The sequence below is a fragment of the Lepisma saccharinum genome, chromosome 5, assembly GCF_977018435.1.
Source record: "Lepisma saccharinum chromosome 5, izLepSacc3.1, whole genome shotgun sequence".
In the NCBI taxonomy this organism is placed as follows: domain Eukaryota; kingdom Metazoa; phylum Arthropoda; class Insecta; order Zygentoma; family Lepismatidae; genus Lepisma; species Lepisma saccharinum.
The window spans coordinates 82,719,155-82,791,243 of NC_139233.1; the positions used below are offsets into that span (position 1 = coordinate 82,719,155).

At 39.0% G+C, this 72,089-nt stretch overlaps 2 protein-coding genes across 2 annotated transcripts; both read left to right on the forward strand.

Moving 5' to 3' along the window:
• Positions 1–17,630: 17,630 nt before the first annotated feature.
• Positions 17,631–35,742, forward strand: LOC145988118 (lipase member I-like). The gene is made up of 6 exons (XM_083122950.1): positions 17,631–17,873; positions 18,817–18,832; positions 22,123–22,371; positions 27,503–27,697; positions 31,839–32,007; positions 35,436–35,742. The coding sequence occupies exons 1-6, from the start codon at positions 17,631–17,633 to the stop codon at positions 35,542–35,544; spliced, it is 981 nt and encodes a 326-aa protein (XP_082979076.1). The 3' UTR covers positions 35,545–35,742.
• A 20,673-nt stretch (positions 35,743–56,415) lies between these two features.
• On the forward strand, positions 56,416–58,887 carry LOC145988415 (uncharacterized). Its single transcript, XM_083123297.1, has 2 exons — positions 56,416–56,436; positions 56,901–58,887. Exons 1-2 carry the CDS (start codon positions 56,430–56,432, stop codon positions 58,766–58,768), a joined length of 1,875 nt encoding a protein of 624 aa, XP_082979423.1. The 5' UTR covers positions 56,416–56,429; the 3' UTR covers positions 58,769–58,887.
• Positions 58,888–72,089: the final 13,202 nt, after the last annotated feature.

The following is a 72,089-nucleotide window of genomic DNA, read 5'->3' on the forward strand; positions in this document are numbered from 1 at the left end:
CTACTTTGCTTCGCACTAAAGCGTTAAATATTATTTTCATTATTTCTTTGTTCATAAATTCTTTACTCATTCTAATTGCGTACCCTAGGTTCCTGTGTGCCTCATTTACGACCCTTTCAACATGTGTTGTAAATGTAAGTTTTGAATCAAATGTAACTAATAGATCTCTCATCTCGTTAACCCTTGTAATTTTTGAGTTATTTATTTTGTAATTGAATTCAATTTGCTTTCTGTTGCGCGAATATGTCAATTGCGCAGCATTTTTCTATGTTCAGATTAAGATAATTTATTCTGCACCATTTTGTTACTGTATTGATTTAAGTTTGTAACGATTTGCAGTCATCAATATTACAAATAGTCCTACCTAATTTTAAGCCATTCACGTATAAGAGTCTGAATGAGTCACACAGGTACTTTGCTAAGTCATTGATTAGAATTAAAAACAGCAGAGGTACGAGATTCGAACCTTGGGGGACTCCTGAGAAAACTGCGAACTCTTCTGTTAAAATTCCATTATAAGAAATGTTCTGCTTACGGTCTTTTAGATAAGAAGCAAAGACATTTAGTGCTGGTTTGGAGAGGTCGTAACACGAGAGTTTACTCATCAAAATATCGTGGTTTACCCTATCGAAGGCTTTGGATATATCTGTATAGATGACATCTACTTGCTTTCTTTCTTCTAGATTAGTTGCAACGAAATGACTTAGGAGGGATAGGTTCGTAACAGTGGATCTACCCGGGACGAAGCCTTGTTGGTTTGCAGATATTACTGGGGATATGTGTGACAACAATCTTTGATAAATAATACTTTCGAAAACTTTTGGGTACGCTATGTGCCTATGGTCTTCAATGTTACCGGTACGTCTGTATTTCATGGGAAATACAGACGTAGCTAGGGAAAGATTGAATATTTTCATTAAGGGTAGGGCTAATAAGCTTGCACAACCTTTTAACACGTAGGGCGGAATGCCGTCAGGGCTCCAGGATTTATTTTGTTTTAACTTTTTTAATGCGTTTTCAACATCTTCAATACTGACTGCGTTTAGTACGTACAAATGCTTCACCTTCGTCTATCTTTTCGTGGTCTTCGATTAAAATGCAGTCGTAATTCGAAGGCGTGCTCTTATAGGTGGAAAGGAAATGCTGGACGAAGGCGTTCGCAATTGCCTCGTCATCGTCTAGTGTAGTGTCATTGTATTTGAGGGGCATGGACGTATTTTTCCTTCCTTTATTTTGTGCGAAGGAACAGAAGTGTCTAAAATCGAGTTTTATATAATTTTCTGTTTCTGATATGTAATTCCTGTAAGCTTTTTCACTTTGCCTTTTGGTTATTTTGCGGAGAGTTTCAAACTGTACACGATGAAAGTTGATATTACGAATTCCGCGTTTCTATTTCTTATTGTGGTGGGATTTGCTTTTACTGTTTTTAATTATGCCACTGGTGAACCAACTAGGATAGCGTGATGTTATAGATTTGTTTCTGTACGGGATGGTGGCTTCGAAAACTTTATCAAGATTTTCGTAAAAAATATCAAGAGCATCATTTACATTCTCTTGATTGGATATTTCTTCCCAGTTGATGATAGCAATTTCACGGTACATTATTTAAAAGTTTGCTTTTTGGAAATTACGTATGCTAATTGTTTTCTATTTATTTGCTTTAACGTGTTTTGAAACAAAGAATTCGATGCTAAGTTGGGGGTGATGTTCATCCTCCAGTACTAACGTTTCAGTTTCTTTACAGACCGACACGTTTTGGATGTTAGTCAGAACTAAATCTAGTGTTTTGTTGTTGGTGTTTAACACATTGTTTATACTACTTAAATTATAGTAAGACATAATGTTGGAGGAAGTTTTAAATTTTTGCGAGCCTATGCTTTTGAGCTCTTTCTAATTTCGACACTTGGTAAAAGTCTTCTTTAACAAGACTATAAACCAGGACGAATTATAACAGATATCCTGTAGGTAGTTCGTTACTAGTGCATGCCTGCATGAAATGGAGGCTTCCCGAAGGGAGAAATCCGGCTTGACTGGACCTGTTCTGAAGGGAAGACTACGCCTAGGCAAAATACCAAACATGGGGCTATAATGTATTTGGAGAGTACATTAGTGTCTCGTTACCCCCACACTCCCTATACGCCTTCATGGCGTCGTGCTAAGCACAGGGGAGCACTTTACCAGGCAAGGTCTGCGCCTTTCTGTGTGGTTGCCGGTTGACTCAGGTCGGGCACCACTCACCCCCGCCAGCTCCTTTGTAGGCGTTTTTTTCCTTTTTTTTATGTCAACGGACAAATACCTAGGGAAAACTTGCCTAGCAGCCATCCCAGAAGGAAGGAGGAAGAAGAAAGAAGAGCCTAGCAGCAACCTACCTACCTGGTCCAATCGCTTCGGCTGATAGGTACTCAGGCCTACCTGCCCGGCTTGACTGGAAGTATCAGGCCCTTCCTTCCTAACCTGCCGTCCCTGTAAAGGAGAAACAGGTTGGCTTACCAATTCCCAGCTAACGCCGGTGGTGTCGCGGCATCCTTTGTTCCCTGATCCAGCGCCCGCTTGTCGGAAGCATCAAACCGGTTACTGGCCGGGGGGTGCCGCTTCTCCTACGTCCCGCTCATTGGGGATGCCAATTGGCTATGGCCAGTTCCCAGCTAAGGTTGAGTTCCCGCGTGCTTCCTACTTTCTTTAACAGGGGAGCCCTTGACGTAATCAGCGAACAAGACTCTAAATAAAATTATGTTCCCCTGGCGCCTCACTGCTATGTTGTGTTTATTATAAACACACACACACACTCACACACACACACACACACACACACACACATACATTTGCAGGCTTCCCGCTGAAATAGCGCTGTCACCTTGTAATCAGAGGACCCTTTACCCTATGGAGTCACACGGTGGTTCAGATCCAACTCTTAATTTATAGGTACAGTTCCGATTAGCCTATCTGTGCATAAAGCGGACTCATAACAAAACATTGACATTATTTAATGCACAGTGGTTTGGATTAAAATTTAAACTGCATATGATTTGCTTAACTGACGTGAGTATAAAAGTGAATTACAACAAACTTTTTCAATTTTCTCAAATTTCCCATCATTCCTTTTCACGCCTTAGTTGTAGAATTTATTGTTATGGTTTTCGAATTGTCTGGCAGAAATATAGGGAAGGCAAAGGCACAACAAATGCTTCAGCGCAAAGTACCAAGATCCTAATCACACAGTGTTGCCATCGCCTTTTCTCATGTGCCATGTGAACCAGAGGCGCCAACTTCAGATCAATTTTTGGGGGAATTGGGCGGGGGGGGCAAGGTTGGCATAAACAATATTTTATATGTGTAAATATGTATACAATCTGTCCCTCTACGAAGTGGAGTGCCCAAGGGGGAGTTGGTGGGGGTTATAACCCGACCCTCTTTGGTCCAGTATTCCTAAAAAAAAAAATAAAAAAAAAGAACGTCAAGTGTAGGAAAAGATGGCAAATTAAGGGCTCACCAGTGTGGTATTTAAGAAATTTCCAGGGGGGGGGGAATTCTACTAGAGACAGCATTAAATGATGCTTTATATGTATATCAGAGGCGTATATTTGGGGATATCTAGGCTATCTACCGCAAATATTCATCCCTGCCTGCTACTACATCATCGTATGTAGTGAGGCATGATGGTGTTGGGGCATTCCTTTAATGATTAGTAACATAACTGAAAACACGTTACTTTTAAAAGGTAACAAAGTAAACGTGCTAACGTATTGAGAAAATCCATGTTTCTTATACTTTCTGATCGATGTGTTGCAAAGATAGTTGCCCGTGTTCTCATTTACCATTTCATCATTTTATAAATCGTTGTATAATTTTAATTTTAATTTTTAATTTTAATCGTGGCATAGTAAAGAAGAATTACATGTTACAACCATGCAGTCAGGTCGGTATTTTTCGGGCTTTGTCCCCGCATAAGGCGGCTTTAGGCCCCACCCAGCCTCAAATTAAATGGTATCCGGTGCGGGTAAAGGCGGCCGCAGCGTGGTGCTGATCACATCACCTCCAAGATGGCCGACATCTAAAATATGTGGAGCTCTACCCCCACTTACCCTAAATGTGCCTTCATGGCACGGTGCCATGCACAGGGAACTTTATCTTTATCTTTACCTGTATTTTGAGCTTCAAAGCGATAATTTAACAAATGGAGGTTTAGTTTTTTATGCTCCTAATTCCTTCATCAATATATTGTATTCGTTTCTGTACCCCTGAGTACCCAAGATTATTACATACGCATGTATGAACCCTCTACTATGTCAATGGCTGAGGGCCCCCTAGAAACTTACTTGTCTCCGCAACTGTGGGGCTATGCGCCTTGTAGATACGGCATTGGCTTTACCTTTTCCTGTATATATTGTATCAGTTTATGTACCCCTGAATAACTACGTTTATTTTTTACATACCCATGTACGAACTCTCTACTATGTCAATGGCTGAGGCCCCCCTAAATGCGGACTTGTCTCCGCCCCCCCCTGCACTGCGGGGTTTTGCGGCTTGTAGATACGGCACTGCACACCACCTTGATGCACTTCCTACATTGCTGGAGAATGATCTGCGTTGGAACACCCACCTTATTCTCCTGACATGAGTCCCTGCGACTTTGATTTGTTTCCCAAGATGAAGGAACCTCTGGGGGGGAAACTCTTTCCAGACGTCCCGAGCATCATTTCGGCCTCAGGGCGGTCTCTGCGCATACTCGCGCGAACGGGAGCTATCAATGGCATCCAACGACTGCCAGATATTTGGAAACGTGTTCACGCAGCAGCAGGAGATTACGTTGAAGGATTGTAAATGATTCCAGGTATGTACGTATCTTCTTTAATGCCTCTATCATACATGTTGCCACTACATGAAAAATGGCCCTCGTATATCTAAATGTAAATAATTTTTTTGGGGAGGGAAATATGTTTAATCTTAGAATTTTCATATTTATTAACAAATTTATGGAAACGTTGTTTTTAATAATATGCATTAACCAAATCAATAACTTCAGGTTACTTCAGTTCTTGAGCCAAATCTTCATAATTATGCTTGTCAATATGTAATTCAAGGATTAAAACATAGACACGTGATATTTAGCATGTTTCATATGACAACACAAAAAATGCAGAATATTTTTTTTATTGTGTATACGTACAATAAATTTAAATTAGTCTCTCATAAATTTAAATTTGAAGCAGGTGATGTTTATATTTCCAATGCTTTTTATCTAGTTATTACTTGAACTAATAAAATTTGCACATCACTGCAATGAAAGCTTTCTAAGTGTCAGTTCATGAAACACAATAGACATAAGTGTCCACTACGACAGACATAAGTGGCGTCGACAGAATGATGATAATCTGGTCAGGCATCCTCTTCGCTCCTTATAGAAATGAATTTCATTTTCAATGATCTCAAAACTACACTTCACATCTTGCATTAAGCTCTTCTTCGTTTCGTTAACTGACCTGCAATGAAAGTTCATAAACTGCACCGTAAGATCGTGATCGAGGCGTCTGTTTTGGACGAAATAACGTCCAACCCGCTTCTCTGAAGCAATGCGTTGATCCGTAAGCTTCCTGCATACCTTTGCTTCCAAATCCTCGATCTCTTTCGTGAATCTCGACCGTGTAGTGTTATAGAGCAGTTTTTTCTTAAGTGCGGACGTCTCGGAGTCCATGAACTTATTCAATTCTTCCTCAGCGCGTTTCCATTCGTCGTTGTAGTGCATTGTGAAAGTCTTCTCTTCGCTCCCTCCAGGTTCCTCGATATCTTTCCTTCTGCTTGTCTTCCGAGCTTCGCACTGAACAGCAACCCTGTCTCCTACCTTTGCTGCGAAAGTTACGACCTCAGCTGCCGGGAGGTTCCCTCATCTCATGGTGGATTTGCCACGGAGCCCCGTCAGTAGATGCTGGTTCCTCTCGGCCCTAGTCGAAATGGTCTTTGGGCTGTCGGCGGAGCTCAAGGAAATCCCAAAGAACTGACTTTTCTTCTTCTTCTTCCTTTTCTTCTCCTCGTAGAAACAGGCCTCTTTGCATAATCGTCTGAGGTTGCTTTCTAACTCGTTCAGGAGGTTCTCCTTCAATCGTCGCACCACATTGCGTTGAAAGTTTCCGAACTTCAAAATGCTGTCTGATGTTTTGTTTTCATTTGAGAGCAGGAAGTGTTGAAGCTCTTCCTCCTGTTTATATTGAAGCTCGATGCATCTCCATGCTAATGCGGCTTCCAATCTGCAAACTTCCTGCTGAAAAACCGAGAACTCGCCGTCCTTCAAAGTTTTCTCTTCAATGCGCTTCAGGGCGGAGAATCTTTTAGTTTCTATGGCCGAGTTAATTGTTACCATTGTATACTTCCACTCGACAAGAACGTAGTCCCTGATGAACTTTTCCCCTGGTCGAAAGTGCGGTTCGTCCTCTGCGAGCTGTGAGGGCGCTGTTTCCTCAACTTCTAGCTTGATTTCTTCAAAGTGATCTAGTTCAGTTTCGACATCTTTGTTAGATCCCCTCTTCGTTTCGCTACTGAAAGTCAAAACTCCAGTATAACCCTTGTCGCCTTCTTTGGAATCGCGGGCTGTGACTTTAGGTTCCGAACTCTTTCCTTTGGCCAAGTCTTGGCCTATCGCCAGCGATGCCTCCGATGTTACCTTTGCTGGTTTGGCAACGGTGCTGCTGTCTCCTCCGGGTGATTCATTTACATGATGTCTCATTGCAGCGTCTCCAGAATCTTGAGGTTCTGCGGGCGAAAACGCTTCAGCTGCCAGAGCGCCTTCATGATCGGTGGGCGTTTACAAACGATCTTCTGGCAGTTGACGCGTCGTGGCCTTAGTCATTCTCTCATGTTTTCTTTCCTTCCGAGCCACCTGTATCCCGTGGGACAAAGCACTGCAGTCCTTGTCGCTTCTTTCGTTGACGTACCTAGAAGACCTTGCTCCTTTCGCTGTTTGGGCTTCTGTGGGTGGTTGCACATCAGCCGACAGAGCGCCTCCATGATCCGTGGGAGATTCCGCACGGTCTTCTGCCGGTTGATGTATCACGACCTCTACCATCATGTCATGTTTTCTTTTTTTCCTTTCGAGGAAACGGTACGCCATGGGACATGAAACTACATTATATGTCTTCTCTATCGTCGCTACCTTGAATGTAGACACCCTGGAACGTTTGCTCAACACGTCTCCTCCTTGGTATTTCGCTTGATTCCTCTGTTGGTATCAATTCTATCTAACAACGACGTTTCCTAATGGCTTCTTTCGATTTTTCGGCTTTTTCAGGTGACATTCCATCGGCTAACGGAGCGCCTCCATGTTCCGTCGGTGGTTCCGCACGGTCTTCCGTCAGCTGATGCTTCACGGCCTCGGCCATCTTTTGAAGTTCTCTTGTACTATGAGGAAACTGTAAGCCGTGGGATCAGAGTCCGCAGTAACTGTCATTGCTTTCGTGGACGTCTCTCGAAGAAGACAGTGATCTTAGGTTGTGACTTGTCGTCACTGAACTTTCGGCAATCGGCTCTATTTTGTTGAAACCGTGCAGCAATGCATCGAAAGCTAACACCTGGAGCGTGTCGTCTGCCTGTCTATAACTTTTTCTTGTAGTGGCTGAAAAGAAAACTCTTGTTTGGCTGTCGGCGTGAATGAAAGCGACGCATATTAACACTGTCAAAGATTGATAAGACACAAGTCGAAAGAGGAATGTAGAACTGTATACAGAGTCTTTGAATGACCAGAGACTGAAGAATGGTTTAGTTTGTATCCGACACACACAATATGAGTAGTCATCGTCACGTAAAAATTTTGCTAAGCACGTTTCTGCCTTGTGTAGTTTTTTCATTGCCTTAAAGCAAAGTCTTGAAAGAAATGTGCTTGCAGATTTACGGCAGATAATTTCCAGCCTTGTCTTGACCGAGAGGATATAAATGATGAGTTGCGACACAAGATCCTTGGCGTTTTCCATTGCTTTTGGCTCTTTTTCTCTTCTCTTTTTTTTATACGTCTATCCCGAAAACTTGTGTACGCAGCTCTAATTACCAATCAACGTTTTTCCTTTTATATTCAGTGCCAACAATGCGCTTGATCGTTTCTTTAATTTTGCTAATCCGATAACTTATTGTGTTGTTTTCACTGAATGTATAACCTCGCCTACCCGTTCGCTTGCTGCCGAATTCAACCTCTTTTGCTGCTTTGTTAGTGAATAAAGGCCGAATCACACGGAACTGTTTTTACAGTTAGTTGGCGCTGAACTGACCGGAAGTGATGGCTGCCTGACTGGTTTTGAGAAACAAGTCATGTTCTAATTGCAACTGGCTTTCCTCGACTGGATTCTGTGGAACAGCCAATCAGAGCGAAGTTTGGCCTAGTAAAGATAATCTGTGAGTTGGCCGACGGAAAGTTTTTTGTATGTGTTTTCCGAGTGTTGGCTTGTTTCCTTCGCTTCAGTTCGTTAGGTATTTAATTTATGCAAAGCTATGAGATTTATACGTGGCAAAAATCCTTATTATAACAAGTGCATTGAATGTACGATATATTTAGTTGAAAAAATATATTTTTGATGAATGAATGCCTCGAATCTCGTGTATGAATGTGCATACCCGAATTCCTTTAAAACGCTTTTTCAGTACGGATTGATTACCATATTTTCTTTCGAGCCAATTTTTAGTCCACACTTTTCTATTTTAATTTTCAGTATTTCTCCTACAACATTCTTCAAATTGCTCGTCAATCTTTTTAGATCGACTGGTCTGCGCAATGTCTGTGGGAACAACAGTATATCGACAAGTACGGTAAGAAGTATGTGTGAGGGGAAAACTAGCAGATGGGTAACCAGTCCGTCCAGGGTATTCCTACAGGATGTCCAGTTCCGTTTGATTAAGGATTTAGTTTACGCTGGACTGGCTACCCATCTGATCTGCTAGTTATCGCCTCACACGATACTTGTTACCGTACTTGTCGGAATACTTTGAAGGAGACAGGTCCAAATATCGGGTGAATATTGCCATTTTCTTAATTTTGTAAAAGTCCTGTTTCTTTTTGTACCCTTGTATCTTGGGTCGCTTCGTCCATTAATGCTGTTCGAGCGAGTGTTGTGAGACCTGTAGTATGTTGTGGGTTTTAAAAAAAACTGAGTCGAAACTCGAAATAGTTTCCGATCAACTCACAAGATATCCATATTCGATGGATTAGTAAAACATTTGGCAAGGTGGTTATTTATAATGGAGTTGGCTGCACTACAAGCACAAATACTGAAAGTACTATCATTATGTATTCAAAACCGAAACCCTTAGGTTCTTAGAGCAAAATAAGAACTTGCCAGTGGCGTGCACACAATGAAAGCTACCGAAGTATTGCTTCGGAATGCAATAACGTAACAATATACGGGGTGGGCCAAGATAAACCGAACCCAACCAAGTAATGAACATATGAACTGCAAGGCTATTTTATTGTATATTTTTATACAAATAGATCACAGACAGAAGTCTATTCACATGAATTCCTCCGTATCTACAGATACTGCTGGAAATGTTGACCACCATGGTCCAGGCATAAGGTGGCCCGATTAATTTCAATTCAATTCAATTCAATTTTCCTTTATTAAAGGCGAGGTTCAGCCTGCGGCACGTTCAGTGCGACTTGCTGTAACTCGTTCCGTTGAATGTCGGCGATGGCGTTGCGTATGTTCTCTTTCAGTGCGTCAATAGTTCGTGGATTGTTGTGGTACACCTTGGCCTTCAGGTTGCCCCACAAATAAAAATCGCAACTGGATAGATCAGGTGAGCGTGGAGGCCATAGATCCTTTGAGACTGTTCTGTCAGGTGTGAAAACAGAATGCACTGCTTCCAAGGAGGCGTGTGCTGTGTGTGCTGTTGCGCCGTCCTGCTGGAAATACGCGAAACGTCGTTCGTGTGGCGTCAATTGATGTGCGAAGAGCTCAAAGATCTCGGCAATGTAACGCGCTGAGTTCACTGTGTCCTCGAAGAAAATTGGTCCAATAATGCTCGTTGCCGACACAGCGCACCACACTCCAATCTTTGCATCATGCAGCGGTAGCTCGAATACTTGTCGTGGATTGTCGACAGACCAATACCGCGTATTTTGCGAATTAACTTAGCCACTGAGGTGAAACCATGAAGTAGAGGTTTGGATCGAGAAAGTCACTTTCGATTTCCTGCAGTAGCCATGTGCAGTACTGTACACGTCTAGCATGGTCTGCAGGCTTTAACTGTTGCAAAGACATGATCTTGTATGGTTTCAGCTTAAGGTCCTTGAGGATACGCTGGCTTGTTGTTCGCGACACTCCTGTGACAGTCGCCTCGTGGACTTAGTTGGGCTCTGCAACATCCGCTAGCGAATATCTTCCTTCTTTGCCTCGGTCCTTTTCAAACGCGGATATTCATGCTTCTTATCAACCACGGATCCTGTTGCCTCAAACGTCTTTATGAGTTCGTGTATGGATGATTTGGCGGGTGGTGTCCTGTTGAATTCGGCACGGAATTTTTCTTGTACTCCTTTCACTGGTCTGCCCTGCGAGTAATATTCCTTTACGATGAATATTCTGTCCTCCTTCGTCAGCTTCATTTTTGTGTCTACACTGGTGATTAGCTATACCTCGATTGTTGCCTTCACACGTGTAAGCTTACCTCTCCCCGCGTCCTTCCCTCTCTCTGTTCACGATCAAGGTCAGGTCAATGTCAATGTGCGTCGTTCACAGCACACTACGCTGAAAACGAAATATTATTATTATTGCGTGTTGCTACATCGAATATCTTCTCCCATGTCGGGATCGGTTTATCTTGGCCCACCCAATATTATGTCATTATAATCACACGATTATTCAATAATATCTAGATAAAACTGTTCCATTTCTTCGCTAAGCATAGAACAAATACCAGCCCCTGCAGACCTGCACTGAGGTTGAGCCGAAGCGATCTCCCTCTCGCATCAGTTCAGCAGTGGCAGACAGTTGCGCGCGCACCTCAAGGTCACGGGCTGTGTGCGTGTATTTCTGCTACAAACGAAGCTAGCATCGGACAGGGAGTTAGTAAAGTCAATAGCCGAGCACAGACTGTCTGTTAACCATCTACGATCGTCTGTAGCTATAGCTGCTTTGGGAGAAAATAGAATAGAAACTGCGCTTGATGACCAGCTTAAAAATGAAATATCTCTACACAATCAAAAGGTAAGGCGGAACAGGCACATCCTTAAAAGGCTTGTCAATGCAGTGTGTTTTCTGGGAAAACAAGAGTTGACCTTTCGAGGACATGATGAAACAGCAAATTATATTAATCAAAGCAAATTACGTGGAATTGTTGAAGTACACTGCAGAGTATGATCCTCATTTAGGTCTAATTATTTCAATATCTATTCTTTTAATTTAAACTATTACCAGCTGTGATTTTTATCAAGCTTTATCATCAAATTTTTCACATCAGACAGACACTTGAAAAAAAGTGGGAATAAAATCAAAATGTCCATCAGCTATTCATTGATTTCAAAAAAGCATATGATTCGGTCAAAAGAGATAAATTATATAATATATTAGTGGAGTTTGGAATACCTAAGAAGCTTGTTAGTATGATAAAAATATGCACCAGTGAAACAGAAAGTAAAATTCGTGTGGGTATTAATATGTCTGACAAATTTACAATTCATGATGGGTTAAAACAAGGAGATGCATTATCTCCATTGCTCTTTAATTTTGCCTTAGAATATGCTGTTAGGAAGGTAAAAGAAACTAAAGAAGGACTAAAATTAAATGGTGTGACTCAGTTGTTAGCATATGCAGATGATGTAGACTTACTGGGGGATGATGTGAATACAATTAAGAATAATGCTAAAATATTTTTCAAAACTGCTAAAGAGATAGGTTTGGAAGTTAACAAAGAGAAAACTAAATATATGCTTACAGGCCGAAACCAAGTGTTAGGTAATAATCAAAATCTAATTATTGATAACAACTCGTTTGAACCAGTTTCCAAATTCAAATACTTAGGAGTAATATTAACAAGTGAAAATTATATTAAAGAGGAAATAAAAAGTAGGCTTAATTCAGGAAATGCATGTTACTTCTCTCTTCATAAACTTTTGTCTTCTCGTTTAATATCTAAGAAACTAAAAGTTAAAATATACAAAACAGTAATTTTGCCTGTAGTATTATATGGATGTGAAACTTGGTCCCTTACATTGAAAGAGGAACATAAATTGAGAGTATTTGAAAATAGGATCCTTAGGAAAATCTTTGGACCTAAAAGGGATGAGGAGACAGGTGAGTGGAGAAGGTTACATAATTTAGAACTACATAATTTGTATTCATGTCCAGATATTATTAGAATAATTAAAGCAAGAAGACTTAGGTGGGCAGGCCATGTGGCACGAATGGGAGAGGAAAGAGGAGTTTACAGGATTGTTGTTGGGAAACCTGATGGTAAGAGACCTGTAGGAAGGCCAAGACGAAGATGGAGGGACAACGTTGAGATGGACCTAAGGGAAATCTGTAGGGATGGAAAAGAGTATATAGAACTTGCTCAAGATAGGGAAAGATGGAAGGCCTGTGTTGCTGCAGCCATGAACCTTTGGGTTTAAGAAGGCTAGGGAGTTAGTTAGTTAGATTTTTGTCAAGGCAAGCCTGTCCCTTGATTTACTATTGTTTACTTAAAAATTATATATTCAGTGCTTCGGCTATGCAAATGGTCACCGCACGCCACGGGAACTTACCATCACTAGAACTCTTGAAACATTGAAAGCAATAATTGATTCACCGTGTATAATCACTGTAGTTCTGAAGTTACAAGAATGATTTTTACATTTACATGACATTTTAGCATTTTCTTTCAATCTTTGGTACACAAGACTTAGGTTTATTTCCAGGTATATTCGTATTAAATGCAGATACATGACCTTCAGATGAATATCCTATTTTTTCCTCACTTATGTGAATAGGTGAACTTTAATGTAAGCGAAAGCAGGCCACTAGTTAAAATTTCTCACATGCACAAAGAAAGTCCAAAACTTACTCTTGCATCATTCGACAACCTTGCGTATCAAATCGAAATTTTACCAATATCAAAAGTTGAATGTGAAATCGTGTTCGGTAATATGAATCTAACCTGAACTGATCAGAGAAATCATCTAGAAGTTGCAACACTTTCAAACTTTATTTTTCTTTCAATAAATGGACCTCCAATCCATTGCTTCCATGCTGAAAAATCTGCAAGAAAATGGATCAAGTCTAAGCATCACAGAAGCCTTGGCAAAGCAACTGGAGATACGTCATATACAGGAATAGTCCCATTCATCTAGTCTATTCAGCTGATTTTTTTCTTGTACTCTGATAAAATTATGTCATTTTGAATACATTTACGCAAGCATAAAATGGGGAAAATATAAATTCTGCTTGTAGTGATGGATTCATACAATTTCTTTCGTGACAATTGTGGAAGTATTTAATTTGGGAAAATTCCATTTGAAAAATTCGGAAGAGCAGACGTAAGCAGATTTATACCTTATCTTTCAATCGACTAATTCTTAGAAAAGTGTAACCCCCCCCCCCCCCGACACACACACACACACACAAAGGAGCATTAGCCTCCAGCGCGATTTCCTGAAAGTAAATTTCATCTGATTCCATTGTTTCACACTCATTTTAAAAACATTTAATTTAATTTGAAAGATTACCAAGAGCAAATATCAATACGAGTACAATAGGTTTCCAGTGATTTAAATTCTTTCATAAAGGAAAATAATGTTTGTAAACAATTTTTTGTGTTGAGTTATTAGGAAATAGGTTTCTTCAACAGCAGCACCTTGTATCTGTCAAATTCTTTCAGGGGGGCCTCCCCGATGGCGTCGTTGCCTTGTAATCAAGGGGTCCCGGGTTCGATACCCGTTGAAGGGACAAAGTGGTTCGAACTGATCGGATCCCACTTTAAACTGTAGGTCCAGTTACCTTACTGTGCATAAAGTGGACTTAAAACATCAAATCAATCAATCAATCTTTCAGGGTGTACAAACCAAACCAGTGTGCCAGTTGACAACATTTGAAACTTTTTGGAGAGCTTATGAAACGAGGAAGTTTTTCCCGTAATTTTTACGCTAAGTGTGTTACCATTATTTTGAGTAATCCTCTTCGATTTAAACGATAATTTCCAAATTTCTTCATGACGTGTGCTCCAATGACTGTTTCTTTCTGTGGGTATGGGAATTTTGGGCATGAATATTTTTCCCAGTAGTCACTCATTCGTCAGCTGTTAGCAACATGTCGATTAAGTGCCCAGGGTGTTGTAGTTTTTTCACAATTAGTATTTTTTTGATCGCAAGTCGGATAAATTTGTTGCAAATGTGCTCTAGTATTACCTCTTTCCAGGAATAGGTCGAATTACCAATCACCCTGTATATATAAAGTTGTATATATGTAACCTTTCCTTATCCCAGTAAGCCCTGAAATATTTATTCGAGTCTGTGTTCAACGACTGTTAAGAAGTTAAGCATTAATGGGTAAACTTTGGCCGCCCTCCTAACTGAAGTGACTAGTGTGTTGTAGTTGTGTGTACGTGGGAGGACGTTGCAATATAAAGCCCCAATCCCAAAACTCACTCTCTGACATAAATGTTCTCCATTAAGTAATCCCGGAGGCAAGAAAATGCGACATCTCATGAAATTATCTGGAAACAACGCGAAAATTTAAAAGTCACACACTAACGCCTTTTCTAAGGGTTAAAATGCCCTTTCTTGACTTCCCTAACAATGTTCTCTTCCAGGTGCAAGAAAATCCTACATTGTTTCTCTAAGATCAACATCACACAGATGATTCAATTCCAAATTAGAAGACGTGCTACAAACAAGAGTGACATCCACATAAGAAGATTAAGTAAATAGATATTGGTACTCAATAGAAATATCTACATCATGGTTGTTTTAAACAAAATGTTTAGAGGTATAAGAATTCGAGTTTGCCATGTGTTTTTATTGACCGTGGAAACGGACGTTGCTAAGGAACTTAAAAAAAAATATGTTCACCGCGAAAACTACGGTAAGTGAGTTATACTTGAATTTTCATATTTCAAAATATGAACTTATTAATTACTGAGGCACGGTATTTGCAAGGAATGACCGAAAACAATTATTTTTCAATTACGGGAGAGAACCAGGATATTTTCCACGTGTTGAAGCGGCTCCGGCGCCCACCCCGAGTCGTATATAGTGGGTACCTGGATTAAACTGTACGGAGTAAAGGCGGCCAGGAGCGTGGTGCTGATCACATCACCCCCACCTTCGGCCGTGATGAAGAAAGTGTGGGACTCAATCTCCACATCCCCTATACGCCTTCATGGCGTGGTGTAAAGCACAGGGGAGTAGTTACTTTTCTTATTTTTACTTTTTTTTAAAAAAAATGTCAACATGAATAGAAGAAGTAAATATTTCTTTTCCAATTTCATGTCCCTATTGAATTCGTTTATTACAACATCTATTTGGAAATTTTATTATTAATAAAGTAGACAATAATATTTTGAATATTTGTACAATATTAGAGCCCGTACACACATAACGTAACGTTCTAAACTTTTCAAACAAGTGAACGTACTTGCTTGTTTCACTTCCTCCAATAACACATGCCGATATTTTGATAGATAATAAGAGCGTTGAGAGAACCCAAGACGTAGCCAAAGGTCACTTCTGCGAGCGAACAAAACGTGGTCAAAAGCAGGTCTAAAGTGCACGAGTGCAATATACATAAAGCCCCATCAAATTCTACCACTCACTCACTCACTGACAAAGGTTATCTATGAGAAGATAATCTTAGAGGATTTTCATGAACTGAAACCTAGAAGTGATTCAGTCATTCAACGCATATACCTAAGCCCCGCGACAGGTTAAGTTTGCAGTACGTTTTATGTATCAATCCGCGATACAACAGGGCTCAGAATCTTCCATGCCAGTCTTGCATCAACAGCCGAGCTGTTCATATCGCAGACAGTGAGGAAATCCGCAGTATTGCCAACCACACAAGAGATCAAAACCCTTACATGTATGTCAAGCGAAATTTATTTTTGCTTCTTTTTGTTTCCTAAACCATACAATTTTTAAAGGACTTTCTGTGCATAAATTATGTACTAGATGTGTCATTGCTTAATATAAATAGCGAAATATCTTCGATACATGAGAGCTACATGAGAGCGTGTGTGTGTATTTTTTGGATTGAGTTGCTGTTTTAAGCAAGGGGTGCAGTAATTTACTTGCTCATATTTTGTGCAGCATCTTCAGCAAGTTTCTGTCAAGTGGAACATACCTTATATTCTGTACTATGGAAAGAAGTAACAATTTTTCCAGTTCCTAAAACGAAAGGAAACATAAAGGTATCAAATGTTAGACCTATTTCAATTATTAATATTTCAAGTAAATTGTTTAAGCATATCGTTCTTAAATTACTCTATTTTAATTTTTAGAATAAAATTAGAATTAACCTACATGGATTTGTTCCTGGAAGATCAATAAGTACGAATCGTTCTGTTTTAATAACTGACAACTGACTACTCTCAGGCTTTCAGCAAAAAACGCCAATTAGATGTTATCTACCTAGATTTGTTTAAAGCTTTCGATTCTGTGAACCACAAAGCGTCGGTTACTAAACTTGGCAATTATGGTTGTACAGTGTCTCTCAAAAGTTTTAGGACAAGGACATTTTAAACTAGGCAACCCAATTTACACAAGGCGTTGGTGGGTTGCATATAGAGTTAGGCTCAATTTCAGGGTTGCCACATGCACATTAGGTATTTATAAAATACGCGATACTCACGACCTGATCCGGTGTTAGTTTCAATGTGTCGTTAATACATTGGTATAATCCCGTCGACGTGGGTTTGTCTCTGATGATTAATTTTCAGAGTGTTGACCCTTTTAATCGCCATTTGACGTCTATGTATTAAACTTCCACAAGACACTTCCGTAAAGCACTGGATACGCGTACACGTGATCGGGAGTTGTACGAGCAAGCGTTCGCACAACTTCCTTGTATCGCATCTCTCGCCAGACTAACTGAGCCACTGCTCAGTGCCACCTATTGATGAGTCACTGCAGATATTTAAACAAGCCCAGTATTTTTCAAGTTTAGATCTAGCTTCAGGCTATTTACAGATTCCTTTGAAACCAGAATGCCGAAAATACACTGCTTTTTCGTACAAAGGTCGCCAGTACGAATTCTTGAAGATGCCTTACGGCTTATCTAATGCTGTGTCAACCTTTGTGTCGGTTATGCATACAGTTTTTGGAACTGAAACTGAAAGTTATCTCACTGTGTATATAGACGATCTTCTGATCTTTCGACAGCCATATCCAACATATAGAAGAGGTGCTCCATAGATTAGAAGAGGTTGGACTTATGGTGAAACTTCGAAAATGTAACTTTGCAAAAGGTGAATTGGTTTATTTAGGCTATTTAATTTCGGGAGATAAGATTAAAATAGACTCGAAAAACAACGAAGCCATCCTGAAGTTTCCACAACCTAAAACTAAGAAAGATGTCAGGAAATTTTTGGGACTCTCAAATTGGAGACGGAAATTCATAAAAGATTTTTCGGTTAAGACAGAACCATTGCTAAAGTTACTCTCTACAACTGCTAAATGGAATTGGGGTTCAATGCAACAATCCGCCTTCGACCAGCTTAAACAAGAACTGGTAACCGCTCCTGCCCAGGCTCAACCTGATTTAAACCAGGAGTTCTGCATACAATGTGACGCTTCGACCAAAGGCTTAGGATGTGTCTTATTTCAGGAGCAGAACGGAGAGAAAGCTGTAATCCAGTATGCTAGCAGGAAGCTAAAGAACAATGAAGTACACTACTCCATTCATGAACTGGAATGCCTGGCCATACTTTTTGGAGTAAGCAAAAATCTCAAGATTTATCTTCGCGGGAGCTATTTCAAAATCTGCACTGATCACAAAGGGGTAGTTTAGCTCCAAAATTCCAGGAACTGGAACTGTCGACTCACCAGATGGTCCCTGAAACTACAATCTTTCTCTTTTGAAATTATTTATATACAAGGAAAAGAAAACACGGTTCCCGATATACTCAGCCGATATCCATCCGAAGAGAGCACGAAGGATGAGGACACCAAATTTTTCCACGTGAACTACGTTTGGCAAGAAAGGGGGGAAGTGGAGGATGTAGAGAATTGGATCCAGGCCCAAGAAGAGGATGATTTCTTCAAGCCGGTCTTAAAGATTCTGAGGCAAGAGGAAGTTAACGACTCCCCAGTTGAATCCAGGATGAAAAGATTGTATCAAGTGTATGGAAACCTCTTATTTAGGAAAACATCTGGAGATGAAGTCTCCTGGAAATTGTGTCTTCCCGAAAATCTGAAAAAGAGGGTCCTAAAGGAGAACCATGACGAACTAGGTCACTTCGGCATGGCTAAAACCCTTTAAGAGAATTAAGAGTAGATATTTTTGGCCTAAATTGAAGATGGATATAGCCAAACATGTTAGGGATTGTCTCACCTGCGCTAAAACGAAAATGGACAAATTAGGTATTTTGAAGGATAAGCTACACATTAACCAGAAAAATCCTCATGAACCTTTATCAGTCAACCTAATTGGAAAGTTACCTATGTCTCATAGATACCAGTATATTTTGACCATGGTAGATGTAGGAACCAAATTTGTCTCCACTTACCCTCTGAGACGAGGAACGACAAGGGAAATCCTTAATGTAATGGAGAGAGGATGGAGAGAGCCCTAAATAAAATTAGGTCCCTATACTCTCCCTGTCGCCTCACAGCGAGGAATAAATTGGATGTTCCCTGCCCTCCCTTATCTTTTCGAGGCCAAAGGCGGCACAGGTAAAAGAACGTGCGTAGTACAGGTAAAAGCACGTGTGTGGTACAGGTAAATGCACGCGCGTGGTAAGGATTTCAGGTAAATACACGTGTGTAAGTGTGCTAACGGACCCCCTTGTGTTAAGATTATAATAAACATATATAAACTGCTCGCCATTAAAAATGCAACACCCAGAAGGAGTAATCGGAATCGGACGAAATGTGCACAGTGTGTAGAGGAGAGGTGCAGAAGGAATTAATTAGGTGTTCAAGGCCGTCATGCGTCATGTGCGCCTGCCACGCAGAAGAGCAGTGAAAGTGCATGGTCGTGAGTGTAGTGTGTTAAAATCGGTCAGCAATGTCACGTCGTCGAATACGGCAGCGATTCCAGCAGGTTTCCCAGTTCGATCGCGGCCGAAGTGTTGCATACCGTGAATGTGGATTATCCTACCGTGAGATCGGTGCCCGTGTAGGACGGAATGCATCCACAGTAATCCGTGTATGGAACCAGTGGGTCCAGGAAGGCACTGTAGAGCGACGTAGAGGTTCACAACGTCCGTGTCGGACGACGGAAAGAGAGGACAGACGTCTGATACGCATGGCCCTTACAGACAGAACGGCCACGTCAACGAGGATTGCGCATGAAGTACGGGATGTTTTACAACGTCCAGTGTCCCCACGAACCGTGCTTCGTCGTTTGGCGAACCGGGGAATTTTTTTCCCGGCGCCCACTGTTGCGGATTCCTCTGACGCTAGAGCATAGGCGTTTGCGTCTGAGATGGTGCCAAGACCGTCGTGCATGAATGGCGGAGTGGAATGCTGTAGTGTTCTCTGATGAATCCCGCTTCTGTATACAACATCATGATGGACGTACACGCGTGTGGCGCCACCGTGGCACTAGGCTTCATGACGCCTGCATCATGCATCATCACACAGGGCCTTCATTGGGTATCATGGTATGGGGTGCCATCGTCATAGGTGTTCGTTCGCGTCTCGTACGCATTCAAGGGACATTGAACAGCCAACGGTACATCACACAGGTTCTCACCCCTGTTGCTGTCCCATTAATCCATGCACTGCATAATGCCACTTTTCAACAGGATAACGCGCGCCCCCATGTTGCAAGGAATGTCCTCGCATTTATGGAAGCTAACCACGTGCCCCTGCTTCCTTGGCCAGCACGTTCGCCGGATATGTCGCCAATTGAACATGTCTGGTCCATGGTGGGTCGCCGGCTGGCCCAACTCAGGTTTCCGGCACGTAATGTTGAAGACCTCTGGCACCGTGTGGAAGCCGCTTGGGACGCCATACCGCAAGCAGACATCGATAGACTCATTCTGTCCATGCCTCGCCGTGTTGCAGCAGTTATTGCCGCCCGTGGAGGCTGTACACGCTACTAGCTCCTTGGGGCTATGCAACCATGTTCTACGTGTCACATGTCACACCACCGAGTTCTAACTGTAATCATTGTCTTATCTTATTATGAACTACAGTACATATTTGCCAAGTTTCGTGTTTCTATCTCATTTCCTTCTGGGTGTTGCAATTTTAATGGCGAGCAGTATATATATATATATATATATATATATATATATATATATATATATATATATATATATATATACAAAAAGCTGGTATAATCTTTCCTTACACCCAGCAAGCCCTGAGATAATTCTGAGTCCATATTCTACGACTGACAAAAGGTTAGCACATATGGGTAGAATTTTTTCGTCCACCTAATTGCACGGTTTAGTGTGTTGAACGCAGCCCGTGCCAGTACTCCTGCGCTGTGTTATTAGTGTAGTGGGGAGGACGTTGCATCCTTCCTGGATATCATATGGATGTCCCCTGGACGAACATAGGGATATCCAGGGGATGTCCTATGGATGTCTACTGGACATTCCGTGACATCCAATGAATATCCAGAATTTCGGCACGAATATCCAGATGACATCTATTAGACGTCTCCTGGATATTTGTGTGCTGTATGGGGAGTCGGCTATATATCGTCACGATATTTTGGCGATATATATATATATATATATATAGTGTCGGCGATATATCGTCATGATATTTGGCGATGTACGGACAGAATATCATATCGTATCTTCTGTGACGATATTTTTTTGACTATATATCGCAATATCAAATTTCCGCTCTCGTCCATCCCTATTAAAATCTGCTTGCGGGGGAATTGAAACACATTTTCGGCAAACGGGTGGCGAAGTATGACCTTCATTACTGAAGTTGTTTCTGGAAAGTTTGTTTGCTGCTATTCAAGCGTCTTATCAAGAGTGCCTCGGTGTGTGCAGATTTGCCAAATTATTTCCGTTGGGCTTGTTCCTTCTGTTTAATGTGCACCCGTTTGTACCACCATCTAACAACATTAATTATAACATCTATAAGAATAATGCATGAATATTGAACTCGTCAAATACTACTGGGTTCTCACACATCTGAAAACCTGGACATCTCAGGGATTTTAAAAAACAATTCAGGGAAATTTTCTAATTTTTCAAAAAGTCTCAATGAATCACTTCTGAAAAACTAATAATTACAACTTCAGTCACTTGCTTTAAACAAATAATATGACGTTTTTTAAATACATTTCGTGCGCTGTAATACAGTACAACTTGCAAACTCCCACAAAAAAATGTAGGCATGTTGGTCTCCTTCATTATGTACACAAAGACAAGCCGGCCTCCGTGGTAAAGTGGTTAGCACATCGCGCTGCAACACCAGGGGTCTCGGGTTCGAATCAAGGCCTGGACATGGATGTTTGTGAGTGTCCATTCATCAATTTCATTATATCATCGCTCATCCCCATCTTTGCAATTAGTCAAAAGTGGCACAAAAAGCGAAGTAAAATAAAACTAATTCATCAATCAATCTTTTGTAATGCATTGTTAATTACCAGAGAGAGAAGTAAGACCAATTACGTACTTCAGACTGTTGCTGCTAAACAGTTTGTGTGCTTGTTTTCCATTATTAGCTAACGTGAAATTAAAGGTGTTGAAAAATACTTTAAATCACTTGTTCCAACACAAATGCATTAGCACCGACTTCTACCCCCTTTTTGCGTGATTTACCAGAATATTAACATCTTTGACAATTCTTCTACACTGCCTCCACCACTATAATAATAATAATAATAATAATAATAATAATAATAATAATAATAATAATAATAATGTCATTCTTATTATTATTATTATTGGCACGTTTATCCTAGTACTTGCCCCTCCCTCAGAAAAAAAATCGTGGTTGCGCCTCTGAAGAAATTGTTAATCACGCAATAACCTAATCCTTTTCAGCCTACTTTACGAAGGGAGACTATAACCTGTTCACGGTGGACTATTCCCCTTTGGTGCGGTCCCCCTGCTACCTGGAAGGCTCCAACAACGTCCGGCTGGTGGCGATGTGCACCGCAGCCTTCATCAACTACCTCGTCGATGGGGGAATCCCCTTCGAGGACATTCACGTCATTGGCTTCAGCCTCGGCGCACAAGTTGCTGGGAACACGGCTCATTTCTTAAAGCCCAAAATTCTTTCCAGGGTAACAGGTTGGTATAATTTGTAAAGAACGTAAATTATGATATTTTCTTTTACACACTTCTCTTTTTTTGTTTAAAAGATACATAATTTTCATTTGAAAGCCAAATAATAAAAATATCTAGGGCCGAGATGATACCACTTTCAACCGATTGCGATGCCGATACTCTTACCGATCACCACCGATACCGATACCGGTACTTAAAAATTGCAATAATTAAAATTTGTTGAAAATATTAATAAATTTCGGTGTGTAAATATTCTTCTCCAATTATGAATATTCAAGAATTGTATCAGAATATTAAAATAGATGTTATGTAATAGAAAATACAGTTTTCGTACAAATTTGTGCAAAATGAAAATAAAGTTTGCATTATTATACTGCGAAAATGTCACGCGACATTTTTCGCGGATCCGTGAAAGGCCAATATGCCGGGTAAAGTATCGGCTGTTATGTGTAAATAAATTCCAACCGATACTTTCCGAAACCGATACCACTGGTATCGACCGATACAGATACATCGGCATCGATATCGGCTCAGCCCTAAAAATAACATAATCAGTAGCGGGATGTAAGCGTTAGTCCTTCCACGTAGTACACCCAGTTCTCAACCTCACTTCCACTGGACTGCAGTTTGCAGACTGTCGAGGCTCTGTCGTCTGGACCCATAGCTAGTATAATCTTCGTAGGACTGTGTATGTGTGTGTTGTCCTGTGTTTTATCCTTGTGTTTGCTGAGTTCCCCTTTACAGCCTCAGCTTTTAACTGAAGTCAGAATATTTTAGTCCCGACATTACAGTTGTGTTCTTAGCTATATTTTACATAAGACAAGGGGCTGGATCCCGTATCATTTGGCGGGTGCAAAATAGCCTAAGTGCTGGCGCACCCAAAATTTTAAATGCAATTAATAGTGAGACTCCACTAACCAGATGCTGTAACCAAACAACCTAAAAGCTTCGTCTAGTTACTATGGTACTCTTAGGCCAGCCGCACACCGGATCCGACCCGACGCAACGAGTCATTTTTCTTGCAAACCAACTCGAGGAAGGTTTAACATGAGGTTCTTATTGGCAGTGGCACACCGGATGAAACATTTGACTCGAGTCACCTTGAGTCACGTTGCAACGGTTCGCGACAAAACAGCGAATATCTGGGGAATTTGGTATCGCAAGGAGCAGGTTGCGACAAAACGATCTGCGCATGCGCGAATCCATTCAATTCAGCCACAGATATCTAATTACAGATAGGAAAATTACACGTGATTATATTCGGACACAGGAGATTATGAAACAGAAAACACGGATGACCAAATTAATGTTGATGCAAATAATTGTTTGTGTTCAACCAGTGCAAAGTACAGCATTTAAGAATTTGTGAGCATAGCTAAATGGCAATATTAATTACATTGATGCCGACCTTGTAACTATAAATAGACTATTCCTCTATTAACACGAAAAATGTTGATTGCTATTTACATGTTCGTATTACTGCTCATACGTTGTCTGAAATTGTGCAGTTCAAAGTGCAAGACTCACGTGTTGAACACATTTACTTTCTCGTCACAATAGAGGATATTCACTTCCTTCTTCACGTTATGTTCCAGTTTACAAGAATTATGTTCTTGATGATATACATGACGTGAAATTGGATTTATTGATTTGGTGTTTTAAGTCCACTTTATGCGCAGTAAGGCTAATCCGGACTGGACCTACAGTTTAAAGTCTGATCCGAACCGCAATGTGCCTCCACCGGGAATCGAACCAGAGACTCCTTGATTACAAGGCGACGACGCTACCACTGCACCATGGGGGAGGCCATGACATGACGTGACAGAAATATAATGTACATCAATGGAATTTTACGACTTTGTTCAATTTTATTAGCCTATTTCACAAATATATTGTGGATAATGTTGTACCTTTGTACTCAGTAATGGATGTTATATTTTCCCTTTGTCGATTATTCTGTTAAAAACAGGAAGATCTTTTTGATTATTGCGATGTAGTTAGCGTACTATATAAAAACGTGCACTTGTGTGACAAACATTTAAAGTATTTGGAAATGTAGACAAGTTGCCTAAGTAAAAATTTACTATGTAAAGACAACGATTAGTGCATTTGATAGTCAGTCAAAGTCATTGTGATTTCATGTAACATATTTGCTTTATTTACATTTATCCTCTGTGGAAAAATATAGGAGAGCGAGATACGTATCTCAACCTGTTCTAGATATCACAAGTATGTACAAGAGGAAAATATAATTATCAACTTACATGTCAGCGAACACGATTTCAGTACATGTCCAGGTACATTTAGAAGTAAATTGTCGTTGTTATAGGGATGAATGAAAAGCACGGTGATATTCCTAGGTATATTAAAACTTACGCGTTATCCTGTCTAACTTGTCTCTTGGTTTTTACCAATATCTAGCTTCTTTACCGAAAAGGGATATAATTATAAGGACTTCAGAATACGATATTCTTTTAACAATAATCTACTGATAGAACATGAGATTTATTGTCTCCTGTTGCTTCTTTTCTTTGGACTTCTTAATTAAAGTAAGTTGCTTGCATGTTGCATTAATATTCTCAACGAGTTTCATTTTCCGTGTGATAGTAAATCCCTTTTCATAGGCTTGAATTAGATCATTTAAGATTGGTGTTCCTACATCTTGGTATTGCGAATAAATAGGTTTGGCTAGTACGTTTGTTGCATTAATGTATGTACACTTTTCTCTCTTTGCTTGATGTAAAATTGTAACCTACAACCAAACCAGTCAAACTTGTGCAGTCAAATATTTACCGGATTTCTAGAAAGTTCAAAATTTATTCAAATTCCACACGGGAATTGAGTTTCCAAAGTTGGAAAGCTTATTTAATACGAAATTCCAACCTTAAAAGCTCTTTCCTCATCCTTTTTGTACGTAAACGTTTACAAAATTATCTTGCATACATAACCTAGACAGTACGTTTTTATTCCACAACAATTTAATAGCAATTATATACAAACGATGATAATTCTTTACAAACTTACAGTAAGTTCCAAATGTAGGATGACATTTTATCTATCGCCTTTTTTCCATTGGCAATTTGAAAAATTAAGGTGCGTACATTATGCAGAGCGGTATAGATTGGATTTTACTTTTATAAATATTATTTACGTATTTTCTAATGTCATATAACATTTTAAATGTTCTTAAGATGAATGCAACGTTCTGAACGAAAAAGAGAGGACTATTCAGCCAGAAAACTAAATATTATACTCTTACAATGCACTTTGTTAAATGTTTTAAAGAACTATACTTGACTAATCCTGTGACCTTGGAGAGTCAGGTATAATTTACAAGATATTGCCTTTTAAGGTAATACATACTTAATGAAGTCAAAATACTCATTTTGGCTTTCATTTCAAGTTTTTTATGAATAATACCTCACAATTCAGTTTTCGGGGCATATTTTAGACATGTCTGTTGTCTCTACCTAGGTATACATATATCCTTCTGTTATGAGGAGACAGGTGAGTAGAGAAGGGTACATAATTTAGAACTGCACAATCTGTATTCCTGCCCAGATATTATTAAAATACGTAATTAAATCAAGAAGACTTAGGTGGGCAGGCCATGTGGCTCGAATGGGAGAGTTTACAGGATTCTTGTTGGGATACCTGCCGGACCCTGTGGCCGAGTGGTTAGCACACAGCTCGGGCTTGGTTGTTTGTGAATGTCCATTCATAATTTCATCACTCATCCCCATCTTCACAAATTAGGCAAGATGCACAAAACGCGAAGTAAAATAAACTAAATCAAATCAAATCAAATCTTGTTGAAAAACCTGATGGTAAAAGACCAATAGGAAGGACTAAGACGAGGATGGAGGGATAATGTTGAGATGGACCTAAAGGAAATCGGCAAGGATGGAAAAGATTGGATTGATCTTGCCCAGGATAGGACAGATGGAAGGCTTGTGTTGCTGCAGCCATAAACCTTCGGGTTTAAGAAGACTAGAGAATTAGTTAGTTAGCTATTGCTTCATAATTTGGCTCACAGTGGAGATCCGCTGCTTTGAAATTGAAACGAATTCTAGCTTCGACTAAGACTTGAACATGGGTCTCTGGCCATGCTGTACCAACTTTTAGCCCCCGAAGCGCAAATTTCCCCTGTGTTCATCTGTCTTCCATTTTTCTCCCATCAGTTTTACTCTATCTCTACCTTCCCATCCAGGACAGACATCCATATAGTCGAACCCAGGACTCGTGCTGACAGAGGTTGATACTGAGCTACCCGGGACATAAATTCAAGTTTACCAAAGTTATCAGTTTTTAAACGTATTTTAGAATAGAATAGAATAGAAAAGTATTTTTATTTGCTTCAGAGTGAGGTTCAGCCTAAGGCTGCTCTACGACCTAACTCTGGAAATTAATGTTACAATACATATATTTATAACATAAAAATCAAATATATAGCATGAATGAATTTAACATAAATGAGAAATAAAATGTTAAGATAATACAATGAATGACACATTAACAAACATATACGCACACATACACAATTGTACATACGGACTTTCCAAAACGAGACTAAAATAACATATATATATATATATACACACAGTTTGAAATATTCGTTGTGTGAGGTAAGTGTTCGTTAAATACGGGGTTTTACTTTCCTTGGTTCTCGTTGATTAGGCGTACGAGCTAATGCTAAATTGAATTTATAATTACTTAAGAGAGAAAGTTCAGCTACTAAATGTAATGGTTGTTACAGAATGATGCTTTGCCACTGATGCACTACAAGTCAATAAATTACCATGAAATTTTTCCACCTTCCCCGCAAAACTCCAAAATTTCGTAGCAACAAGCACAGTAGTTATGAATTTTAATGTTTTTTGACGTTCATAAGAGACACTTATCTTAAATTTTCGTATAGGCTACTTAATTTGCATGTTATTCTATGTCTCATTTCCAACTGTTTAAATCAATCGGGGCAAAAGAAAGAATAATGATAATGCATGAATGAGACTGATGAAATAACAAACACCATGGCCTGACTGAGACTTGAACTCAGATCATGGCTTAAATATTTAAGGTTGCCTGGGCTAACGAAACGAGACTACTTGAAGTTGAAACAAATTTCTAATTACAGGCTTAGATCCAGCACTGCCAAATTTTGCTACAGTTTTTAAGTCAAAACTTCTTGATAAATCTGACGCTAAATTCGTAGATGTGATCCACACGAATGCAGGTAACATGGGAAAGGTTGGACCGAACGGACACGTGGATTTCTACGTCAATGGCGGGACTTACCAGCCGGGTTGCGGGGAGGAAAGGAACTACTCAGGTCAGTCTCTTACTTTGATCTAGTCTAGGAAGTGTGCTAGCCGAGGTCGACACTGAGTTAATGGTACATACTATAGAGGTAAGAAGCTACATGACTCTTCAATAAATCAGGAAGAAAATGTACTATATTAATTCCAATCGAACTCCTTCATTTATACATTTTGCTTTACACATTTATTTCAATGTTCCAGAATGTTGTTATACAGAGGTTGTTCGCTTTATATCCGACCATTGTCGATTCGGTGCTGCCACCTGGCGTATCATGCTGGAACTATGGGTCTGCTGGCGGGAGCAGTGTTGTGTCTGACTTTGTAGGTGCGTGAGTGTTGGTAGTGAATGTTATCAAATGGCGCCGAAAATCAACCGGTATTGGGAGGGTGACGTAATGGCCCTTTTGCATGCTAAGTTTTCATACGTACGCATTGTGAAACAGTGTCGGGAGAATGGGTTAACACTCGTTGTGACTACTGCGAAAGCTATTGTGGCCCGCAGTGACGTGCGGTGACGTCGACACTTGGGGTAGCAATCAGTGGCGTGCTCAAGGGGCGGAGGGGGGGGGTTGTTGTGGCTCATACCCCTCTTCCCTTTAGGGCCCAGTATTCCTAAAAATAGAACGTCAATAACAGGAAGAGATTGCAAAATGATGAATAAGTACTTAAAAAAAGTACACGTAACGCCCACACCCATTTGAAAATAAAAAATAAATGATTTGACTACTAAGCCAGAGATCCCGGGTTCGAATCTCGGCTTGGCCATGGGTATTCTTTGAGTGTGCCCCTTCATCAATTATGTTGTATAATCTTCGCGATTAGCCAAAAGTGGCGGAAAAGCGAAGTAAAATAAACCAAATCAAGCAACCAACCAAACATTTGGTTAATTGCGAAGATGATACGATAAAATTAATGAAGGGACAAACACAAAGAACACCCTTGCCCAGGTCGGAGTTCGAACCCGTAGCGCGCTGTGATAATCATTCCCCCACGGTTATTTGATTTGGTGTTTTAAGTCCACTTTATGCACAGAAACAAAACAGGTAACAAAACACACTTTCTTGTAGTTTCTTCAATAATATTCATTTGGCTAATTGAGTTCCGAGATACATTTTTCATTTCAAATTCTTTCATTATTCACTGCAGAGTACAACACAGAATCAAGAATGTACGCTCATCACGGGTTCGAATCCCGGCCTGGATTGTTCGAGGTCCCTTCATTAATTTCATCACATCATCCTCATTTTCGCGATAACCAAATGTGGCAGAAAAGCGAAGTAAAATAAACCAAACCAACAACAATATGAATGTGCGATCTCTTGCCCAAATAAATACATCCGTTGGAGGCCAAGAGATTAGTATATTTAAAAAAAAAAACACTACTAAAACGAGAGCGAGAGAGAACCTGAGCAAATATTAGTAATTTAGTCATTATATATTCCATATTTGAAAAACAAAGAAACAAATATATAAAGAAAGCATAACATTATTGTCTGCACATAACACGTTCCCATTTCATAAATAATAAAACTACATCCCATATTATACATACATATTGTACAACGTGTAAAAGGTTGTGTAAATACAGAGAACATAAGTACTGCAGAAAATTTTCCCTTGAGTTCTTTAGAGAATTTACAAAGGAATCTGTCCTATAGGAGATAGACTGAGGGACCTGAAAGCACGGGCTTTCCACCATTGCAGCGGGGGCGAGGGGGCAAGGGAGGTAGAGGCAGAAATCTTCCCTTTTCCTTCGGAAACCCGTTTCTACCTGGAACTGCTAAGGCGGAAGAAGAACGAGCTAGGCCAGTTTTGTCCGCGGATCACACCGAGGGACGAGAAGCGCGTGAAAAAGAAAGTGTTGCATATGAACTGTGGCTTTAACAAGAAAATAAATATTGTGATTTGAAAATAATTAGAGATGTGAGATTGATTAATCTATCTCTGCTAGACCAGCTACTCCTCAGTGCACGTCGCTGGTGGCCCGTTACACATAACAGGCTCTCCTTGCGAACTATTCACCCACGAAAACCACCAGGAGAAGGGCTGCAAGCAAAGTGTCACCCGTAGTGCTAAGGGGGATCCGTCGATTGGCGTGCCAAGAAAATCCCCCGACTCAACGTGATATGGCTCACAGATTTCACCTCGCACCGTCAACTGTGAACAAAAAAATTCGCAAGCGCCTCAGGTTGAAGTGTGTGCGGAAGGCCCGTGTACACCACCTTCTACCGCGTCACATTGCCGAACGTAAGACGAACTGCAGGAAACTGTATGAAAAGTACCTGGCGGGTTCCAAATGGAAGAAAGTTGTCACAATGGATGAAGCATATGTCCATCTCACTGCTGGTGGTCACATTCGGGCGATCACATACCGTGACATTGACGGCAAGGGGCGCAGCAACTTTGTTCGTCAGTGCAGGGAAAGTTTCCCGCGTGTCTTTATGGTTGTGACGGGATTCGGATATGATGATACGCAAGGTGGACAGAAACGCGAAGGTGAATGCCAGATACTTCCAAGACTCCATTCTGACACCTATCTATCGGAGAGACATCTCACAATTGTATGGAATGGACGCGAACCAGGTGATGATCCAAATGGACAAGGCTTCGAGTCATACCGCCAGAACATCACTACGTTTTTATCAGGAAATGGCAGAGGAATTAGGAATTCGTGTCAATCCGTTTGAAGACATTCCTGTGGAAAGCCCAGATGCCAGTCCAATGGATTTTTGCGCATTTGGACTGTTGAAACGACGTCTTCAACATCGCCGCCCGTGCACCCTGGATGGTCTATGGAAAGCTTGCAGGGAGGAGTGGGACAGAATTCCCATGCCTGTACTGCGCCGGAACTTGCTGCAATGGAAACTAAGATACCAAGCGATAATCCACAATGCTGGGGGTCAAATAGAACATGATCGGTGGTGGCGGCGCGGTATCTCTTAAGGTGAGTACCCGTCAAAAATGGTCGGATATGAAGCGAACAACCTTCTGTAGTATGCATTCTAATAATATTTCGCACGTATGCCATATGAAAGTTTCCTGATAAATAAATAGCCTAATATCAAACACAGACAAATATACTCCGCTGGTCTTAAAAAATATTTCATTATTTATTATAAAGAATAAAACAGGCAACTGCCCAATTACAGCGTGCTAACAAAACAGCTTAAAACGGAAGATTTACAGCGAAACTGATTTTTGTACATCCATAAATAAAGTTATAGACTACCTGCAACAGCTAGTACGAGGGTAAAGCATTTCAATGTTCACAAATTTGTATATGTAACGTAATGTTATTAATATATCTAATATGAAAACGATATTATCTAATAATTATAATAAACATATCAATAAATAGGATATAATGAAATTATAGAAATTATCAATTTTAACACTTGAAGGTGATGTGTGGTTTACAATGGAATATACTGGCAGAGTTTTCCTCTAAATTCTTTTAGATTCATAATAAATATGTCAATATTTTAATTTTCAACTAATGACTTGTTAACGGTGACTTTTTAGCCTGCGAGATCTTGCCCTCTTAAGTAAAAATTTTTCATTTTCCTATCTCGTTTTCATTGAGGGATCTCGAACTGTGATTTTTGATATGAGCATAATAATGAAGTGTAACAGCAGCTTCATTATTATCAATTTCCACAAAAAATATTTTTAGTGAGGTATACTTCAGTCGTACTGCTTTGTGATGTTGCCCACGCCAACACGATTGTCATAGTGTTCTAACGCAGGATATACCTTCTGAATTTATATATATATATATATATATATATATATATATATATATATATATATGTGTGTGGGGGGGGGTGGGGGGTGTGTATATATATATATATATATATATATATATATATATATATATATATATATATATATCTCGAAATGCAACTTTTTCGATACCTTGCATATATTTACTGTACTTTCACTCCATATGACGGATTCGTAAATTCAAGTTTCGTTGCAATATTGTAGCGCGCTTCTGTAATTTGAAAATCCACGATTTGTGGACTTCGCTGTCTTTTATTTACACCTTTCAAATATTACTTTCATTTTGATAATAGAGTTCGCATATAGTAAAGACCTGCCTGGAAGTGTACCCTGAATATTCTAAACAACGTGGTTGCTCCTTGTCCCTAGATTCGTCGAGCTGCGCCCACAACAGAGCGCCAAAGTACTACGCTGAGTCCATCACCACAGACGTCGGCTTCTGGGCCAGTCCTGGCTGCAACTGGTTCTACCACAAGCTGTTTCTTTGCAGCCTCAACGACACCGAGAAAATATTAATGGGCGAATACGTACTCCTCAAGTAAGTGAAAGGAGGTTGTTATTGCTAACGGAAAGATTCTCTCGGGCTATCGACCAGGTGAGTTGAGTGAGTTCAACTCACCTGGTCGATAGCCAGAGAGAATCTTTTCGTCATTCGTCGCCAGGAAAGCTTCAAGTCTTACTTGTTATTGCTGTTCGTTGTTGTATAACATCATTTAAGTTTAACTTTCTGCTGACAGTTAAAGATTTAAAAGGTTGAAAATTTCTATTTTACATTGATTGGTTTATTTTACTACGCTTTTAAGTCACTCTCGGGTTATCGCGAAGATGAAGGTCAGTGATGATATGATGAAATTTATGAAGGGACACTTACAGAAAACACCCATGCCCGGCCGGGATTCGAACCCGTTATCCAGGGGGTCCTGATCCCCCTCCAAAATTTTGAAAATACTATGGTTGATTCATAATACTTCCCGATGAGACATGCTGTAGCAGACACAGAACAATTCTCTCTGTGTGTATTATTTGTGGATTTGAAAGTAATATCCACTAAAAGTTCTTATGTAACACCAGGGGTGCCCACAGGGGGGATTATGACGCAGGCTGCACAATCGAGATTTTTGGAGGGGATTATTTCCCTTCAAATAATGTAAAATTTAACATTTATATTAAGCCTTAATTAGCAGGTGGATTCTGGGGAGATTCTGAATTAAGCGTTGGGGGGGGGGGGGGGCAGTATCCAACTCTAGGTCTTAGATTATGGAATGGGAATTGAGTATTAAATATAAATGGAGACATATGAAGCACTTGAGAAGTGTTAAATCTTAGATTGTCAAGCGATTTCTGTAGCGAAGAGAGAGTTCCAACATTAAATTTTGGAGATTGTATTTAGCGATATGGTATTCGCACGTATTCGACCCCGAACCTGCCAAAAGAGAAATTGGAAAAGGACTAAATATCTCGGGATCCTAAGAAAGTATTGACACGCCATTAAATTAATATTCTTGAAAGCCTGCAAAGAAATGTATGAAAAAATTTTCTTGCTCGCTTCGCTCGCAAAAGTGTATTGCAAGAAGGTGTGCTTCGCGCTTTACTGAGGTCAATGTAAAGTTTTATGCTGCATTACAAGACATAAGCGATATTCATTAATAATATCACTTCTTAAAATATAATGCTTAGTGTTGGTATACTGCTTAATTTAAAGCAGGTGCATCATTTGGAACAAAAAGCTTAGAAATAAGGGATTACGATATGGTTTGAGGGTGCGAATTATATGATTTGGGGGGATACCGGGGGAAGGGCACACCTGTGTATCACACTGGGTAGTAATATGTCAGCTGAAAATCTGACAGTTCTTCTTGAACAATGCCACATACTTGATCTTGACATGAAATAAATTAATGAGTCAAGATTATGATGTGAGTGGCACTCTGCCAGTCATACGATAAATGTAGCCCTGTCTTCAGCCATGTCGAACTCCACCGTGAGAAACTATTTTGGTACAGTAAGTAAAGTTTTTTTTTGTCAGAATAATGCATGCAGTGGTGAAATACTAGAAACAATATATTGCATTGTGCACCAGGCAGTACAAAACATTATTTGTCAGCGTGTGTGTGTCTAGTAATATTATAATTATTAATATTTAATAGGATAGTATTATTAATATATCACTGCCGTACACAGTCTTAATTTAAAACTTTATGGGGATTATGACATGCATTTGAGAATGGGCACCCCTGCCTGGACCCCAAATTTTATTTCCGGATACGCCCCGGACGTTATCCTGTCGCAGCACGCTGTGCTAACCACTTTCTTCATTTTTAAAAGAAACCCCGAAGTGACAGTTTTCCTCACACATCAATCTCATATCAATTAAACTCAATTCTCTACTTTTCATTCAGGACAAACACAAATATCCATGTCCTATCCGGAATTCGAACACATGACCCATGGCGTCGTAGTGCGCTCACCACTTTTTTTATTAATATCAATAACTTATATACATGAGAATGAGGGTTACATATAAATATAAACCACATGTAAGTACAGACTACATTGTACAGTCACGGACACTTCTGGGTTGTAACAATCCCATTAATTTCCAATTAAATTGTTACAACCCGGAAGTGTCCATCACTGTACAGGAGTTTGAGGAGTAATTTTAAGTGTATACTACATTTAAGTATAACTCAATTTAAATATAGCGTGCAATTAACAATTTTGCATACAATTCGTTCCTGGTTAGTGCATTAATATTCATTGTGTTCTTTCAAGAATAGACTGAAATCTTTTTAGACACTGCACTGTTCATTAGGGAATATACAGAGTGTCTGATAAGCCGATTCCTATTTTTAAGTTGATAATACCTACATAATGCATAAACCAATGTGTAATGGTAACTATGACAGGGAATGAAAACTAATTCTGTGCCATTTATGTTGCAGGTAACAGAACATGCCCCCAACGCGTAGCACAGAAGAGCGATCAAGAATTGCTGCAAGATACGAGGTTTGGAAATCGGTAGTTCAAGTCCAGCATTGGTGGAGAACTGAGAATGGTCTAAATGCAACGTTGAATCCAAAAATCATCAAAAAATGTCACAGTAAGAATAGGTTCTGTGATGGACGTACTGGTCGAAGATCGGAAGAGAATATTACACACGTGTGGGGAAATGTTTGAAAGAAGCCCTCAAAAGTCCATCCTTGAGGTCAGCAGAGAGAGAGAGCGAGCTATCACGCTATGCCATTGAGATTGTTTTGAAAAAGAATTACATTTCCGTTCCTCAAAGCCTCTTTACGTCGAGCAAATCTTTTCCGAGGACTCAATGGAATTTGCAGAAACCATGTTCGGGTGGAAATAGAAAAATCCTTTACTGATTTCTAAACCTCGTACCTTGCAACAATTCTTGCTCGTTCTTCTGTGCGAAGCGTTGGTGGCATGTTCTGTTACCTGTAACATAAATGGCACAGAATTAGTTTTCATTCCCTGTCATAGTTACCATTACACATTGGTTTATGCATTATGTAGGTATTACCAAGTTAAAAATAAGTATTGGCTTATCAGTAGGTGCAGGGACTTTATGTTATTATATATATATATATATATATATATATATATATATATATATATATATATATATTCGGCATTGGATCGAATACTGGGGTGAGATCTTTACGTATCTGATAAAAATTAGCCGAAATAGACGAGCCTGATAAGGCATATCTTGACATATTTTACCAACATGCCTCTCCTGAGTTTTAATAACTTGCACACATTTTACAGCATGATTTACATGTAACAGTGTCACTTCTTCCGTTTTCTTCTGATGACTTATAAACTGATTAGAGCAATTAATATTCATATCATCACCCGATGACCACATCATAGAAACTGAGCATAGAATAAAGGGTTACTTGGCTCTTGTAACCTCGGTGTGAAATCTCCCTAAGAGTTTGATTCTGCTTTCAGCGCCAGCGGACAGTACTTCCTGGAGACGAACGCGAAGCCGCCGTACGCCAAGGGCAAAGAAGAAGCGAAGACCCCGGAGGGCAGTGAGTGGTGGTGGTGGTTCTGGTGAAGAAGAGAAAAAGAGATTGGTCAAGACAACCAGCACGAAAGCACTTCGTATTTCAAGAAACTACACTACTCTTCAACAACATCTTCCATGATCTGTTTTACGCTGCTATATCTTTCACCGTGTAAAAAGAAACGCCTACTACTAACGACTATTGTTAAAATATCGGGAAGAGAACAAAATATTGAGTACACTATAACGCAGGAGTTCCCAAAATTTTATAGTCGCGGAGCACTTTTCAGGAGAGAAATTTTTCGTGGAGCAGTATGCCAGAAGCGTGTGCAGTTTTGAGTCTTTTTACCTTATACAAGTTATTAATCGATTTTATCGTGTGGAAAGAACGAATTACTTTTCGACTTATAAATAACTATAAATATTTAATCTAACCTTCATTTTCCAACATTATAATTAAGATCTGGAGTTCTAAATAACGTTTTCTCAAAACGTTAACTTTGCGCATACATGGATTTCACTGTATATTCACGTAGCATCACATAAGCACAAAACCGAATGATTCTCAGTTTTGACAACAGAATGTATTTTTAAGCATCAACGTTTATTTCATTCGAAATGCTGTTTTCCCACTAATTGAAGATAAAGATCATAAAGTTGAGTTGAGTTGGTGTACACTTTGTGCACAGTAAGGGTAATCGGGACTGGATCTACAGTTTAAAGTGGAGTCCGAACCACTATGTGCCTCCACCGGGTATCGAACCTGGGACCCCTTGATTACAAGGCGGACGACTCTACCACTGCGCCATCGGGGGGCCCCAAAAATCATAAAGTATGTCTAAACCTTTGAGAATTAATCAAAGCAAGTATTACAAATACACACATGGACATGGATTAAATTCATTTACGCAGTTGAATAACCAAACATCTTGCTTGGATAGCCTTATGAGAAAGAATGATAATGGATAGTTATAGTCTTTCGGGGATGTACTCCTACCAAAAAAAACTGGACCCATCGGAGGTCCTTAATGCTAGACAAGTGACGGGATTTTCAGTACTCAAAGTGTAACAACTTAATCCAACCAGGTAGATATATAGTTATATATTTTACAGATATGATGCTTCAATACAATTCTCTGGGTACAACATTTATTTACTATAATTCAAGATTCTGGGTTCAGTAAGTACATGTTTGATATGAGTGAGAAAGCTCATATGAGAGTGAGTGAAATTCATTTTCTATATGACGGGTTTCTAGGAACTCAACTAAATTATCTCTCTTTCTAATCGATGAACTAATCAAGTGACCAACTATCTATAGTTATGATCGCAAAATAACGATTTAACAAAAATGTTAAATTTACTAATACTTAACTGAAAAACTGAAGATCGATTGCTCTCTTTCCCAATAGACAAACGCAGTTTCTCAGCTGCAGGATACGGAGTCTCGTCAACCAATCAGTCCTCTCGTGACGTCGCTCACTGTTGCAAAATATTCTATTATATATGTTATACCTCAACAAAATAAAAATAAAATATCCATGTGATAGAAGGGTTATATAGTCCAATGAGACGGTTCGTTGTCTTTTAATTTGCACGTAGTGACTATACATATATGGTGAAATTCGGGACAGCTGCAATCGAATAACTGGACCTGCCTTGAAGGGGATTTTGTTTTAGTAGCCACATTTTTGTCTTGTCCGACAGAGTATAAATTCGTCTGATGTCAAATCTATCATACTGCTCTTATGTCAAACATTTGGCTTTTCGTCGCAGAATAATAGGGTTTTAAACTCGATAGTTTTGCTCAATTTTTTCGTGGTAATTACAGTTGAAACGCTCAAGCAAACTTTGAACGCGAAAGTTAAGCTCGTTTAAGATATCTCCAAGTCCGTTGGAATCTTGATCTCCAAATTATTTTATTATTTGGAAGCTGTCTAGAATTCGATTTTTCATAGCTATCACCCAAAACCTGACATTGTCACACGTTCGTAACAGTAGCGGCTCTGACGGTTATGCTCGGCATGATCTATTTTACAGAAAAATAAAACTTACAGGGAGGTTATTTCAGTCGTTTACCGCGTGTGCGTCGGCCGCTCAGCGGCCCCTTCATGCAACATTTCCCGGCAAATTGCGTTACAGGAAGTCCGTAACAGAAACAGCTTGTTTTGTAATGTTTCCACTTTTCACAATTACAGTTACAATTACAATTGAAATAAGTAGTACGTACCATGTCGCAAGGATGCTGGAAAAGGTGTCCTCCCAAATACAAATATTTCTGGCACCTTATTTCTAACATCTAATCTTATATTAGACATAGCTACTTTATCCTCAGTTGTCGCGAGAGCGCCAGCAGCTTATCGGGTGAGTTGTCGACTGCGAGAGGGCGCTTCATACTGCACGAATACGACACCTGTCGGCAGTGATGCCAACCGTAGGGATATGTCCCTACGCATAGGGGCTTTTCACTATATTTCGCTCGCGTAGGGAAACGTAGGGACTTTTTCAATCTTGGAAAATAACATTTTATTGTGCAAAGATGCAAAGCTTACTCGCCAGTCAGTTGCACTTTCTTCGTGCTCGGTTTGGAATGAATGGATTAGTTTATCTGGATACTTTAGCGAGGAGAAGAAAAAAGACTAACTAACAAATCTCCATCAGAATTTTGGAACATGTTATCGGTTACCAAGAACTTTCAAGGCAAGTTCTTTTTTGAAAACATTTCCACTCTCGCGAAAATAGTGCTACCATTGCCACATTCTAACGCGGAAATCGAAAGTATATTTTCAATATACAGGGATACAAAAACAAAAAAGATAAATAAAATGGGACCAGAATTGTTCAAGACTGCAGGAAATACAGCATCACCAATCAACATCTATCTCTTCACAGCAGCAACATGTATGACTTCAAATAACATAATCAACAGTAAACGACTCAACGTTATTCATTAGGGGTGTGCGGGATAACGAAAAGTCAGGACCGGGATCGGGAAAAGAAATTTCCTGTCCCGATCCCGACTTTTCGGGATCCCGAGCAGTCGGAAAATACAGAATGATCACTTTAAAAAGTCGTTAATTCGCGGCGTTTTCTGCATTGTAAGTTTCTGGTACTTATCGGAAATTGTAAGTTTTTATTCTAGAAATGCAAAAACAATCACTTAAAGTGAAAATGACGTGTAGAATTCGACATTTCCAGAGCTTCGGGAAATTTCGAACATTTCTTGTCCCGAATGTCAGAATATAAAAATATTCTCGTCCCGATCCCGTCCCGACCCAAAAAAATTCTGTCCCGCACACCCCCATTATTCATTAAGGCAAGAATTTACAATACCTGACCCTTCTGTAATTTATATGGTACGTTTTATGCTCACGAAATAATTAGTCGTGATGATTTATCTCAAGTTAACATATTGGGGTGAGGTGAAAAAAATGTTCATTAACGTGTAGAAGTTGTAAAATAAGCTTTTCAATTCTCAATGATACTCCGTATACAAGTATGGTAGCCATATTTGTTGATATGAGCAATTGACGTTCGCAATTACTTGTACTTACGCTGTCTATAGCGTTGCCACACTGTTGATTCCATACTTGGAGAGCATGGATCGTGTAAGAATGGCGGAAGAGAACAATAAAACAATGGTTAATGTTGTACAGATTGTTAGGTGGAGTGTGCAGGAGGATGGCTGTGGGCTAATTAATAAACTTGCCAAAAGAAGGTGCTTACATGTGACAGTGACAATCACGATGTAGAAGAACATGTGAAATGTGGACTGATTTGATTACAGGTAAGTTTGGCAACAGTGTATCGATCGTAAAATTGCAGGATACGAAAATGGCGTCTTCGATGATGAACGTTTGCCGTTAAAGTGCTACAAAAATAAGATTTTTTATCGGTTCGTAATCACAATTAGCGCAAAACCATTCGCGGATAGCCCCACTGACCATTCTCGGTAAGGTTAGGTTATAAGTTAGGTTAGGCAAGGCAAACATAGTTAAAATTTGGGGTCGTAGTAATATCAGGAATGTATATTTCGTTTTTTAAGTATTGGAAACACAAAATCTTCCGGTAAATAACTAGACAATCGTGCCGATCGCGGACCACTCAATTTAACTTATTTTGCAATTTCTACACGTGACCCCCAAATTTTAACTTCAAATTCGTGATTAGGAGGCCTCAATTAGTGAGTATGCGAAAATTACAAAAATCCGGGAGGGGTCCTGTATTGTAAATTCGCTCCTTCATTAATTGTGGAAGCACCGAGCAGAAAGATTTTATCTTCTATTTTGCATGTGGTCAGTTGTAGGAACATTTTGACTACGTCTGTAGGAACATTGCCGAAAAATGGTTAGCAACACTGCCGGCTACAAGACGTAGTGAGTGTACGCACATGTTCACTTCTGTTTGCGTTTATCAGTACGTGTGTTGATTATACTGTGTTATTGAGTTAGTGCGATATTCAGTGCTAGTGCTTTTTTGTGTGGTAATTGTTATTCATTCATTATATATGCCGCTAAACAAATGTCTTGAACAAAGAGTTTTTATGTACGATAATTACGTGAAAACGAATTCTTGCAGAAAAGTGGTCAGGCAATTACGAGAGACAGGATCTCTTGAACCTAAGAAACGTGTTGTATTGCTGTTGAAGGAGGTCATTTTCAACATCTCTTATAACACAGGAGGTTATTGATCATCATTATTATTACTTTTAAGTATCATTTTACGCTTTCGGTTTGCTTTATGCGCCGGTATACTGTCTTCCCTTTCTGTCAAGTGAGGATAAAGTAGCGATGTCTAATCTAAGATTAGATGTCAGAAATAAGGTGCCAGAAATATTTGTATTTGGGAGGACACCTTTTCCAGCATCCTTGCGACAAGGTACGTGCTTATTTCAATTGTAATTGTAACTGTAATTGTGAAAAGTGGAAACATTACAAAACAAGCTCTTTCTGTTACGGACTTCCTGTAACCCAATTTGCCGGGACCTGTTGCATGAAGGGGCCGCTGAGCGGGCGACGTTCTAGCGGTAAACGACTGAAATAACCTGCCTGTATTTGTGCTTATTAACATGAAAATATAAAATCCATACTGTGACATCCTTTTCTTGCCTTGTTTTTCCTTCGAATTCTTCGTTTTTCTCAGGCGCACTGCACAGTCATGCTCCTCGTTCGAAGCAGCACTTTTGCAATGGGAACGTCGTCTGCTGCAGAAGCTCCCGTCGCTTCGCGTTACGTGAGAAGTCATGCCATTCTCCTTAGGCAGTGCTTTTCTCTGATTGGTCGAGACTTTGACAGCACCTACGCTGACACATGCGTCACCTCAGTGGTTTGAAAAGGGCATGCGCGCAAGCGAATTGGGTCAGCTGCGGTTCCTCTCCCGAGGTCTAAGTAGTGGTTTGTTATGGCGTTCGAACGGGAGTTTACACCTTGTGTATCGAAATTCAAGCGTTCGGCGGACTGCGTTCTGCTAATTGGTGAGCATGACCATATTGATTTATTTCCAGCAGCCACTGGTTCGTACTTTATCGCTGGCATCAACTGACTGAATGTGCGAAGTAATGATGCACGGTACGTTGAACATGGCAACACCGCAAGCGCTGACTGTCAGTGCCAGCCAGCAGTTTCCACGGTTCAACGGACACCGCTGTCTGCCTTGTTGCTACTTCAACGTACGATTACATCGTTACTCCGTTGTATAAAAATATGTATAAAATCGATTTGGCAATGTGAATTGACAATGATATAGGATTTTGAAAACAGATGCAAAGAACTTCAAAAGCAGATCAATATTGTATTTGTAGGATTACCCAATACTAAGAAAAAGTTGTTTCTCAATATTGATAAGAATTGATTTTTGACAAATTTTAAAAATCGGAAAATTAATTTACATCCTTTCTGCCTGCACACCGTACTAAAATTTCATCACAATCGGCCAACCCGTTTTTGATTTATACAATTTAAAAGAGAGCGATCGTTTGCAAAACTAAAAATTACCGGCCTTTTTTTTTTTCTTGTTCTCACGATGATAAGCGAGTCGCGGTAGCTCAGTCGTTAGGGAGTCTGACTACCATGCGAGAGACCCGGGTTCGATCCTCGGCGAGGGAGAACCGGGATTTTTTCCACCTGAGCTCACCCAACGTCGTATAAAGTGGGTACCTGGAGGAAACTCTGGAGGGTTAAAGGCGGCCAGGGGTGTGGTGCTGATCACATCACCCCACCTTTGGCCGTGATCAAGAAAGTGTGGGGCCCTATCTCCACACCCCCTACACGCCCCTAGTGCTCCTTCTCTTCTTCTTGTACCTAGTAGTCAGATACACAGCATAAGTGGAATAGGAAGCGTCCGTTAAAGAAGTAGCTAGAAGAAGGTCGGCCGGAGAAAACAAAGGAAGCCCGATTCTTATGGCGACAAGGTAGTTGGTCAGACTAAGCGAAGGATAAATCCTTCCTTTATTTTTTCTCCTTACTTCTTTCTTTCTTAAAAAGAAGTCTCCTTCTTTCGTTTTTTCCCTCCAGCAAGCCACAATACAGTTATGCAAAACACTACCGATGATATGCATAAGAGGTATCGTGATTGGTACAGATGGACTAAAGCTTGATTACAGTAAAAACACTACCACAAAAGTAAAGAAATAAGAAAGACGATTTCATAAATTGGCCTGGAGTTCTCCTCTCTCATCTACTCACGTGAAGTCACGGTCAGTCGTTATGAAATAGATAATAGTCAAGTAAATTACTTATTAATAAAAAATTAATAAATCAAATGTTGTTATTATTTATTAAAATGATTCAATCCAAACAGTAGAAATGTTATTAAACTTATTGAGTTGAGTTTGAGTTTTAAGTCCACTTTATGCACAGTAAGGCTAATCGGGACTGGACGTACGGTTTAAAGTGGGATCTGAACCACTGTGCCATGTGCCTCCACCGGGTATCGAACCATTACCTTCTCTATCTGAAAGCCTAATGGCTTGCTCCGGTCACATGACTAATCGTCATCAACTGGAGGCGAGATAACCGCCATGTTTAATTTGCTTCTTCGGAATCAATGTTGAACCTTTTTAGTGAATATGGAATTGTAATGGAAATTTAAGAACTGTAATTGAGTTTACATGACGTGTAAATATGCTTAATGTGCAAGAGGTTTGGTGTATAAGTGTTGTGTGCTCAATTGCAGAGGCAATTATGATGAAAAAGGTAAGAGTAACGTTCACATTTCTTCAAGATGTTGCTGAAAATGAGAAATGATTAGGGCAATTCCATGCCATTCGGTCCCTACGAAAATATACAAGTTAAGTAACAGAGGTTTTATACTCATAAATAAATAAGAGTAATAGTTCATGATGTAAACATTTCATGTGTCCGGAATAGGCATGCAATATACTCTTAAATGTGTTCATGTTTTATCTCTTGTCAACAATTTTTTTTTAAAATTTACCCTGATTTACAAACGTTGGTTGACGTTAAGATGCGTTGTTGCTTATGATTGCAAATTAATTTCAAGATTTAGTCAACGTTTAAAATATACGTTCGTGTCTACAAGCAGTTTGTTAGTGTAACTTTTATGCAAGCATTCGATAACATATTCATATTATTTGCACAAATTTTCAGTTTCGAAATATGCTTAATGAAAGAAAGCTATACGACAGGGCAAAGTTGATACATGTGTACATTTGCATTCTTATTTTAGCTCGCTTTATGCTTCTTTAGGCTAATCGGAGGCTAATGGAAGATATGTTGTGCATTCAAATACGAGGGTGCGATGTGTAACAAGAACCTCGATGAAATATTCGTGTGTAAAATTATCTAAGAATATATTACTTATGTTTCAAACACAAATGTTTTCACACAGAAAACATTTTGTTACCTAGCTATGTTAATATGAACTACAAATGTATTAAATTTAATAAAACTGTTTCATATGAACTGCTTTTTATTTTTGTATTTGTGAAGCTTCGATGTTCGTAACTTTGATTATTAAATCAGTGATAATGTTTATTGTTTCATAATTTTTTTAACATTCTTCACGATTTTATTAACAGAGTAAAGACAGTGTGAAGAAATATTCCAAATGTTTGTTTCCCAAGTGAACGCTAAGATCGAAATATTAATCTGCTTTTTCTTTTCAATGAAAATGTTGGAAACTCTAGTTATTGTCACAGATCTTACTAACTACAATGAAAAGATTCAATTTGTTTATTATCTTTCGTTCAATAAGTCAATAAGGTCGAAATTACAATGTGACAAATGATTACCGTTTATTCTTTATACACAGAAATGTAACATTGCTCTTGTACCAATAACTTTCGCTTTTGCTGCAAGGATATAGAAATTATGTTTTTGTATTGAGATTGTATAGCTACACAGAATATCTGCATTATCTGGTTGATTAATTTGGTAAAGTTAAAGACAATTTAATTCATTAGGTAACTTGGAAAGTTTGCGGTCAACCTAACATGCGGGGTTTTGATTTAATCAATTGATTTTTACATGCAACAGTTCATACAAAAGGGGTAACGAGTTTTACTGTAGCTGACAAATATTCCCAATAATATTTTTCAAATATATACAATGTCTAAATTTTTCCGCCAGGAAGTTTCTAACGGTTTTCAACCCGTTCTTTGTGCTATGCTAGGAATTTTTGTGGTGGCCATAGTGACTTCCTGAATGAAAATTTTGGTATAAATATTCAATATTCTATTTTTCTCTTCTAACTATATTCGTCGGGAAGGTAAATGTCAAAATTTATCTTCATAAAAGAAATAAATATAGCTTAATTCTCTATGATAAAAATACGACAAGGGGTTTACAGCGTTAAGACGATCGCCTCCAGATGATGACGTCTTGACTGAGCGCTGTGGCCTGAATCTCAAGATGGTCTTGCATGCATACGCTTATGTTTTCGACAGACACGAATCACCAAAGGCCTTTTGTAGCATGTTCAACGATTCAGCACACGACAGTCCGTTTTGCAACACAAAATTTCAAACACATTCTTTGCTCGATATTTATCTCCATTCTGCAAATCGCAGGACACTAGTCAACACAACTAACGTAAACAGAAACTGTGCACAAACTGATGGATAGATTACTCCAAGGTTATTAGAAGTATAGGTTGGGCCAATCCGTTGTTTACTCGTGATGACGAAACGACGGTAAGAGGTGAATTTATCCATGAAATGAATTCCAAATCTATGCGCTAGTGTTGCACTATGCAGATAGGAAACCATACCAGAAACTGAACACACGAAATCGAGTACACAAATGAGCATTTCCACCCATTTACATTTTGTGGCTTCAGACAAATTGAAAATAAATATCGATGGCTACTTTTTGTTATGCGGGACAGAATATGATTGATCGGAACGTTATTTTTTTAAAATCCCGACATTCAGGACGGGAAATATTCGCAATTTCTCGAGTATTCGGGAAATATTTGGGACGGAAAATTTCCGAAATTTCCCGAGGCTCTGGAAATCTCAAATTCTACGTCATTTTCACCTTAAGTGATTGTCTTTGCATTTCTGGAATGAAAACTAACAATTTCCGATAAGCTCCAAACACTTGCAATGTAGAAAACGCCAAGAATGAATATCGTTTTAAAATTACCATTCGGTATTTCCCGACTGCTCGGGATCCAGAAAAGTAGGGAAGTCATTTGCTGAAGTCGGGATCGGGACGTAATTTTTCTTCCCGATCCCGGTCCCGACTTTTCTAGATACCGCACACTACTTGTTATTATTATTTATTTTAGTTCAGCACAAGATACATCTTCCAAGTACGTTGAACATAATATACTGTGCATACCAGAAAAGAAAAGTTCAAATGAGAATTTATGTACGCTATATTTACACTAGGCTATGCACTTGTATGTTTTCTTCAGTGCACAACATGTTTCCGCGAATATATCAAAGTCTGCCTAACATGAAATGTAATACTGTTCAACTTTGCTTTCACGCAAACTTGGCATGCTCTCAGGCAGTGCCGTGCCCTAGGGGAAGTTGGTGCGGGTTATAACCACCCACCCCCTTTGGCCCAGTATTTCTAAAAAAAAAAAAAAAAAAAAACGTCAAATGTAGGAAAAGATGGCAAAATGACTACTAAAAATAGTGTACGTAACCCAGGCGCGGCTCGTGCATTATTTACCCGGGGGTTCACTGAAGTCATGTGACATATATTCAGTTTTCGCAAAATAGACTTCCTTCGCCTAACAAAAGGATGGGGGGGAGGGCTTAAAAGATTTGTCCAGATTTTTTTTTTATCTGGGAGTATAAGGTTTTGTAGTAGGGGTGTGCGAATAAATTTAGGGCTGAAACTATAATAAATTGTGCCTTTATGAAAAAAGTTGAGTTTTGTTGGAATATCATGGACGTCCTCAAGTAGGGGCAAGTAATATATTTTTTTCCCAGGAGGGCAAAAAACACTCCTTCAGTCTGAAGTTACTGCAACGCTTTTATAATAATTACCAAAAATTACTGTGACTGAAATTAAATTATATGCGTGTAATATATAATTTTTGGTTGTCATTCAATTTCCATGGGAGGCGGCCCCCTTTTCCCCTTCCGGACGTCCATGCCGACTAATCAGAACTGGTCCTACATTTATTAAAGGGAAATGGCAACTAATGGCATGTGCATACTAGGGATGGCCAAACGGATCCGGATCCGAAAAATCCGGATCAGTTCGGATCCAAATCCGGATCCGAAAGTTACGGATCTGGATCCGGATCCGAAAATTCCGGATCTGGATCCGGATCCGATAGTTCCGGATCCGGATCCGAAAGTTCCGGATCCGGGTCCGAAAGTTTCGGATCTGGATCCGGATCCGAGAGTTTCGTATCTCAATCCCATTATAATATTACCACACCTTAAAAGGTATTATGATCTTCGATTACAAATACATTTTTCATTAGTTAGTCCTACAATAATTCTTTTCAAGTGTTGTTCCTAAAATACTTTGCTACGCATCGGCTAACACACACGTGCACAAAAATAATCTTACTTGTTTAACATAAAATGTCAGAGGTGATTTTGTAAATGCCATTGAAACGAATATGTATTCATTCGAATGTATTGGAAATGGAAACAAACATAAATGTGAGACATTCCATTCCAGGATGAAACCTTTAACGCATATAACAAGATAGAAATGTTATACAAAAATTATACAATTTTTCTACAGTTACAGTTTTACAAATTGATATATGCAGTGTTATATAATTACAAAGTATAAGACTAACAAGGGAGGTGTTCTAAGTGTCCCCCTCCGATTTCCATGAAAATTGGCAGGTTCATAGTGGAGCCCAATGGAAGAAATACGTATTTTTTGTTTCAGCTAAAATACTGTCTTAGGGGCAAAACCCCCAAGATGAGGACAAATTGAAGTGAGGATCTGACCCCTGTGTCCCCTTCCAATTTCCATGATACTTGGCAGGTGTGTGAATAAACGGGCCCAAAGGAAGAAATACGTGTTTTTTTTCGGCTAAAAACTGTTTTAGGGGGCAACCCCCCTCAAATGTCAATATGAGGACAAATTTAAGTAGGCATTTGACCTCCGTGTCCCCCTCCGATTTCCATGAAACTTGGCAGGTTTATAGTGGGGCCCAAAGGAAGAAATACGTGTTTTTTGTTTCAGCTTAAAAACGGTTTTAGGGGGCAAAACCTACTCAAATGTCAAGATGAGGACAAATTTAAGTGGGCATTTGACTCCTGTGTCCCCCTCCGATTTCCATGAAACTTAACAGGTCTATAGTGGGGCCCAAAGGAAGAAATAGTGTTTTTTTTTGTTTCAGCTTATAAACGGTTTTAGGGAGCAAAACCCACTCAAATGTCAAGATGAGGACAAATTGAAGTGAGAATCTGACCCCTGTGTCCCCCTCCGATTTCCATGATACTTGGCAGGTGTGTGAATAAACGGGTCCAAAGGAAGAAATACGTGTTTTTTTTTCGGCTAAAAACTGTTTTAAGGGGCAACCCCCCCCCCCTCAAATGTCAATATGAGGACAAATTTAAGTAGGCATTTGACCTCCGTGTCCCCCTCTGATTTCCATGAAACTTGGCAGGTTTATAGTGGGGCCCAAAGGAAGAAATACGTGTTTTTTGTTTCAGCTTAAAAACGGTTTTAGTGGGCAAAACCCACTCAAATGTCAAGATGAGGACAAATTTAAGTGGATATTTGACTCCTGTGTCCCCCTCCGATTTCCATGAAACTTGGCAGGTCTATAGTGGGGCCCAAAGGAAGAAATAGTGTTTTTTTTTGTTTCAGCTTATAAACGGTTTTAGGGGACAAAACCCACTCAAATGTCAAGATGAGAACAAATTTAAGTGGGCATTTGACCCCTCTGTCCCCCTCCGATTTCCATGAAACTTGCCAGGTGTATAGAGGGGCCCAAAGGAAGAAATACGTGTTTTTTTTGTTTCGGCTAAAAAACTGTTTTAGGCGCAAACCCCCTCAAATGTCAAAATTAGGACAAATTTAAGTGGGCATTTGACCCCTGTGTCCCTCTCCGATTTTCATGAAACTTCGTAGGTGTATAGAGGATCCCAAAGGAAGAAATACGTGTTTTTTTTATTTCGGCTAAAAAACTGTTTTAGGGTGCAAAACCCGCCTCAAATGTCAAGACGAGAACAAATTGACGTGGGGATCATCTGACCTCTTTGTCCCCCCTCCGATTTCCATGAAATTTGGCAGGTGTATAGAGAGGCTCTATGCCCCCTGTTTCTTCCTATGCCATATTTACGTAGTTTCGCGGTCAGATCCCAACTTCAATTTCTCCTCATCTTGACATTTGAGTGGGGGTTGCCCCCTAAAAGAGTTTTTTAGCTGAAACACGAAAATACGTATTTCTTCCTTTGGGCCCATCTATACACCTGCCAAGTTTCATGGAAATCGGAGGCGGAGACTTGGACCTCCCTTGTAAGTGTATTAATTAATTACAAATCGCGCACGCACACACACACACACTATATATATATATATATATATATATATATATATATATATATATATATATATATATATATATGTTAGCAGGTAACAATATGTTATAAACACATTCTTACTTTCCAAAGAAGCGCATATGCGATGGCAAAAGGGATCCGGATCCGAAAGTTCTGGATACGGATCCGAAAGTTCTGGATACGGAACCGAAAGTTCTGGATCCGGATCTGGCCATTCCTAGTTCATACTAATAATCGAACCTGAGACCCTTTCGTTGATACGCGACAGCTTTGTTCAAATTTGGTGCTGGTCGACCAGCACACGCTTTTTTTTTCAGTGGACAAGGAAATTTGTTCACGTTAATTATGTGCATTTCTATCGGTCATTTCTTACCTGCGCGGACAGCAACGCCTATACTGCATCAAATGAATAAACCTAGGCAAAGTCCATCCCTCGCTTCACTCGCAGCATCACTTAATACTTTCCAACAGATATACAAGCACTTCAAAAACTAACAAACTTGAGACGATTGACACCTAGCGACAGCGAGTCACGTCTTCGCGCCATTCTTTCTCTTTCGCGAACCCGAAGTGTTTCCACCTTTAAGGAAAAACCTCTGAATGCATGCACGAGCTATTTTGGTAATGTATCTCCTTTATTTTAATCCATTCCATCTAATTCCAGCTTTTATTTGTTTCCACTCATCCATCTCTGCCACAATCTTGCATTTATTCCAAGAAGTTCGGAGCAAAAATGATACAAGAGAAGATTGAATATGTAATGTGTGCGCTTCAAACTTGAACCGCACACAGCAACACTGGAACGGAGGAAGCAGCGAGATCGGAGCCTTGTCCCGCGGCTTCTGCGAGAGAACAAACTGCGCATCACCGTTGGGTGGAGACATCGGTTCTGCAATATCATCTTCCATGTATTTTGCCCTATACCCTCCTCGAGCTTCTGCTCCAACACGAAGCTTTCACAATGGCACGAGCTGTCCTGTGGGGGTTCAACTGAGGGTCTGTATCAGGGCGGCCGATTCGCGGTTTCTTCTTCTCAGCAAAAGAGTTCGCCGTATTACGGACACAAATACATGACTTATTGTGTAGAATTTTTAGCGAAATCATGTGAAAATGTAAAGACATTGTTTATTGTTCATTCTCGAGGTGATTATCGTCTCGTATTACTGGGGGTTCACTGATCCTGTGCGCTATAGGGCCAACCGCGCCTGACGTAACCCCTCCCTTTCGAAAATCCTGGGCACGCCACTGCAGTCTCAGGTTAACATGCAAGGGCACATTTTGTCCACCTTTCGATGTGTAGTCTTTAATTTCTGCAGTAGAAATTTACCAATGTGTAAAATGATTAATACGACAACTTTCGTGTCGATATTTTATAAGAACAAAATATACACGAAGTTTGATATGGGATATGTCAATAATATTAATGTCTAATTTTGAATACAAGAAAATTAACCTATAGTCTAGTTATATCTATTAAATTAGTAAAAACAATAATACTTTAAGAAAGTTAAGAAGTAATGTAGTGTATTTTGTAATAATAAGAAAAAGTTTTAAAGTTAATGTCCATTAATGGAAAATGTGACACAAATAATCTTCTATAAACAAATGTTACATTAGCAAGCTCTTTAGTGTGGTTCTAAATTTAGATGTATTTTTATTCTTGAAGAGATAGTAGTAGTAGGCAAATTGTCCATGGCTATTTTCATTTTTTTTCTACATCCTGTGTTGTTTTAAATAATGGAAAGCAGATGTTTTCCTCTGCTTATTTCAATTTGTGATCACCAGATTGGGGGGAAAACACTGGAGGAAAATGATGATGGGCAATTCGCCTACCATTTCTTTTGCCATTGGTTTACAATTTTCTCTCGCTTTTCCCTACATATTCACATAAAGCAATAACAATACAAACTACTAATTTTTCATTCTATTTTGGTTATTTATTAAACGGTACGTGTGTGTATTTATATTGGATAAATTTACTTTGCTCTTCCGGTCATTTAAACCAATTGAGATGATGGAGAAGTGATAAAATAGATGGATGACCAATCACAGTTCCTTATAAGAGCGACCACAAGAAAAAGAACCTTCGTCGAAAAGTCCCCGCGCACCTTCCTCCTCTTTCGTTCAACTCGGGCTGTAAGAGAGCATGCTCCACTCTCCCCCTCCCCTCCACACTGGAGTACCTTACACAGGAGTCGCGAGTCTGCACAGATTTCTTTACTTGTGGTTCCATTATAATAGTAATATAAAAATGTACACTCCGGCAGTTTGTTTCTTTATACATCATATTTGGGTAAGATACAATTCAATCTATAGGTGTACACTGTATATAACACACACTATTACTGACTTCCTTGACCCTGGATGTACAGGGACAAGGAAAACAAAGAAATGAGCATAATTTTCTCTTCGGAGAAGATGTTGAACCTAAACCAAAAAGAACACAAATAATGAAGTCGACAATGTAAATTGATGAGATTTAGTAAATCATTTGATGAAATGAACTAATTCTGAGTGGACTAATCGCAAAGGACATAATCAGCTCAGATCCTATTACTTCTTCATGGTATGTGACGTAAAGTTCCCGCCCAACCGTTTGACGGCGTTAGTGGCTATCGTATCTCCTTTTCCACAGCCTGTAGTACACATCCTCATCTAGACATTGTTCTTGTTCTGGAGTTTAATATCTGCATACTGCAACACTGTCGTTCTGTCATTTTACGTGAATTTACATTGAAGTGATGCATTCACTTGGCCGGTTACACGTCATCGCAAGCAAAAACTTCAACCGTTACCATGGATATGGGCCAGGGCTGGATTACTCTACCGTTCTACGCACCAACACGGATGTTGTATTAATCATTTTACACATCGATAAGAAGCCACACTTGGTTTCTACTGCAGAAATTAAAGACTACACATCGAAAGGTGGAAAAAAATGTACCCTTGCATGTTAATCTGAGACTGCAGTGGCGTGTCCAGGATTTTCGAAAGGGAGGGGTTACGTCCACTATTTTTGGTAGTCATCCCTCATTTTGCCATCTTTTCCTACATTTGACGTTCTTTTTTTTTTTAGGAATACTGGGCCAAAGGGGGGGTTATAACCACCACCAATTCCCTCTTGGGCACGCCACTGCCTGAGAGAATGAAATATTACTTCATGCCAAGTTTGCGTGAAAGCAAAGTTAAACAGTATTACATTTCATGTTAGGCAGACTTTGATATATTCGCGGAAACATGTTGTGCACTGAACAAAAAAATACAAATGCATACCCTAGTGTAAATATAGCGTACATAAATGCTCATTTGAAATTTTCTTTTCTGGTATGCACAGTATCTAATGTTCAACGTACTTGGAAGATGTATCATGTGCTGAACTAAAATAAATAATAATAACAAGTAGTGTGCGGTATCTCGAAAAAGTCGGGACCCGATCCAGACTTCAGCAAATGACTTTCCTACTTTTCTGGATCCCGAGCAATCGGGAAATGCCGAATGTTCATTTTAAAAGGGTATTAATTCTTAACGTTTTCTAGATTGCAAGTGTCTGTAACTTTTGGAAATTCTTATTTTTCATTCCAGAAATGCATAGACAATCACTTAAGGTGAAAATGACGTGTACAATTTGAGATTTCCAGAGCCTCGGGAAATTTCGGAAATTTCCCTTCCCGAAAATTTCCCGACTAGTCGAAAAATTGCGAATAATTCCCGTCCCGAATGTCGGGATTTAAAAAAATTACCGTTCAGATCAATAATATTCTGTCCCGCATAACAATAAGTACCCATCGATATTTATTTTCAGTTTGTCTGAAGCCACAAAATGTAAATGGTGGCGTAGCGTTTCAACCTGAACGCGAGTATCTTAAATAGGGATGTAACTTGCCCCTCCCGATTAGTACTAGTTGATGGTAGAGACAGCCCTGAACGGGCAGGTACAAATATCTAACTTATCATTAAAATAGACTCATGATTCGTTTTAGACTGAAGTGAGCAATGCGAATGGCGGAATGGGGTGTAGACTAGCTTACCCTGTTCGGTTCAGAAATAAGACCAGTAGCTCCTGCTTCTCCGATGATTCCAGATTAAAAGACCTCGTGTCGCTCTCCTGCGCACCTATTTAAACCCTCGCTTGGCCTCTCGTCACCTCTCGCCAAAGGCCAGTGTTCTTACCATTTCCTGTGAAAGGCTTACCCTACACATTTCTGAACAGGAGCTGACAAGGTCTGCCAGGGTCAATATTTCTTAATCGAACAGGGTATGGTACGACACTCCCTCTTGCGAGACAATTTCTAAAATTGAAATTGTAATCATTAAAAGTTTAAATTGAACCTTCTGCCATTCACCAAAATTTAAAAGGTTTTTGTTTATTACATGAAAAAAAAGGTTACATAAAATAAAATAATAAAAAAAAATGTCGGACACCCTTCATCGAAAATTAAATGGAACAGAATTAAGCTCAAACTTGACTGCTGAAATAAAGTCTTTTGTTTTCATTAGCCACACGCTGGAAGAGTCTTTCGTAATCAACAATGCTGACGTTTGGTCAACATGCGATAGCAAATGTTGTTCGCAGGTCCGTGGAGTCAGCGGAAAGTTCAACACACTGCATCGTAACGCGAGACATGCGAATGGCTTCTGAATAAGTTCTAACTAAGCACCGAACGTAATCCGTGAGAAATCTTAAGGCCGCATGCTCGCAGTCTTCCACCTCATCAGGATGACAGTTCGAGGCGAGAGCAAAAAGACCGTGGTAAACACCAATCTCCACTGGACTGCGCGGCATGGAAGTGGATGCACTGAAGCCAATAAAAAAAACAACACACGCAGTATTGGCTACGCACAACCACACGAAGATTAAAAAAATAGTTGAAGATTATATTTTCACTTGCCATTGACGTTCGTAGCACACTATGTGTGCACACTATGACCTGAGAAATCAGAAGGCAGGGCAATCCAGATACACTCAAACCCCGGAGTCCTGGGGTACGAAGCACTGTGCCGGGAAATACACGGTCCTTGACCGATCCCAATTGCACTGGGGGGCCGGATTCGAATCCCGGTGTGGAAAGTTCAGGAATACTGTTCAGTAAAGGTCAGATGAAAAGACGTTGGCCGTGGGGCGGGCGAACACAGGGTAGTCCATGGAAAGCCACTACAAGTAGCGTTTCCAAGCCCCAAAATATACGTTGTCCAATGGCGAACACGGGGGGGGGGGGGGGGCGGGGCGGTATTTATGATAGGCCCCCGAAAGTTCACAGCAGACGCCATTGCATATTTCCGGCACACATCGTATAGCGACACATTTCGTACGCTGGTTGCATGCGAAAACGGAAGGTGTACCGTACCGTTGCATACAGTATGCAAGGTGTCCGGGGCTGCGATCACTCCAAGAAGGGGAACAGTAAACATGGCCACTGGTAGGATGAAACTGTTCACAGGTGGCCTGGCAGGTTGCTGATCCACAGGGGTGGGTCTCAACACATTTGGGTCGTTGACTGTACCCGGAAAGTTCCAATATGTGGTGAAGTACACTGCCTGGCCTTACAGAGCAAAAAGGGACGATGTACATGAAAGATGTTCATGCTTCTTCTTAAGGGGGTTAGAGTCGTGGAGGGGGGGGGGGGGTTGCTCTGTAAGATGAAATTTCTTCTGATGTTTCTGACGATGTTCCGATCCTGGGATGTCACTTGGAATAGGATTTTCGTTGCTGCTACGCTGGTCCCAATTGGTGGTAGATAATAGGAACAGGGGCGGAGACGACCAAAAAAGGGGATAGGTCGTTCTGATTGTGATTATCGAAGATGCATAACAGCAGCAGGGGCGTCTTGAGGTGAAAATCCCTGGCGATTTCAGCTCTCACACCAGTGACATACACCGCTGAAATCCAAAGGAGGCTGGTGAGCTCCAAAGCCTTCAGGAATGCGGTCTTCTTCCGGCCTCAAAAAAATCGCTGGACTAGTTTCGAAATTCCTTGAACTCGTGGAATTTCCGAACAGGGTAGGAAACAGGTAGGACATTGGAAAGACTACATTGCTCTCAGTCAGTCAATATTTAAAATATATAAAAATGTGTAAAGTAATCGTCTTTTATAGGCAAGTGAAAATCATGAGTAAAGATAAGTAAACTAAATTAAAATAAACTGCCCAATAAGTGATATAAGTTATAAAACAAAGTTTGAATGAAGGCTAAATAAAATAAAAGGGGGAAAATGTCATTTGACGCCTTAACACTGGAACACCATTAAAATGAAAATATGACTTCATCAAAAGTAATATATGTATATATTGACTAAATTATATATATAGCCCCTGGCTTCTCCCAAAATATAGAATAATATGCAAAAGAAACTGAAGTTATGACATGGCACTAAATGCCCTTTGTTGGTACATGATCAATATACAATAAATTAAACGAAAATATCTAGGATTAAATATTGATAAGTATATAAAAGTAATATGTAGATGGTATAAAATATATCCCCTGGTATCAGAAAATTAACCCGACGAAATCCATTAATATCATGTCAGAAGTGTCAAAGCATTGTAAAAAAATGAGGAACTGACGAAAAAAAATAATTAACCCAAAATTTGGTAACGTCACAGCTGTTAAAACGGACCTAGCCACAAATAAAATAAAGGGTAAATGACATGGCTCCAATGACGTTAAAATCATTAATTACGAAAGATACATAATAAAATGGATGAATAAATCAAGGCGACATAGTGACGCATTGTTAACGCTCACTAGTCAAGGTTGGTTTGCGCTTGCATACGCCTGACGTATAGCATAAATAAACAGTTAAAATGAAGTTTCAAATTAGTAATAGGATAACAGTAACGATTTCCTCACCCCTACAAATATCCTGGGAATCACGTTCCTTTCGTATGATATTACTTCAACTAAAGTCTATGACGTGTGGGAGATTAAAATATAAGCACAATTACTCACTATTACCTACTTTACGAAGATTAACACAAAATTAATCTGTAAGAAGTAATTAATTTCATTCGGGAAACTTTTGAAAATTCTGAAGGAACGAGGAAAAAATCGCATAAATAAGCGCCCTTGAAGAGGTTCTTATTAACATCTCGGTTGAAGGCTAGGAATTTCAGTGTCGAAGCCACCTGAGTGTAAAGTTCATCTACAACAAATTCCGCATCCATCCCGACACTAGACGAAAGGAAAGGTGTCATCAAATTCTCTCTCTCCGAGACTGAAATAAGATATGTGTCTTCCGCTAACTCGAATGTGGAGTAGAAACTGCGCACCGAAGTGGTAACTGCGAGGGAAATGCAATTCAGCATAAAGCAGGAACTCGAAGAGTCTAGCTAAAGACATCTTTTCAACTCTACTGGATGTGTGATCGGTGTAGGGGGGGGGGGGAAGGAAGGGAAGGGAAGATATATGGCGACCGTTCTGGATGGGCGGAGCCCCTCGTGAGTGATGACCAATAACAGGAACGTGTTCTTTCTCTGCGAGGAACACGACGATAGAAACTTAGGACTGGTAACGAGGGAGGCGGTGCCAAGGAACATGCGCTTTGCCAGATCACAAACAATTTGGCGTATACAGTATTTCATATATACTAAGGACTCTTGAGAGCCAATTGTCACATATTCCCCTGTGAGGAGGGAGAGGTTTTACATTTGCCTATTTTCTGAAGACGAAAATATTTCGTATTGTGTGCTTTGAGAGTTGAAGTTTTATTTAAAGGAACTGAATTGCTTTACTTCTCACTATTCAAATGTTAAAAATAAGAAACTTGCATTTAAGGTAAAACGAGGAGAGACGCCGCAGGCGGAGAGATGCCGCACATGCTGTAGTTTGCCTAGTACACATCAGATGGCAGCAACATTCTACAAGGATGTGTAACTGTCGTTCATTCCACCACGCCAGTGCAGTAGAGACGAGTGAAGTGAAGTGGAAAGGAGTGGGGCGCCTTCATATGAAAATTTCCTGTTGAATTGACCTTCGAAATTTTATGAAAGGTAAGTGTGATATATCCTAATAGAGTGCACGCTAGTTTCTACGTGACAAATATTTTATAGAATACTTGTTAGAGTATTTAGATTACCTTTCGCTCGATTTTGCACTGAAACTACAAAACCAGTAAAAAGCAATTGGTGCGGCATCTCTCCTCTCGAAAAAGGATTGTTGCCGCAGTGAAACAAAGGAGAGATGCCGCACATTTTTCTGTTAGGAGAGATGCCGCACTTTTCTCACCCTCATATTATAAGGTGTACAGTGTCATTTATTTCACCTTTTGACACGTTGAATATTTTGAACACAGTGTTACATATACTGTAGGCTATGTATTTTAACAAAGAATGCAATACAAACACAACAATATACACATGTTATTTATGCTTGTATATAAGTTATGTAAAATAGAGTGTACTTAAATATTAAATTGTCTAAAAGTTTCTAAGCACTCGTTTCTTATTATTTTCAGAATTCAAGATGCCCAACACATACAGAAGAAGATCTGCTAGAGCTTCGTGGTCTGATGAGACCCTGAAAGAGGCATGTACAAGAGTGCAAGCCGGGGACATAGGGAAAAGAGAAGCTGAACGATATTACGGCATTCCAGCGAGAACCATATGTCGAAGGATTGAAAAAGGCGATTTCTCCAAGAAGAGTCTTGGACCTGAAGGGGTTTTCGGTGCACATAATGAAAAGAAATTAGTTTCCCATATTCAACGTCTAGGTGCAGCAGGTTTCGCTCCAGACAGACAAGCAGTTAGGGTGCTGGCGTACAAATTTGCTGAAAAATTAAATATTAAACACACGTTCTCGCATGAATCGCAGATGGCAGGAAACGTATGGTTAAATTCCTTCCTGAGGAGAAATCCTGAACTTTCTTTGCGACAAGCTCAAGGCCTCTCTATCAACAGAGCTCAAGGAATGAATCGTGAAGATGTGAAAAACTATTTTACGTTGCTAGAAAAGGTTATGGAAGAACACGATCTAATGAATAAACCAGGTAACATTTTTAACGTCGATGAAACAGGATTCCCACTCATTAACAGACCTAGAAAGGTTGTGACCTCCAAAGGTGCAAAGACTGTGCACACATTGACTCCAAAAGAAAGGGGAGAAAATGTGACGCTGATAGGGTGTTGCAGTGCAGAAGGAACGTTTCTTCCTCCTGTTCTTATTATGAAAGGTGTGAATAAAAAACCTGAATTCGTTGATGGACTTCCTGCAGGATCCGATGTCTACATGAACCCTAAATCGTCGTACATCAGTGCTGATCTGTTCATGAAATGGTTCAAAGAACACTTTGTTCCCAGGAAACATCCAGGCAAAACGCTTCTACTCCTAGATGGCCATTCATCACATGTCCATGCATTAGAGCTTCTGGAGTATGCGGCTGAAGTCGGTGTTATTGTTTTGTGTTTGCCAAGTCACACTACACAAGCCCTTCAACCCTTGGACCGATCTGTATTTGGTCCAGTAAAATCATATTACAACAAGGAAGCAACATCATGGATGAGAACCCATAAAGACAGAAATATCACAAGATACCAAGCAGGCTCTCTCATTGGTGCGGCGTGGAATAAAGCTGCTTCTGTTGGAAATGCCATTTCAGGTTTCCGAGCCTGTGGCATTTACCCTTTGAATTCAAATGCTGTTCCCGATTACTTCTTTTCCTTTTCTGGTGCTTGTCAGTCAGGTCCTAGTCCACTTTCATCCACCCACACCATAATATCTGACCATAATGATTCGCAGGATCTAGAGTCACCTTCATCGAGTACCTTAGGAAGTCTCTCTCCTGTCACAGTTAAACCAACAACCTCGCAAGCAACACAACTGACACCAAAAGTAACTCAACAACCTCATTTTGTGCCCCAGAATCAATTACCAGGAATAAATTCAAACCCTTCAACATCTACCTGTAGTTCTACACCCACGGAAAGCCCCAGTAAGTACCTCCGCCAGCTGAGTCCCATTCCGGAAGTTCCTCGTCAAGGTAAAAGGTTCAAACAGTCAGCCGAAGTGCTCAATTCCGCTTCCAGACTTGCAAATATGAAATCAAAAAACTCGCAATCAACTTCCAGGATCAAAACAGGACAGAAAGAAAAAACAACCGGCACAAAGCAACCTGCGCCAGATGCTACAGCGAGTGGATCTGAGCAAGACATCAACAATTGTGTGGAATGCTTGGAGAATTACTTCCTCACGGCTTCCAAATCTGACTGGATCCAGTGTGTTACGTGTTCAAAATGGTTACATGAAACCTGCACTGTGTATGGAACAATGTGTGTGGACTGTGGAAGGAAGAATGTTCGTGAGAAGAACTTAAAGAGACAGAAGTGAGTCAGTGCGGCATCTCTCCTCGTGTTTTTCATGACACTCAAAATTCAATGCTTTTGTAATTTGAAAAAATATCCATTTAAATTCTTCCTAATGGATGCCAATTATTTTTTTTCTTAAAGTGCAAGGACTGTAGTTAAGTTTTCATGTCAATAAATTTCCACAAAAGCAGAGATGTTGTTTTTCTATTCAGTTATGAAAAGGTGCGGCGTCTCTCCTCGTTTTACCTTACCTCACAAAGCTCAGTTCACTAATTTTCTTCATTTAAACATGTTACAATCAGTGCTCGAAGTGAGGGGAACGCTGGGGTGCTAGCTCCCAGATCTCATTATCACCAAGTTGAAGCATCCCCCAGCTAACCCCAAGACTCGACCAAATTTCCCCTAAGCTCATATTTTCCACTTAAAGCGTTGATTAAAATCATATACCTGTGAAGTGATTTATTTTTAATTTTAAATGACATAATAGGTAATGCACTTCATAGAATTGTATTCCAGTTTGAAAGTTGGAACGTAATTTTCCTGTACGAGAATAACATAACTCATATTCAGTTTATTTCTACAATTTTGAAAAAGAAACAATTGTAAGTCACATAGAGACAAATTGCCTAGAACTAAGTCATCAGAGATAGTAAAAAATTCAACTTTCCTTCAGGTTAAACTTCATTCTTCTTCTTCTGATAAAAAAATAAATTATCAGTGAGAATTGGTAAGCGTGCTGACTTTTAGCGTCCACTAAATTACTTTCGATGACAGGTTGTGTCGTTACAAGTATCTAATCGCAAGAGGAACTTCTTTAGAAAACAGAATGTAAAAACATATCCTGACTGGATTGACAGTTTAATTTGCTGGCGATGCCCTAGAAAACATATTTTGAATTATTCGACTTTCTAGCTGTTGCTTCTAAACATACGATTTTCACTGTTCAAGCAGTAATTAATTGACAAATAGCTAACAAACAAATTTACAATTACGTAAATTTATTAAACCTTAACGATAAGGAAAGTATAAAATGCTTTAGTGATGTAAAAACATCCATAACAATCATTTGTGGCTTTTTTCTTTACATTTGAGAGGTATGTGGTTGATAGAGCTGTTTGTGTAATATTGTGGAAATATTAATAGTTGTTAATTTAGTGAGTACTGTTTTCAAAGAGAGAATTTTGTGACTGGAATTCAGTTAAACCCATATACTTATTTACTTTTTAAGTTGAAGATTAAACTACGGAAAAATGAAATATATACATTAATGTGATTTGCGTAAGGCAGTTCTTGTTAAGGCCATGGCGGATGCCTTAGGTTATATGGAACTTAATAATCAAGTAGAAATTATAACAAATTTGTAAGAAGACAATGAAACTTTTATAGAAGAAAACATTATGGAAGAAACATCTATGAAACAAGCTAAAAGAGTCAGATCTCCTGAAGATGATCAAGTTCCAGCAAAAGCGGTAAGGATGGACAGGTTAAATAATAGAGATAAAGTAAACATGCTTGGAGAAGGTCGAAGAGAAAATAATGTAGATAAGAGTAAAATGTATTATGATACACATAATGGGTCATATTTAGTAATAATAACTAGTACAGAAGGTGTAGAAAAAAAATAGCTGTTTGAAAATAGGAATTGAATTGCGAAAGAAAGATATAAAGGTCAGATATATCCAACCAAGTGGCTTATACAGCATAGATTTATTTTTACACCAGGAATGAAGCTAACAATTTCATGAAAAATATACATTTTCATAAAGAAAGTAAATAATATTGATGTGTTCATCCCACAATCCTTATTGATAAGGGAAGGATTAATATATGGTATGCCAACTGAATTTGAAGAAGAGGAAATTAAGGAAAGTATTGAAGACCCGACAGTAATATCAGTGGAAAGGATGAAAAAGAGAATTCGAAGAGATGATGGATCATATTATTTTGTTCCTATTAAGCTAATATAAATCACGTTTAGATCTCAAGAAAGCCCTAAACAGATTATAGTGGTTAGTCACATTTTCGATGTTACACCTAAAGTTAGAAATGTTTTGCAATGTAAGAAATGTTACAGATTTTCACATTCAGCAGCCATATGCAAGGATAAAGTTAAGTGTGCTAGATGTGGAATAGAGGAACATGCAAATTGTAATGAAACTCCGAAGTGTTTAAATTGTGGAGGAGAACATGTTGCTACTGATAAGTCATGTGTAAAATGGGAAATGGAAAGATAAATCATGAGAGTTATGGCATATAATATAATTTATCCCGGCAAGAAGCAAAAGAGAGAAAGTATATAACAGGTAATGTTCCAAGCAATTATGTTATACAATGCTGATCAAATAGAAAAACCATATAAACAAAAGTCAAGCAAGTGAAATTAACACAAGAAAGACCGGTGTTGTACGAAATAGCATAACAATACAAAACAGATTTGAAGCCTTAAGTGATTGGGGTGAAAGAAAATCAGATACATACTTGGAAAATGTTTCATGGAAAAGAGTTCCTCCAGAAGGTCATAGAGACTATTTCAAATTTGAAAATAAATTTGGAAAAAAAATCAGATTAAAGAATTATAATAGTGGAAATCCTCAAGGAGAATCAAGTAAAGGTACTCTAAAGAAATTACAAAGTAATCAAAAACAACTAAATGGAAAGTCTACAGAACTGTAATTCAGACAAGGAATAATGAGGAAGATGTGGATAATACAAACAGAAACATGCAGGAGGTGAACATCGGAATCTATAACAACGAAGAACAGAAAAAAATTGTGTACTTTCCTCACACAACATCTCAGAAGGATCTTATGTATAATTTGTTACAATTAATGGCGAAACTTGTGGTGACATTAACTAAAAAGTCTGACTTATTAAGCATAAAACAACTAACAGAATGCTGTCAAATAAATTGCCAGGTGCAGAAAACATTCTACAAAATCTGAAAATACCTTATATGCATGTAAAAATAATTTGGAATCAATTAAAAAATCGTTGTTTATACTTTTACTTTCACAATAAAGTTGAGGGTCCTAGATGGACAACAAGGAGACTTCCACAGGGAAGCCCTTTACTTTTTAATATATATTTAATGGATGTTCAAAGAATATGTCCTGAGTCATTTGGATTTATACAATATGCAGACAATTTATGTATATATGAGAGTGTCAAGCAAGTAGGTAAAGGAGTCACCAACATGGAAGAGAACATAATAGAGCTAAAGAAATTTCTTGAGAATAGGTCTATGAATATATCGTCAGAAAAATCAAAGCTGATAATATTAAGTAAAAAAGGACCTCCGAAAAATGTGAATCAATACACAAAAAGTTACACATACCCATAGAAAATATAGTAAAATATTTAGGCGTTATATTTGATAATAAATTAACATGGAAACCTCATGTAAAAATGTTAGTGAAAAAGGCAGAAGTAATTTATACATAATTTCGATCTATGGCTACTACAAAACGGGGAAGTCATCCAAGTAGCATGATGGATTTTTACAAAAACTATTACAAACCAAAAATAGAATACGGGATTATAGTTATAACACCATTAAGCCTTGTTTCCATGATTATGAAAAACTAAATATGCTGACCAAGGCAGTAATTTATTTTATTAAAGTCATAAACTAAATGTTTGAAACGTTTATAGTCTTTAATACATTACCTTTGGAAGTAATGCAGAGGAAAGTTCTTCTGAAGTGTCTAGAACTGATGAAGAGTACACCCAATATTGCAGTATTGCTACATGGAAGCATGCGAATGGAACTTTAGTTATAGGAAAAGAGAAATGTCCATTCAATATCTGTTAAAAACAATGTCACAAGTTAATCATATGTTTAACAACATTCTATTCGACTTGGTTGAATTGTATGATACAGGCAAAATTAACAAGTGCGATGATATAGGATGGGTGGAATTATATAATGAGTATATTAGGAACATTAAAAATTATTGAAAGTAAGGAGTAAACCCATTTATACTTTAAATTTTCCTGTTTGTAGATATAAAGATATTGATTTTCCTGAATAATATACAATATATGATTACATGGAAAGATAGAAAGATTATTACTTTATATATACAGATGGATCAAGAAGTAGTCAAAATGTAGGATGTGCTGTTTATGATGTACAGAAGAAAGAATCAATTATGATACATTTACTGGAAGATTTCAATTTTTACAGCTGAAGCTTACGCAATTTACCAAGCACTAATTTATACATATAAATTGCAAAAAAATATGTTAATATTAATGGATTCCAAAAGTGTATTACATTCAATTCAGTCCAATTTCGATTTATTATTTAAATACTCCCCATACATTATAAACTGTGTAAAAACTTTACAAAATTTAAGGAGCAGGGGGAAAATAATTTATTTAACCTGGGTTAAAGCACATTGTCAACATTTAAGAAATGATATATAGCAGATTTGTATGCAAAACAAGCTATGGTATTTAACCTGTCCTGGAGCTGAAAACCTGTTACACAGACCTTCTACCTAGGGTGAATAAAAAGTTGAAGGAAAATTGGAAGGAATGGTGCAAATGTGAATTTCAAAATGCAGGCAGTTTTTATGAGAGGATAGCTATTTTCAATAGAATCAGGCCTTGGTTTACAAAAGTTCAAGGTACAAGGAATGTGATAGTATTGCTAAATCGTATTAGGTCAGGACATACAACTACTAAAAGTCATTTACAAAAGATTCGGATTGTACAAAACCCCAACTGTACATGTTGCAATAAGGAAGATATACACCACATCATATTTGAGTGTAATAGATACACACAAGAAAGAGAGACATTCTACAAAATTCTTATAAACTGTGCAATTCTTCTTCCCCAGTGTTTGGAAACTTTGATTTGTGAACCTAATCTTACAGTTGGATATATATATAGTGTTATATTTTTTTAGAAAATGTGACTTAACAATTTGGTAGAAAAAGCTTTTATTGACAGTGTTTTTTTAATAATAATGTACTAAAATATGTAACTTTTTGTACAGTACATATATAGATATGGGAAAAACTATATAATTCTAATAACCTTGGTGTTGATGATAGGCTGAGAGGCGATATGGAGACGAGTAGTATCATTTATATTCTGTGTGAATAGCGTGTTGAATTGTTTGTCTTTCTAGTTTGAGATCTAATTAATTGAAGTTTGGTGTTTGATTTGATAATAATAGTTCTTGAGTTACAAAATTAAATCTCTTTATACATTATACATTTGATATGTAAAAGAGAAAAACCAAATAAAAACGCTTGTGATTTCCTAACATGGCTCAGGATGTGAAGATTAATGATGAAAATGTAATGCAAGCAATCCTGAGTGAAATGAATGTGATTGTACCTGAACATTTAGCGGAAATGGAAGTTAGTGATAAGACTTCTTTCAAAAGAGGTCGATCTAATGAAGAATGCATGGAACCTGAAGTGGAGAAAAACCCAAAAAATCCGAAAGTAAGTACAAAGGTTGGTGTTGCAAAATATAGAAGTGAGGCATATTATATGTTATTATATTATATTATATTATATTATGAGGGACATCAAGGCCTATATATCGTGTTGGTGGACAGTACATAACCTGGATCACAGAGCTTGGCTACGGTAAAATTAGGTTATAATTTGTGTAAGGAGAAGGTTGGTGTTGAATTCGTTAAACAAAGTGGTTTGAAGCAGGCAAAATTGATATTTCGCACAGCATATGATGCAAATAAATTTGCTAAAAATGAATTCATCAAGGAAAAATACCATTTAGAAGCCAGAATCTCTAAAGGTCTATTAGTGAGAGAAGGATTAATATATGGTGTACCTACCGACATTCCAGTAGACGAGATAATCGAAGATATGAGAGCTGAAGTTCCAACAATAGATGGAATAAGGATGAAGAAAACTTTTTCAATGAAGAAGGCAAAGTACGTCAAGAACCTACTAAACTGATTAGTGTAACATTTCAATCTCAACATTTACCAAAAGAAGTGAAGTTGTGGAGCCAAATATTTGAAGTGAAGCCAAAAGTAAGATCTGTGATTTTATGCAAGAAATGTTTCCGTTCCTCACACACACAAACACAGCGTAAATCCCCTCCCGTGTGTTTTAAATGCGGTCAAGCGGCATATGGAATCTGTAATGCCAGTTCTAAATGTACTAATTGCAAGGGAAACCACTTATCTACGGATAAGTCTTGTGTAAGATGGGAGAAAGAGAGACTGATTGCTTTGCTTATAACAACATATATCAAGATGCAAGGAAACAAGTACTTTTTGGAATTGATCCACGAAATGAACAGCCAACATATGCTACCTCTGCTAAAGACTTTCCTAAACTGCTAGAGATAAGAAAGGAATCAATAAAAAGGGAAAACCCTTGCACATCAGAAAGTCCTACTACAAACAGATTTAATTCCGTTACAGATTGGGAAAATAGAAGAAATGACACATATCTAAGTAACATCTGTTGGAAGAAAGTGCCACCAGAATCTGACCGGTCTTATGAAAGTTTTAAAAACAACACGGGGAAAATTTTAGATTGCATTCTGCTTCACAATTGAGGAAAATAATTAAACCTGTGTTGATAAAGGACAAAAATAAACACAAGGATCCACAAATTGCGTCAACATCATCAGCAGTGGCTAATTCAAGTGAACGTGTGAGCACGTGTTCCTCTAAGGAACAGAATAGAAAATCAGATTCAATTGGACGCCGGACAACAGCAGAGAGTCCTTCTCAGAAAGAATCGCTAGTAAATCTGCTACATCTAATAGCTGAACTTACCACAACAATTTCAGTGAGTGATGATTTATTATACACTGCTCCACAAAACTTAAGCAACTCTGTACAACGTGTACAACTCTGTACAACACTTGTATGAGACATGTACAGTGTCTCTCAAAAGTTTTAGAACAACGACATTTTAAACTAGGCAACCCAATTTACACAAGGCGTTGGTGGGTTGCATGTAGAGTTAGACTCAATTTCAGGGTTGCCACATGCACATTAGGTATTTATAAAATAAGCGAAAGAAAGATATCCAAATATTATTGCATAAAACTAGAAAAAAATCAGTATTACATTTGTTGCAATACTCTCAGAAAGAAACAACGTCGATTTTCTAGTATTTCATTTTTTGATGAGTTTGATTTGATTTGATTTGATTTAGTTTATTTTACTTCGCGTTTTGTGCCTCTTGGCTAATTTGCGAAGATGGGGATGAGTGATGAAATGATGAAATTCACAAACAACCAAGCCCGACCGGGATTCGAACCCGGGACCCTTGGCGTCGAAGCGCTATGTGCTAACCACTCGGCCACAGGGTCAGGCGTTTTTTGTTGATGAGTGTACACAAAGGAAAAGTGGAGAGAGGAAACGAAAGGGAACAAAGGAGAGGAGAAAAGAGAAAGCAATAGGAGAAGAGGAAAAGTAAAGAAGGGAAGAAAATAGAGGACGGAGGAAGTGGATAGGAGAAGTAATAAGGAGAAAGGAAAAAGATGCGAGGAGAGATGAGGAAAATTGAGCAAAGAGGAGAGAAGAGAGGAAGGAAAGCGAGGTGATGGAAGAGGAGGAAAGGAGTTTGGAGAGGAGAGGAGGAAACGAGAAGAGGGGAGTGGAGAGTAGAGTAAAAGAGAGAAAGAGAGAAGAACGAAAATATGAGGAGAACAGTGCCGTGGAGTCGGAAATATAAGACAGGAGAGGAGATAAGAGGAGTGGAGAAGAGTGGGATGGAGACAAGAGGCGAGAAAAGTAGGGAAGGCGGTATGAGATAACAATAGAGGAGAAGGACGGGAGAGAAGAAGGAGAAGGAGAAGTTAAGAACAGAAGGGACTGGAGACGAGAGGAGAGAAGGGGTAGTTGCAGAAAATACGTCTCGGCGTCAAGAACTGATGCATTGATAAAATTATCGACATGAAACATTCATTAACATTTTATAATGTATTGGAGAATGTATTAGATCGGTGCGAAATTCCTTTTGGCCGAGTTCAGAGCAAGATAAAATTTTCCACGTAAGATCTTTGATTTTACCTGCGATTATACCACTAAAAACATGAATATAATTTTCATATTTATAAGAATTTTTCTCCTCTTCTCGGTTCGTTGAAATTTTGTTATTTAACATTTCCCCTCCCCCCATCGCAAATTCCAAACTGAATCATTCCGTTTCATACGGCGTGGACAATGAACGCAAAGGGATATGTCTAAAACGTACGAAAAGTTTCTGCCACCGGAGGGGTTTGAACCTACGACCATCAAATTATCAATCCTTAACGGTAACCACTACCCCACAAGCTTTCGCTCCTGAACACACCTAGAAGGAGCTGACCAATGTGAAATGCAGATGCAACCCCCCTCCTACATGTCATGTGCAAAGAATACTTGTTTGTAACAAAGAAAACGAAGGCAATACGACTCGGCGAAAACATTTAATGGAGAATTGCACATGATGGTAACTTTTCAGTCGATGTTTGTGAAGGTATCTTTGCATTGAACTCGAGTGGAAAAGGGGGTAATATTAGTGTGTCCTGAATTGCCACAAATATAAATGGTTATTTCATTAATATTTGTCAATGTCTTTGAAGCAGAACACAATTATCGTTAGAGTATCATAAGTCAAGATCTGATACGTGAAAATATCCCTTTGATCGTGTGTCAATTCATTTATTTGTTTATTTTTTTTTTAGTAAATTCCAGTTTTAGAACAATCTAGCCACTATACACTATTATTACAAACAATGTTGCCATGCTCTTGTTTAATAGAAGGAGAAATATTTTTAAAAAGAAAAAGAGAGAACACCTCGTATGGAGGATCGAACCTAGGACCGCTTACAATGCTCTCAAGAACTCTAACCAATACACTACTTTCTTAATTATTCTGTCGCCTCAATATTGTAAACGCTATCCTGCAAAAAAAAAAAAAAGTTCAATACTCTCATATTGCTCTGTACTTGTATAATTACTTTATACACATGCATTTGAAATCTTACTCTGAATTTCTTTCTTCGTATTAGTATATCTAAGGTTGTGAATATATTTTATTTGTAATTTTATAACGGTTACACGAACATCTACGAAATAGTTCCTTATAACTTGGTATCTGTAAAGAGATACATTAAAGTTTTCAAATGATTTTAGACCACTAGATTTTGGCAAGGGATTATGTGTGATCCGTGTCCAGTCATCAATGCTGAAACAAACGTTTGAAAACTCTGTGGAATTTTCATTCTGAGATAAGTTGCCTTACTTGCTACATGTATGCGAACTACACTCTGTCCCACTTATCTCTGGAGCAGGTGAACGAAACAAGTATCTGAGCAGCGATGAACATATGAGAGGAACGGAATTGCATGGAGGGAGGAGATCCACTGCAGTTACCAGCCTTTCCAGCAGCGTGTACTGCCTCGCTCTATCCACTCGATCCCCCTTCCCCTATTTCCCCTTCTCTTCCGTTATGCGCGGCTTTGCTCCAGACATGCTGGGACAGGGCACAGTTAATTGTTTTCGCAAGAAGTATCTATGTGTGCCACACATGTAATTCTTTCTCACATGAAAAAAATGTTGTCAATTTGCATTCAGGGGGTAGTTTCACAGTTACTATCTATTTTGGCCTTTTTTGAAAATTGATTATTATTTTTGATAATTTGATGGTCGTAGGTTCAAACCCCTCCGGTGGCAGAAACTTTTCGTACGTTTTAGACATATCCCTTTGCGTTCATTGTCCACGCCGTATGAAACGGAATGATTCAGTTTGGAATTTGCGATGGGGGGAGGGGAAATGTTAAATAACAAAATTTCAACGAACCGAGAAGAGGAGAAAAATTCTTATAAATATGAAAATTATATTCATGTTTTTAGTGGTATAATCACAGGTAAAATCAAAGATCTTACGTGGAAAATTTTATCTTGCTCTGAACTCGGCCAAAAGGAATTTCGCACCGATCTAATACATTCTCCAATACATTATAAAATGTTAATGAATGTTTCATGTCGATAATTTTATCAATGCATCAGTTCTTGACGTCTCCAGTCCCTTCTGTTCTTAACTTCTCCTTCTCCTTCTTCTCTCCCGTCCTTCTCCTCTATTTTTATCTCATACCGCCTTCCCTACTTTTCTCGCCTCTTGTCTCCATCCCACTCTTCTCCACTCCTCTTATCTCCTCTCCTGTCTTATATTTCCGACTCCACGGCACTGTTCTCCTCATATTTTCGTTCTTCTCTCTTTCTCTCTTTTACTCTACTCTCCACTCCCCTCTTCTCGTTTCCTCCTCTCCTCTCCAAACTCCTTTCCTCCTCTTCCATCACCTCGCTTTCCTTCCTCTCTTCTCTCCTCTTTGCTCAATTTTCCTCATCTCTCCTCGCATCTTTTTCCTTTCTCCTTATTACTTCTCCTATCCACTTCCTCCGTTCTCTATTTTCTTCCCTTCTTTACTTTTCCTCTCCTCCTATTGCTTTCTCTTTTCTCCTCTCCTTTGTTCCCTTTCGTTTCTTCTCTCCACTTTTCCTTTCTGTACACTCATCAACAATGCAATACTAGAAAATCGACATTGTTTCTTTCTGAGAGTATTGCAACAAATGTAATACTGATTTTTTTCTAGTTTTATGTAATAATATTTGGATATCTTTCTTTCGCGTATTTTATAAATACCTAATGTGCATGTGGCAACCCTGAAATTGAGCCTAACTCTACATGCAACCCACCAACGCCTTGTGTAAATTGGGTTGCCTAGTTTAAAATGTCGTTGTCCTAAAACTTTTGAGAGACACTGTACAAACATAAACAAGAACAGGCAGTGCGAGTGCTCTCTATAATGCGTGAGCAGCACCTTATTAACCGAGATTAACAGCTTGTGCCTGCCAGCGCAAACCGCAGCCTAGTATTGTCCCAGTCTTCAAGCAGTGAAGTGTTGGTTCGTGCATAGGATATCAAGTGTAGACACCTTGACATCATTTGAGTGACGTTGGCCGATGTCGAATATTTGGACGACTGGAAATTGGTCGGTCCCAAGTGGAAGTGGCACGTGAATTCAATGTTCATAAAAGTGTTGTGTCAAGGTTGTGGCTTTGCTTCCAAAATGTTTTTACTGTCAGTAGACGTCATGGAGGAGGCCATCTGAGGACCACATCAGCAGCTGATGACCGGTTTCTCACAATCGCTACCAGACGTAACCACCAAGAGTCCTGCTCTCAACTGGCAAATGATTTGTTTCAAGCTACGGGACGACATGTTAGTCGTGAAACTGTTCTTAAGCGGCTGAATAAAGCAGGACTGTATGCCACGAGGCCTGTACTCTGTGTGCCATTGAAACGGGAGCACAAACGCTCGCAATACACATTGTGTCAAGATGAAGAACATATCGAATGAGGAGAAGACCAGTGGCCACGACTAATGTTCTCTGATGAGTCTCGATACAGCCTGTCATCTGATTCTGGTCGGATATTCATGTGGAGAGAGCCAGGAACACGATATCACCCTAACTTCATTGTTGAAAGGCCGTCCTTTGGAGGTGGTTTCATCATCGTGTGGGGTGGTATCATACTGGATAGGAAAACGGACCTCCATATTTTGGAACATGGAACTTTGATGGCACAACGTTATCGGGATGAAATTCTCCATTCACGTGTTCGCAATTTCCGTAGAGCATTTGGTCCGGACTTCCTTTTTATGGATGACAATGCATGCCCACAACGTGCACATCTTGTGTCCTATTATCTGGAGACAGAAGACGTTACCCATATTGAATGGCCTGCATACTCGCCGGACCTTAATCCAATCGAACATGTTTGGGATGCTCTTGGGCGAAGAATAGCGCGGCGCAATCCACCACCACGAACAATTCCTCAACTGCGGACAGCCCTCTTAGAGGAATGGCCCCGTCTTTCTCAAGACTTGATAACCACTCTGATCCGCAGCATGGAGGCCAGATGTCGTGCCTGTGAGACTTTTCGAGGTGGTTACACACCGTATTGACAGCCTATGCACTCGCAGATTCCATCTTTTCATGTAGAGTTATAGTGGTACTGAACTTTCTCGCCACCCTGTACACCATATCTGCTTTGTTGGTGTTCATTTGTGTTGCATTGTGCATCTGTACCTTCCTCGTGTTCATTAAACTTGGTGAATTGACATTTTCTTTTCATTTAGTCCTACTTTGTTCGAGTTGCTTAAGTTTTGTAGAGCAGTGTATATTAGGAAAATAATCTTCAAATGTAACGAAATTTCTGTACAAATTTTAAAACTAATTCAAGACTTACAAGATTTCGGGGACACCCCATAATTTAAAACAACAATGTGTTACCAGCAAAGAAAATTCTTGCCATTAATAATACAATGGAATTTAAGATCCTTTTCTGCAAGGAAACTTCAATTAATTAAATTAATAGATGAGTGTCACCCATTAATTTATTTGAGTTAGTGAGGTATGGGGTTTAAAATCAGAAAATATTTATTTTGCTCACTATCATAGTATATTAAATGATTATAATGTGGGAAATAAGGGTGTAGGAATTTTTGTTCATGAAAGTGTACCATTTCAACAAATCCAGTTTAATTCAACACATGATTTTTTTAAAAAAATATAATGTAGAAGTGGTCGGTATAAAAATTTAGTTAAACAACTTATATTATAATATTATTAGCTTGTATATTCCATCTCATTATACTTCGCAACAAATACAGAGCTCTCACCTAAATTATCTTTTGTCCGGCTTTCAACATCCCTTTATCATAACTGAAGATTTTAATTGTCATAATACATTGTGGGATGATCATAGAATTGATACTTTGGGAAAGACAGTTGTATATTTGATAAATTATAGTAACTTGACAGTTATAAATGATAGATCTCCCACACATGTACCACCAAATGGAAACAATATGCCCTCAATTGATCTGACTTTATTATTTGATAATCAGTGTTTTGAATTTGTGTGGGAAATAGACTTTGATTTACGAACTAGTGATCATTTTCCATGTTCCATCACGCTAACATCATCTGAAAAATTTCAAAAATTTATAAAACAAAAAAAACAATTCGTAAGTGGAGCGTAAAGAAGGTAGATTGGATGAAATATAATTCAGTTTTAGACTTAAAATTTTCAGCTAAAGAATATAAAAACCAATATACTGTACAATATGAAAAATTTGTGGACATAATAACTCAAGTTATGGATTATGCCTGTCCCCGACTCAAACCGCAATATGATCGAAATTTTCCTGAAATAGATTGGTGGAATGAAGAATGTTTTCAAGCTAAAAGGAAGCGAATACAAGCATTGAAACAATTTGTAAGTGCTCCTTCGTGTGCAACTTCGATAAATTTAAAACGAGCTACTGCAAAATCTAGAAAAGTAT

What these genes read in the sequence shown, in the direction of transcription:
- LOC145988118 (XM_083122950.1), top strand. Translation starts at nt 17,631, where the DNA reads ATGCAACAATCCGCCTTCGACCAGCTTAAACAAGAACTGGTAACCGCT. An exon ending in AATTCTTTCCAGGGTAACAG is followed by an intron (nt 22,372 to 27,502) that starts GTTGGTATAATT and finishes TTCTAATTACAG; the next exon opens with GCTTAGATCCAGCACTGCCA. An exon ending in GGAGGAAAGGAACTACTCAG is followed by an intron (nt 27,698 to 31,838) that starts GTCAGTCTCTTA and finishes CCTTGTCCCTAG; the next exon opens with ATTCGTCGAGCTGCGCCCAC.